General features: G+C 35.1%; 3 protein-coding genes across 3 annotated transcripts; 1 reads left to right on the plus strand and 2 right to left on the minus strand.

Moving 5' to 3' along the window:
- Positions 1-33,887: 33,887 nt before the first annotated feature.
- On the minus strand, positions 33,888-34,605 carry LOC124542443. Its single transcript, XM_047120391.1, has one exon. The coding sequence runs from the start codon at positions 34,545-34,547 to the stop codon at positions 33,888-33,890; it is 660 nt and encodes a 219-aa protein (XP_046976347.1). The 5' UTR covers positions 34,548-34,605.
- Positions 34,606-35,211: 606 nt separating this feature from the next.
- On the minus strand, positions 35,212-35,883 carry LOC124542444. Its single transcript, XM_047120392.1, has one exon. It carries the CDS (start codon positions 35,881-35,883, stop codon positions 35,212-35,214), a length of 672 nt encoding a protein of 223 aa, XP_046976348.1.
- Positions 35,884-66,583: 30,700 nt separating this feature from the next.
- Positions 66,584-67,546, plus strand: LOC124542445 (piggyBac transposable element-derived protein 4-like). Its single transcript, XM_047120393.1, has one exon. It carries the CDS (start codon positions 66,584-66,586, stop codon positions 67,544-67,546), a length of 963 nt encoding a protein of 320 aa, XP_046976349.1.
- The last annotated feature ends 4,543 nt before the right edge of the window (positions 67,547-72,089 follow it).

Genomic DNA, 72,089 nt, shown 5'->3' on the forward strand with positions numbered 1-72,089 from the left:
TGCCTGCGTGTATGCCTATACACGTCCGTGTTTTTAGTGTTGTTAGTTTGGATTGAAACATGCTTTTATGGGTACCGATTCACACATGCAAAGATATGTCTCATGTAAGTCCGCATAAACCTCTATCGAGCCATGAGGGGTCCATACCGCGTATTTAAAGTGTTACAAAGTGATCGATACGAACTAAAGTTATTAAATGGAGTTAAAGGCAAAACAACTCAGGCTGCAGCTCAGTATGTGGTACACTGGAAAGGCGAATGGTGTCCCGAGAGTTCTGCTACTTTTTTTTTAATAGTAACTTTTAACCGCAATAATATATTTTTTTTATGTTTTAGTAACACGTGTACTGAGAATATGTGCGTGTGAGTGTAAAGCAGGTGCTTGCTTTACTGGTGGAACGGGTGGTTGGTGCAGCCCGGATGCAGCGCGCTCACAAGGCTGATGTCCTAGAGTGCCTGGTTTTGGAAGTCGTGTACTGTGTATGCGCAATGGGTGTTATCCCGGAAGTCGTGTACTGTGTATGCACAATAGGTGTAATCCCGGAAGTCATGTACTGTGTATGCGCAATGGGTGTTGTCCCGGAAGTCGTATTCACTGAATACGCATCAGGCATTGGCCTGTCAGACATATTTTTAATGTGTATTGAGCTATATGCCTGGCAGACACATTTTTAATGTGTATTGGGCTATATGCCTGGCAGACACATTTTTAATGTGTATTGGGCTATATGCCTGGCAGACACATTTTTAATGTGTATTGGGCTATATGCCCGGCAGACACATTTTTAATGTGTATTAGGCTCTACACCTTGCAGACACAATGTTTATTTTGTAATGGACTTACGTCCTGCAGACACGTTTTAAGCGTGTAACATACTAACACATATTATGTGAATGCTTGAGACACGTGTCTGAAGATCTATGCTTCTTGATGAGAGTGTGTGTATGAGTGGTCTAAGGAATTAGCTGAGTATGAATCTATAACAGAAGGCCTTAAATGCGTGATGTATAAAAGAATAGGCAAAGGTGTATTACGACATGAATAATTAACTACTTCTTCCTTATACAGGTTAAAATGACGCAACTCTGACGTTATGGGTAGCCTTCTGGTGCTTCTGCTGACGGGACCAGATCTGAAGAAAGTGGCGACCAAACTTTCGCCGTGACTACCAGCACTTCCGATAGAGAGGTCTCAGGTGCAGTCGAGGACGACGCACGATCTGAATGGCCGTATAAGCCAAACTTATTGCGGGTAGTTGGCGTACCTTCCTACTCGTATAAAAACGACCGCTCGATAGACTGCAGGTCACTTTCTCATCAGTCGTCGGTCGGTAAGAGTGTCGGTACTTTCAGTACACAATTGTGGTTTTGTGTTTATTTATGTGTTTGTCATTTCTGAAATTAACGGTATAATATCTTATATATTTTTTATACATAAAATAATAAATGTGACATAAAAACAAATAGTACTATAACATATGTACATATAACTATGCCATGTATACTATAATACTTTATATACTTATATAATAAATACATATTATATATTATAATATATACATGTAATACACAATATAAATATTTACACTTTAAAATCATATAAATAATTAAAATATACATATGTATATAGGATCGAGGGCGGTATTAGACGGATCGTCCATTTTAAGAAACAACAATTAATTTAAATAACAATAGATTTATTTTTACAATAATCACAATAATGGTCTTAAAATAATTTATACATAATCAAAAAAAAAAGCAAACAGATAAGCCAGAGATATACAGCGAAAGCAATATTGCGAAGGGCAGCGTAACCGCATACAAGCGGACAAGTACAGCTAACTAAATAGCGTAGTAAAGGCAGTCAAGCCTGAGGGGTAAACCGACAGTTTTGTCGGGAGCTAGAGCTCTTGCTTGAGTCGATCCTCGAAATCGACTGAAGACTAGCCAGTGAACACGGTATTTATACCCTAGCCCCTACTCCCAACACCTCTGTTAATGGCGCGAAACGCCAGTTACGTTAACTACAGTCGAAAGGTCGAAAAAAAACCAAAAACTACTTAATACTTATTTAATTAAAAGAAATTACAATATAACTTATTTCCTAATTAACATGTCTAACCTACTCGATGTAAGTAATTAGAATGAATAATTAAATTATAAAATCACATTTGCAATGTTACACTTAGTTTGGTTCTCACGACGAGGAATCGCTGCATCATCAGTCCTCTTGATGTGTGTGTACGTAACTCCTCCACCCTCAGATCAGCGACTATTTTAGAACATTGAGATAAAATGTTGCTGGCATCTTCTTGATTGATTCTGACGTTCCAGCTTCATCTGATTGCTCACTAACGTTATCTTTCGAAGTGGAGATTTTTATTTCACTAAGGTTCTTCTTTTTTGCAAATTTGTAGCGATAGCAAATCATTGCTATGATAAATGCTCCTGTACTTGACATGAAGATGTATAAGGGAATTGTAGTATGATAGAGAGTATCCAGTTGTGGTTTATCGAGTTGTAATGTTCCCTCTTGAATGATTTTATCTTGAGCACTGCGAAACTCCTGTAGATTTATTAAGTTGAGGTTGAGATGAGTCTTAACATCTTGAGTGGTTGCACTGGATGTTATTTGCAATAGCTTCAGCGGCTGGCCTTTTATTTCATCGTTGTCGTTCATGATGGTGAATTCTTCTGTTTTCATGTGGCAATTCACAGGGATAGTAATTAGGTAGCTGCCCTGGAGCGAAGTGAATTCTTCTCTATTGCAGACTAACTGTACTTTTGTAAGATGAGGAAAAGAAAGTACATAATGTTGATCATCCAGCTTTTCCTTTGCTTCTCTTGCCAGAGTTACGGTTGTGTAACGACAGTATTCCTTTAGGACCTGATGAACAATGTGTTGTTGCAGGCAGTCTGGTTCTGTACGGATGCGTTGATTTACTTCCTTTTCACAAAGATAGTGTGATAGTGAAATATGTTTTTCAACCGACTTCCAAAAGGAGGAGGTTATCAATTCGTCTGTATTTTTTTTTTTTTTTTTTTTTTTTTTTTATGTTTGTTACCTCATAACTTTTCACTGGGTGGACCGATTTTGATAATTTTTTTTTTGTTTGAAAGGTAGTGCTTCCCGTGGGGTCCCATTTTTTTTATTTTTTTTTCCGATGATGGTATCCATGTGAAAACGACATAAGTCTTAAATTTGCGTTATGTATATGCGCGACAAATAGGTGAATAACTGAAAATCACGTTAACCGATTTTGATAATTCTTTTTTTATTATAAAATATATACTTCAAGGGTAATTTGGTGAAAGTTTGGTAAGGTTCTGAGCACAGGATCCATGACAAAGTGACGGAACGGAAGGGAACGGAACAATTCTGAGGAGCACGTTAGCGATACTCGGTCGAATCTTTTATTTATAGGTTATTTGGATATTTGAGTCACCTTCCGTAATGTGGTTATGTTTATGTAATTATCATAGTCGAATATTTTAATCAACTAGCTACCCACCCCGGCTTCGCACGGGTGCAATACTGATACTAAATATACTACAGAATTTGTTTATATACAACATCACATCGCAAACTTCTAAAATTATCAGTGTTTCTTTACTATATTGTTCATGTATTATATACACAAACCTTCCCCTTGAATCACACTATCTTTTAAAAAAAACCGCATCAAAATCCGTTGCGTAGATTTAAAGATATAGGGACAGAGAAAGCGACTTTGTTTTATACTATGTAGTGATGGAACTCCTATACGGCTCGCAGTTAGGGTGCGATATGGGGCAGAATTTCTTACTATCTTTAATCAAATTTTGTGTATGTGATGTGATGTCATATGATGTATGAAATATAGTTGGTCTTTTTCAAAGTTTTTTTGCTGAGTTCGATTACAGCTCTTTCGAGGGATCCTTGTAGTTCACGCCGCGTGACGTATTAAATCCGCATTTTCGAAAGTCTATTTTTGCTTTATTCGCAAGTTTCCTTTGAAATTGTCCTCGAAGTAGTTTCTGACTCATATAAACGGAACGCTTAATCTATCCATATTAAAAAAAATTAGTTAGTCAACATCAGCTTCACTTAAAATCAAAAAATAAATAAAATTTTAACAAAAAGAAAAACCGACTTCAAACAAAACACTATTTTAAAACAAATGAATATGCACGAAAAAGTAATAAAAATAATTGCGTATTCAACATATTTTTTAGAGTCTTCCTAAGTTAAATGAAATGAAAAATATTAGACTACTTAAAAGTCGATTAACGATTATATCATGTAGTTATAATTATTGTTATATTTGGAGTCGGTGTCAGCCAATAAAACCCTACAGTATATCTATCAAAAAACAATACGAGAATACTTTAACAAATATTTTATTTACAAATTACCTTTTACACAATAATATACTGGATCAATCAAGGGGCTCGTATCGCTTCTTTCTTTTGATTGTTGGGGCAAGGGCACCGTGGCTGACACCGGCTCCAAATATACCAATAACTATAACTACATGATATAATCGTTAATCGACTTTTAAGTAGTCTAATATTTTTCATTTCATTTAACTTAGGAAGACTCTAAAAAATATGTTGAATACGCAATTATTTTTATTACTTTTTCGTGCATATTCATTTGTTTTAAAATAGTGTTTTGTTTGAAGTCGGTTTTTCTTTTTGTTAAAATTTTATTACAAATTACCTTTTACACAATAATATACTGGATCAATCAAGGGGCTCGTATCGCTTCTTTCTTTTGATTGTTGGGGCAAGGGCACCGTGGCTGACACCGACTCCAAATATAGCAATAACTATAACTACATTATATAATCGTAAATCGACTTTTAAGTAGTCTAATATTTTTCATTTCAGTTTACTTAGGAGGACTCTAAAAAATATGTTGAATACGCAATTATTTTTATTACTTTTTCGTGCATATTCATTTGCTTTAAAATAGTGTTTTGTTTGAAGTCGGTTTTCATCCATCCATCCAAGTAACCCATAAATAAAAGATTCGACCGAGTATTGCTAACGTGCTCCTCAGAATTGTTCCGTTCTATCCCGTTCCCTTAATTTGTCATAGATCCTATGCTCAGAACCTTACTAAATTTACACCAAACTACGCTTAAAGTATATCCTTTATAATAAAAAAAGAATAATCGAAATTGTGCCAACCAATTTTGAGTTATTTACCTATTTATCGCGCACATACATAATGCAAATTTAAGACTTATGTTGTTTTCATACGGATACCATCATCGGAAAAAAAATTTAAAAAAATGGGACCCCACGGGAAGCACTACCTTTCAAACAAAAAAAAAAATATCAAAATCGGTCTACCCAGTGAAAAGTTATGAGGTAACAAACATAAAAAAAAAAAAAAAATACAGACGAATTGATAACCTCCTCCTTTTGGAAGTCGGTTGAAAAGGATTATAACTTTATGAATTAGAATATCGTGGTTCATATAGACAAAATGTCATGTAAAATAAATGTAGTGCAGGTCCACACGTAGGCGCCAACAAAGGGGTTCTATCAAGGGTAGATTAACATTATTTGAAATATCTGTGAGTAAAATGCAAAACGTCCCGTTATTGTCTGAAACGCAACAGGCAGAATTGCTCTTGCGAATTGAGTCCAATAAAAAATAAAATTAATTCAATAAAACCGTTATTGAATTCATTTTATAAGATTTAAGATGATTCAGAAAAAGCGTTCGACGATACCGCGTTGAAAAAACAATTTGAATACAGGGAGGCATTTGAAATCAATATTTTAGTATAATGTCCATTGCGGAACGTTTATTCGGTAAAAATAGTAAAAATTCCATTATTTGAAAAACTCTGTTAGTGGTTTGGCCCTCCGGGTCATACATAGCGAGTTAGAACTCATGGCTCCTAATTATAAGCACGCCTGGGAGCTATTAGAAGCTAGATATCAAAATAGCAGGCTTCTAATTCACAATCCTATTAAATCTTTATTTACCGCGGCACCTATTAGCAAGTATTCTCCTGTGCACGTTAGAAATTTAATTGATTTGGTATTACGTAACTTACGGGCACTTAAATCCTTGGAGCCAACGGATTCATGAGATTCCTTAATTATTGATATTATAGTGTCAAAATTAGACTCATCTAGCGAACGAGAGTGGGAAAATTACATCAAAACTTCTAAACTACATATGTCACATGTACAAGATTTAAAGACAAATACTAAGACGTACAAAATTAATTCACGCGTACCTAAATCTCACGCTTTTGTTTCGATGCGTAAAGTCGGTAAAGACAAATCAACAGGGCAGTGTGTCGTATGCGGTGAAAATCATTTGTTATATACACGTATGCGTTTTATTAATTTAAGCGTCTGTGAGAGAATTAAAATTGTAAATTCCAACAAGCTGTGCTCCAATTGTTTACGTGCAAGACACTCGCTTTCAGAATGTAGGTTCAGCCCTTGCAAACAATGTCAACAAAAACATAATAGTTTATTACATAGCAATAATTATTATAATAATGCATCGGTGGCAAGTGCGCATGACTTACTGTCAACGGCAAAATCCGTTTCAGTAGTTTTACATGCATTAAGCTACGATTATATGATTACGGTGCCGAACACGAACGCATCCCTGGCACCATCGCAGGTGTTACTATCAACCGCTCTCGTGGAAGTGTTGGACAGTAACAAAAAATATCAGACAGCCCGAGTGCTGTTAGACAGCGGCAGCCGAAATAGTTTTCAACCGACTTCAAAAAGGAGGAGGTTATCAATTCGTCTGTATTTTTTTTTATGTTTGTTACCTCATAACTTTTCACTGGGTGGACCGATTTTGATAATTTTTTTTTTGTTTGAAAGGTAGTGCTTCCCGTGGGGTCCCATTTTAATTTTTTTTTTCTGATGATGGTATCCGTATGAAAACGACATAAGTCTTAAATTTGCATTATGTCTATGCGCGACAAATAGGTGAATAACTGAAAATCACGTTAACCAATTTTGATGATTGATTTTTTATTATAAAATATATACTTCAAGGGTAGTTTGGTGAAAGTTTGATAAGGTTCTGAGCATAGGATCCATGACAAAGTAACGGAACGGAGGGGAACGGAACAATTCTGAGAAGCACGTAAGCGATATTCGGCCGTTTATAGGTTACTAGCTTTTGCCCGCGACTTCGTTCGCATGGACTTCAGGTTCGACCGTCTAGTCTAGTAATAAGCCATTATTTCTCGTACAAAGTAAAGGATAAAAAATGGTTATTGTGGGTTATTCTTAAGAGATAAACATATACCACCACGGACTTTTTTGTAGACCTTTTTAAGTTGTACAATACTGTAGTACATTGTTTTGATCTATCTTGTAGGATTCAGTCAGCGTTTGCAATGTAAGCGCAAAAAATGTGTTTTTTTACGACCTCACATCAGAAACCTCAAAAATTGTAGCCTATGTGTTATTCTGATGTATAAGCTATATTGTGGTAAAGTTTCATTCAAATCCATTCAGTAGTTTTTACGTGAAAGAGTAACAAACATCCATACATCCATACATACAAACTTTCGCCTTTATAATAGTAGTAGGCTATATTGTGGTAAAGTTTCATTCAAATCCATTCAGTAGTTTTTACGTGAAAGAGTAACAAACATCCATACATCCATACATACAAACTTTCGCCTTTATAATAGTAGTAGGATTTGGATATTTGAGTCACCTTCCGTAACGTGGTTTTGTTCATGTAATTGTCATAGTCGAATATTATAATCAACAAGCGACCCGCCCTGGCTTAGCACGGGTGCAATACTGATACTAAATATACTACAGAATTTGTTAATTTACGATCAGTGTTTCTTTATTTACTATATTGTGCATGTACAAACCTTCTTAACCTTAACCTACTAAACCTTCCCCTCGAATCACACTATCTATTAATTCTGTTAAATTCTATTAATCAGCATTAAAATCCGTTGCGTAGTTTTAAAGATATAGGGGCAGAGAAAGCGATTTGTTTTACATTATGTAATGATGGAACTCCTAAACGGCTTACAGTTAGGGTGCGATATGGTGCAGTATTTCTTACAGTCTTTAATCAAATTTTGTGTATATGATGTACGACATAAATTAGTTCTTTATACTAGGCCGAATCTTTAGTTGTTTCAAATCTGAGGTTGTTTTAGAAATTGTAACTTAAAGTAAAAATTCATCAGCATTAAGAAGCTTAGAAACATAACATAATATGTATTAAATGTATTCCGCTTGACTGGCAAGTGTTGTTTAGCCCGCGATTAACTCGATATACAGTGTCAAAATTGTGTATTGTGTATTTAGTATATAAATAAAATTTTAACAAAAAGAAAAACCGACTTCAAACAAAACACTATTTTATAAAAAAAAAAGGCCCCGACGAATTGAGAACCTCCTCCTTTTTTTGAAGTCGGTTAAAAACAAATAAAAATGCACTAAAAAGTAATAAAAATAATTGCATATTTTACATATTTTTTAGAGTCCTCCTAGGTAAAATGAAATGAAAAATATTAGACTACTTAAAAGTCGATTTACGATTATATAATGTAGTTATAGTTACTGCTATATTTGGAGCCGGTGTCAGCCAAGAAAACCCTAAACAGAAACAATCTCTATAAAAGAAAATTTCTTGCAAGTATTCACAGGATAATAACTCCTCCTCATAATATTGAAGTTCCACAAGGAACAAAACTGTTTCTTGTCTAAATGCGGGCTAAGTCAAAATGCTTCACTAATTTTTTTTACTCAATTAGCAAGAAATACATTTTATAAAATTGACGCTTCCCGAACACAACTGCAAAAAAAAAAACGATTTTTATTTAATTATTTATACCCCTAGTGTGCCCGGCTACCGACTGCGTCACATCCCACGACCGCCGGAAATAAGATCGCGAGGTGGTGGTGTGGGTTTTTATGTGAAACGAGGTATATCTGCGCGGACACTAGAACATCCCATTGCGCCTATGGTTGAGCAAATGTGGATCCATTTTAAATCAAATAGCAAGTGCATAATTGTTGGTACAGCGTACCGCCCCCCCTGGGCAAACGTGACCGGTTTTTTTGATGCTTTATCTGGTACCATTGGCTCGTTACCGTTTTATGATTATTTATTTTTATTGGGTGATTTTAATATTAATTACCTAAGCACACATAATTCGCAAAAGCATGCTTTGGACTCGTTTCTTTCTACTCACGACCTCAAACAACATATAAATAAACCTACTCACTTTACTGATAATACTGAAACTTTAATTGATCTCATGTGCTCTAACACTAGAGTTGGTCGGATTGAGGTAGATTATGTAGCCGAGTTCGGCGGCCATGCATTTGTATTCTGCGAAATAAATATTAAGAAAAATAAAACGCCCCCAAAAACTATAACGTATAGACCTATAAAAGATAAGATAAGATAAGATCTCACCGCTACACTGGGATTGATTAATTGGCAGGAATAGTGTAAAATTGAGGATGTAAATGCTATGGTCGCCGGGTTCACGGCAAACATGCTTTCAGTATTTGACGTGCTTGCACCTAATCGAACTAAGCGTATAAAGGAAACACATTATCCATGGATTACTTATAATGTAAAACTATTGATGAATCGTAGAAATGAAGCTCAAGTTAAAGCAAGGGGGTCTAACTCTGACTCGAGTAAAACTTATTATAAAAACTTGAAACTAGAGGTAGTACAAGCAATTCATCGAGAAAAATGTGCTTATTTTAATCTACATATAAACTCAAATTTTAAAAATTCTATCGCACTTTGGAAACATTTAAAAAAATATGTCAACATCAAACAAAAACATAGTCATAATATCCCAGATAATATTAATAATCCTGCAATGATTAATTCATATTTCCTTAACGTACCCGGTAGCGATTATGTTTCATTATCAACAATTCATTATTATGAATCACATAAATATAGTGCTATTGATACAGAGTTTACTTTGACGCCTACTAATGAAATTGAAACGTCAAAAATAATTCGATCCTTAAAATCCAACGCCATCGGTATTGATGGAATTTCGTTGGACATGCTTTGTTTGACGTTGCCAACTACATTATCAATTATTACTAAAATAATTAATAAATCGATCTTAAGTAATACATTTCCAACCTTGTGGCAGACCGCACTGGTGAGGCCAATCCCCAAAAAACAAAATGTAAGCGAACTCAAAGATTTACGCCCTATAAGCATTTTGCCCTGTATATCCAAAATCTTAGAAAAGCTAGTATGCACTAATTTGACAAATTTCTTAGAATCACAGAATATTTTGCCCAGCTTGCAATCAGGTTTTCGAAAACATCACAGTACGACCACTGCATTATTGGATGTGATTGACAATGTGCTATGTGCTCAAGACGTGGGCAAGGGCACAATCCTTGTATTATTAGATTTCTCTCGCGCATTTGACACGATAAACAGAGCTTTATTTTTATCAAAATTAAAATATTATGGATTTAGTGCAAACGCAATTAAATGGTTTTCAAGTTACTTAGGAAATAGAAAACAAATTGTGGAAACAGTTACTGAGGACGGTTCGAGGAATCTTTCCGACTGTTGCTCGGTCAATAGAGGCGTTCCTCAGGGCTCTATATTAGGACCCATCATCTTTGCACTTTATTGCGCCGATATAGTTGAAAATATTAAATATTGTAAATATCATATCTATGCTGATGACATTCAAATTTACATATCGTTTAAAACAACCGATGCTCGTACGGCTATTCAAAAGTTAAATGACGATCTTAGCCGTATTTCAGAGTGGTCAGATTCTCATAGCCTCATCTTGAATCCCAGCAAGACCAAATATATAATATTAGGCACAAAAAATCAAATTAATGAAATTGGCCATGCAAATCCAAACATACACATAAAAGGTGAGAGAATAGAGCGCGTCATAGAAGTGCGAAATTTAGGCTTGCTGGTCGATGAGGAATTACGGTTTGAAAAACATACAATTAATACAGCTCGTAATTGCTTCTACAGATTAAAAGTTTTGTATCAAATAAGGGATGTTCTTAGTAAAGAAATGCGTATAAAACTGTGCGACACCTTAGTGCTATCAAAGTTTAATTATGCTGATACTGTTATAGGGCCTCGACTGCTGGCGCGAACAAAAAATATTATTCAGCGGGTACAAAATGCATGTACCCGATACTGTTTTAACGTACCACCTCGCGCGCATGTCACGCCATACCTTAATGACGCACGAATGATTAAAATGGAACACCGCAGGCAATTACATCTTGCCACCTTACTCTTCGGTGTTATTCACAATAAAACCCCCATGTATCTGTATAAGAAATTGAGCTGGACAAAAGAAAGTACTAAAAGGTACCCTACGAGAGCATCGTCCTATATGCTAAATGTGCCATCGCATCGTTCAGCGGCGTTTCGTGGCAGCTTCCGTTATGCAGCGACGAAGTGCTGGAACAACCTGCCGCCTCCGCTTCGGATCCTGAAAACCATTAATTCGTTTCGTGTTAAATATAAGCAATATTTATTTAGTTTACAACTTCAAACACAATAGCACATTTAAAATATGTACATATATACCAGATTTTATTTATTTATTTATTATTTATTTTGTTCTTTTTTTCTTCCTTTTGTTTTTTTTTTCTTAGTAATAAATAATAAATTATTTATTAATATACGATTGAACATACAAATGTGTACATATGAAACATAATTCTTCTCCACTATTATATATTGTTAGATTGCATTATTTACCCAATTAGTATGGCTCCGTCGCGTGTACCGTTGTTCCAACATTCGTGCATGCTGCTGCTCCCGAGACGGCTCCCTCATTTATATGTATTTATCGCACAAAGTTTTGTGAAGGTGGTCTAAAAATGAATTTTAGGTTATGACAAGACGTATTTAAAAAATTTAATTTATTTTATAATAGTGTGCATTAACATACCTTATTAATATTTTCTTCATTTTGTAGTCTGTGTCAACAAAGCACGTTTCCTTTATCATGAATTCACGAGTGCATGTTACGTAATATAATAATCGTAAAACACTAAAAAAATCGAGCATACACCTCTTGCCGTTACCGGCGCGCGTGGCTGTCTGATGACCGGAGGGTGAACACCTGCACTGCTACACGTGCGCCGATTGTTTTATATATTGTTTATATTCCTTTTATATTATATTGTTCTTTTTTTTCGTATTTTTTTTATTTTATTTCTTTTTTTTTATGATTATTGTGACTTTATTAAGAAATATATATTTCTTATATGTATTATACAGATATCAGTTTCTTTTTTTAATTTTAATTCACGTAATTATTATTATGTTAATTCGATGTCTTTGTCGCTGCCCGTCACAGCGATGAATACGACAAAAAGGTGACCATTGAAAATCAGCATTGGGTTTTTTTTTTAGGACCCATATTTCGCTGAATGGTCCGCCTGTTTGGGACACGGCATATTTGCGGGCTTTCTATGTGTACATGTCTACGCACATAATTGTTTTTGGATTTATTGTCATAGTTTTAGTTAGTTCGTAGATTTTTTTTTTTTTTGTTTCTCTTGTTTCATTTTTATTGTAATACCTGTGCCTGTGTTTCAAATAAATACATTCTTCTTCTTCTTCTTCTTCTTCTTCTTCTTCTTCTTCTTCTTCTTCTTCTAGTAGATTTAATAATCGAGTACTCGTTCCAAGAGATGCACATTATGATGATTTGTAGGTATCAAAACGACACACTTGATACTGTCTATCAGGTGGTTTTTTTAAAAATATTTTACTTATGTTCATTAAGCGAAATTAAAAAGCAATACTTACACTACGTAAGTAAAAATTAGGAAACGCATTGATTTTAATACATTTACGAAAATTCGTCGAATTATTGACCAATTTCAATTATTTCCGGGCCTTCATTTAATCAATATTACTTTAAAAAAAACACTTTTCAAATTATTACACTATAAAACTATGCACTAAAAAGAAAAAGGAAATTATAATATGTAATAATCATTTATAGTGTTATTAGTATAACACGAAACAAGATAATTTTTTTTTTTTGTTTTACGAGTAGGAAATGCATTAACGCATTCCGCCCGGACGGAGGGCCCGGGACGGATATGTGGGACTCCCGCTAGCTCACCGCAGCGGCCATGCACTAAAAAAAATGAAATGCGTATTCTTCTACAAACTATGATCAATAAAATTCTAGTTATAATATGTAATAATCATTTATATAAGTATATCACGAAACAAGATATATTTTTTTTTGTTTTACGAGTAGGAAATGCATTTACGCATTCCGCCCGGACGAAGGGACCGGGGCGGATATGTGGGACTCCCGGGGCTGAGGGCCCCGTCCTACCCACTAAAACCTCCTCGGATGTGTGTCATACCACAAGGCGACAGAGCTCGTGGCTTAGTACCGTGGCCCTGCCAGCGGCCGTCGATGAAAAACCGACCCAAATCAAATACCCACTTCCGACACTCTGAGCTGTAAAGGCGCGTTTTTCTGCTGCCGCCGTCCCGTATCGTGACGAACTCCCCCTAAGTCCACCACTGGAGGCTGGAGGTCAGGGGCCGACGCCCTTTTACGACTCTGTACTAATACTACGGCAGCGCTCGACCTGAGAGCGCATGTTCCCGCAAAATAACCTAACCTACACAGTTTAAATGTAACTTAATACAGACACATGAATAACAAACAATGGTAAAAATTTTTTTTATTGTTTTCCTAAGCAGACCCTCATTGTAGACCCTCGTTGTCGGAAGACAGATTTCGTAGCCTCATTATTTCCGTCAACGATCTATCGTCATGTGGTTTAATCAATAATTTGTTGGCGTCTAAATCTGATAATGCTATGCCTTCCAGACTTTTGACGCGACTTAATGCAACATATATTTGCCCTTTTGCAAAGTTTTGCCAAGGTCAATTACGGCTCTTTCGAGGGTGGTGCCCTGTAGTTTATGGACTGTAACCGCCCAGCTTAATATCAGGGGCAGCATACGGCGCTCCACATCACCATAACCTCTTAATGCCTGAAACGTAGTAGTAGATGGAGGTATGGGTATGCAACCATTTCTATCTTTTAGCCTAGGCCCAATAGACTCGTCATCAAATTGAACATAGACGGCTTCTGGTAGCTCTCCATCCTCAATTTGATCTCTCCTCAAAGCCGGCCATTCGATTTTTTTTTATTACGCCCATAGCACCATTCACAAGGCCTTCTGATACATGATGTTGCGTCTCAACATCACTCGGGATTCGATGCCAATTTTTATCGATGGCAGAAAACCACCACAGCTATTGACGTCTTTGGGAATTACATTCTCTGGTGGTGTTTTACCATATGTCGCTACTTCACGAGACTCATCCACTGCGTTGATTTGATAAGTTCGGTACTGCTTTGCATTTTCTTTGCTAATTTTTTCATTATAATCGTCGACTTGCCTTACCGTAGGGAAAATACGTACCGCGGCTCCATCCGCAAATTCATCCGTTAAAGGCACATGGCGCCGCTCGCATAATAATTCTAGCTGACCTGTTGTCAGTTCACCTACCCGTAAACTGTTTAATAAATCGATGAATTCCCTATCATCTCGCTGTCGCATGTTAATGGTCAGTTCACAAAAAGAAAACTGATGCCACAAATTAACCTCCGCTGATAACCACGATGGCTGCAAAAAACACCAATTTCCTTTTACCGGAGGAAGTTGAAATATATCGCCGAATACCAAAATGTTCACCCCACCGAATAATTTGTCATTGTTCTTATATTCTTGAAGTCTAAGGTGAATTATTCTTAGGTTCTCATAAGATATATATATAACGTTGGTCATCGTCGTAAGTCGTGTTAGTGTGTACTCGTCATTAATAGTTATATTTTATTAGTTTAACCTGAGTATTTTCAGTTTTTATCGTGAATATTTACTCTTAAGTGATTAATAAAACTTTATATGGCGTTATTCGACATAAACATTGACAATTCAAGAGCAAATTAAAGTGAATAGTTAAAGTTAATCGATCGTAAAAAGTGTATCGGTGCTAAGTGCAAGTATAGTTATTAAACATTACCCACTAGTACACTAATATAAATAAACAAAGCAACAAGCAGATCTTCAACATAGATACTGATTTTTCACACCGTACTGTGACAGCTTTGTTGGTCTCGTGGTGGAACCAAAGAATTTAACCGTCGAGCGCAGGATCGATACTCAGCAGAACGTGTCTCAGTTTTTTCTGTGATTCATATTTTTCATTTCTTGTATTTGCTACTTCAAATATTCTCCAAAGATGGCGCTTTGTGGAATATGCAACAACAATATATCTGTGTCACAAAAACGTATTAAATGTTCTAATACAGGATGCAATATTCACTATCATGCAGATTGTGTAAAGTACAACGAAAACGTCATTCATCGCTCTAAATGGGCGTGTCCAGTTTGTTTACCAAAGCGTTCTAAAACAACTAGTAATACACCGAGTCAAAGCAAAGTCCAATACGATCAAGAATTTGAAACCCCACCAAGCGCTTCCAGTCTTTCATTAGAGTCTATTGTCAATGAAATACGTAGTTTTCGTAAGGAAATTAATCTTAAAGTAGATGAACAACAGTCGAGTCTTAATAAATTTAATATATGCCTAGAAAAAATGATAGAAGAAGTTAAGAGCATAATCAATAAATTTTCAAGACTACAAAAACAGGATAATTGAATTAGAAAAAGAGAATATCAATCTACGCACTAACATCACAGGACTCGAATTCAAAATGTCCTTAATGGAACAACAGTCGCGAGATTGTAATTTGGAAATTCAGTGCGTTCCTGAACATAAAGCAGAAAACCTCTCGTCGATTGTACACCAGTTAGCCAGTGTAGTAACATTTGATCTACACGATAATGATATAGTTAACTTTCACCGAGTAGCGAAGAGGAACACAGAATCTAAACGACCCCGTAGCATTATTGTTAAACTATCAACTCCACGTAAGCGCGATAACTTCTTAGCCGCTGTTAAAGTGTTTAATAAAAAGAATCCTCAGTCTAAGCTTAACTCATCACATTTGGGCATTGCGGGCGGCAAAGAACAAATTTATATCATGGAACATTTATCGCCGGATAATAAGCGCCTACATGCTGCTGCCCGTCTTGCAATTAAGGAAAAGAAGTATGAATACGTATGGGTTAGAAGTGGTCGAATATTTGTACGAAAAAATGACACTTCTCCAGCTGTTTTGATAAAGAATGTTGATAGTTTAAAGCAGTTGTAGTATCTGTTTTCTGACTTTTTTCCAAGTTCTTGAGTTTATGTTCTATTTATTGTTTTCTGTGTTTATTATTGGTGCATGCATAACAATTTTTAACGTTTTGTTTTCGAGTTAAATGTGTTATATCAAAATGTAAGAGGCATAAGAACAAAAACAGATGAAATGTATCAAGCAATTTTGCGCTCAAACTATGACATATTAGTTATTATCGAAACCTGGCTTAATGATACTGTGTTTAATTATGAATTTATCGACAAAAGATATCATGTTTACCGTCGCGATCGCTGTTCTACCTCATCGAATAGTACAAAAAAAGATGGAGGTGGAGTACTCATTGCAGTTAAAAACAAATTTCAAGTTACTAGAAAATCAGAATGGGAATCAAGTTGTGAAGATATGTGGTTAACAATTCGTACTGATGATAATAACTTTATTTATAGTTGTGCTGTATATATTCCACCTCCAACGGACTCAACATACATGAAAACGCTTTTAACAAATTTGACTCATATCAGACAAAGTTATATTAAAGAAGAGTCGCCTATAATAGTATTAGGCGATTTTAATTTGCCGAATATTAGATGGGAACTGGATAGTGATACGTGTACATTAGCTCCAAAGTCATCTTTTAATCTTCTTGAGAGTGATTTTGTGGATACTTTGACTTACTGTGATTTGTCGCAATATAACTCGGTTTTAAATTGTAACGGTCGTATTTTAGACTTAGTACTATCGAATATCCAGTCACTTACAGTTAAAGAATCTGATTTTAGCCTGGTTCCAATAGATCAGTATCATCCATGTTTAATTTTACATCTTAACTATATAAGTGGTAGGCCTCAACCAAGAAAACGAATCCCTACCCTTAATTTTAAACGATGTGACTATGAATCAGTTAATAGTGAACTAATAAAAATTGACTGGGAAAAGGAATTCAGTAATGTTGCATCAGTTGATCAAGTTGTAGACATTTTTTATAACAAGATGCTTCCAATTATATATTCTCATACTCCTTTATCAAAAACTTATCCAAAACATTACCCTATCTGGTTTAATAGTAGTTTAATAAAAGCCTTAAAAGAAAAGGCTAAATATCATATGAAATATAAAAAATATCAAAATGAAATGGATAAATTAACGTTTGATCTGTTAAGATTACGATGTAGTACTTTAATTACGGATTGTTACAACAATTTTAAAAAAACAGCCGGCGATAATATTCGAAGGAATCCTTTTTATTTTTGGCATTACTGTAATACTAAAAGACAAAATTCTACCCAAATACCTAATCAAATGTATCTAGATGACGAAGTTGCTAATGGCAAACAAGAGATATGTAACTTATTCTTGAAATTCTTTCAATCTGTTTATACGAGTAAATATACAACACCTCCGGCTACAAATCTTTCAAATATCAATACTAATTGCCTCAACGATACTATATCTGCATCATCCGTGAAAATCACCAAAGAAGAGGTGCAAAAAGTCTTACTCTCACTTGATGTAGCTAAAAGTTGTGGCCCGGATATGATACCTCCTCTCTTTCTTAAAAACTGTGCCACAAATTTATCTCTTCCACTAGCATTCATTTTTAATTTATCTTTAAACACTGGTGTTTTTCCGGACAAGTGGAAGTTAGCTCATCTTACTCCTATACATAAAAAAGGTGTGGTAAACAATGTTAGCAATTATAGGCCTATTTCAATTTTATCAACGTCTGCTAAAGTTTTTGAATCACTTATTTACAATAAATTATTATTTCTCCTAAAAAAACATATTCATCATAACCAACATGGATTTCTACCAAAAAAATCGACTACGACCAATTTAATTTCTTACACTGTAGATATAGCAGAAGCCCTTGATAATAATAAAGAGATACACGCTATTTACACTGATTTTAAAAAAGCGTTTGACTTAGTTAACCATGACTTACTTATTTCAAAACTGAACATCATGGGAATTCACGGCTCTTTATTAAGATGGTGTGAGTCGTACTTAAAAAATCGATCGCAGTTAGTGTCGCTATTTGGAGTTAAGTCCGATATTCTTCACATCCCATGTGGGGTTCCACAAGGTTCCCACTTGGGGCCTTTATTTTTCTTAATATTTATAAACGATCTCAGTTATGTTATTAATTCTAAATTCAAATTTTACGCTGATGACCTAAAAGTTTATCGTGTAATTAATGATGACAATGATCCGTTGGCATTACAAAAAGATCTCGAAAATATTGAACTATGGTGTAAAAACAATTTAATGGCGTTAAATACTGATAAATGTGTTTTTATCAGATTTTCAAGGAAAAAAAATGTGGTTGATAAAACTTATTACATCAATAAATTTCCACTTAAACAAGTATATGTTATCAAAGATTTAGGTGTATTATTTGATCATACCCTATCTTTTCGTGATCATATTGACAGCATAATCAAAAGAGCCTCTAAACTATCAGGTTTCATAAATCGCCAAATGAAACTTTTTAATGATCCTCATCTAATTATTACGGTTTATAACTCTTTGGTTCGAAGCATCATAGAATATTGCAGCACTGTCTGGAATCCTAGCTATAATGTTCATTCAATGAGATTAGAGTCTGTGCAAAAGCGTTTTCTGTATCATCTAGCATATACGGGTCATAGGTGTCAGACTTTGGATTCATATGAGTCTAGATTACAATTTTATCACATGAAGTCTCTGAGTGACCGTCGAAAATTTATTGACATATTAATTTTATATAAAATTATTCATAATTATATTGAGTCACCAGATCTGCTTGAGCGCCTTAAATTTAGTGTACACCGCCCCAGTAGTAGGCTACATAACAGAACAACTTTTAGTTTACCCACATGTCGAACGAATATATTCCAACACGCGCCCTTGTATCGCATTTGTTCAACAATAAATGCCCACTTAAATGAGTGTGATATATTCTGTGGTTCTTTAGCCTCTTTTAAAAAGCAACTTCTTAAATTGTAAATATTTAGCTAAGTAGTTTTCTCTGTCTTTTTTTTATTATTGCAGTTGTATTATTATATGTATTATTATTTTTAAGTTATATATTTTTATATAAATGCCTAGTTTAACTTTAGTTATTTAAAATTTTGATTGTACACCACACGATACTTATATATATACGCATGCTGTGTTCATATCAAGAAAGTTTCAATCTATGTTCATGTTTATATTAAGGCCATGTTTATATTAAGTTTAACATCTAAAGATTGTAACCAGAAAAAAAAAAAAAAAAAAAGATACCATAGAAATTTCGTCTATGATTAACCAATTTATGTAGCGCCATTTACGTCTTTCGGTCTCGAGTCTTTGACCAGTAATTTTTTTGTATGTCATAGTATTTTTTTTTTTGTATCGGAAGCAAGAAAATACTATGCAGGGTTTTGCCAAAAATTTGACGAGCCGCAACTCCGGTTAAGGATCCAACTTCCACAAAGCTAGGCTTCAATAGTATATCTACTGTTGGAGCGTAACAACGCTTAATATGTTGCACAATTAAGTTCAATAAAAATGATTTACCACTACCTGCACCGCCCGTGATAAAAAGTAACAACTGACTTTCTTGTCTTTACAAATCGTTTTCGATTGCTAATGAAATTTTCTGAAACAAATTCCTCTGTTGTACATTTAATCCGCGAATGCTCCCAACGAATAATTCATCTGTCATGATGGCTTGATCTTCCATGTCTCCACAAAAATTATCATGGTCATTAACAATTTCTTCACCGACACATAACATGAGTGCATTACCAACATTGCTTTCACGCGCAGCATTAAGTGCGGTAGCTTGAGCAACAGCCTGTTGAATAATTTGTTCAGCGTAACCGAATTGTTCTGCGCTGACATTGCCCTGCAACGGGCGAAGATCACTTTGACGTCTTATAAAACACTCTTCAGGAGATTCATTTTCAAATAGTAACTCGCTTTCATTAAGAAATGGTATATGGCATACCATTAAACTGTAATAGTATGCTTCTTTGTCACCATTAATTGTATAATAACGGGTACGTAATACTGCCGCTCTATTTCTTGTATTTACGCATTCTGGAGTTGTCCTGCAATCTGATATACTTCACAAGCGAAGTATCTTCGTCTCTCAGTTCTGCATCTCCGTTGTCCTCTGACCATGTCGTATCAGAGACAGTTTCAAAACGGACGGAAAATTCCACAAGGCTTAAATTCTCCAGTTCGATTGGGCGTAATACATAACGATCAAAAATATGATTATAAATACTTGTTTCGTCACTGTCAAATCTCAAAAGTCTGAATCGTTCCTCTGGCCTGCAACTATTTACGAAAACAGTCTTTCGCGACGACATTTTTAAAGGCAAATGGCATAATCTGTATGCGCATTCGGATGCACTCACCAGGCGTTGATTTAATATAGACATTGATACTGAAAACAATTGTTTCCAAATATCACCACATTGTCTCTTAGCATTCGAAATAGCTTCTCGAATTACGTTACCCGTATCGTGAGGTTCATATTTACTCGCATATTTTGCAACGTAGTAGGCTACAGCGGAAACACTACCACACGGTTGGACGTCAATATTTCCCTTCCATAGTCCTAAAAGAACTGGATTGTAATTGTTCACCATGGTTTCATTTGATGTTCTTTTCAATAAGCAGAATCGTCTGTTGTTAGCAAGTGCTTCGTCTGGCCCTAGACACACTGTATTATCACTTGGTCGCTTCGGAAAATCAAATCGACAACCATCAGTTTGGCAGTTTTTTCTACATGTCGCGGTGTGCTTATGAATTTGTAAATCCTTGACTAATTTACGCAACGTAGAGTCATTGGGACATAATAAACATGAAACCACCTTTTCAATTACGGTGATACATTCTGGAGTAGAGAATTCTGGAATATTTCTACACCAGACCAACATATGCAGATGTGGGCTTCCGCAGCTTTGAAATTCCACTCAATACCAAAAGTCTTCAATAGGACCACCCAAGCAAACATTATCTCTCTTTAAAAATCGCATGAGAGCGTTAACACGCAAAGTGAACTGTCGTGCTACCACTACCGGGTGTTTTTGCACTAGATTCAAACGCTCTGGGAAAGACAGACGTTCGGCGTCATCGATGTTGCCTCCGTCAGCAATAAGCAACGCTTTTATCATATCTGACCAATTTAAACCATTACAGGAAAATTTCAAAAACTACGTGGTAGGCCTTAAAGTTCTAACCATTGCAATTAATTCAGAGCAACATTTCTGCCAATATGATGCCGATCCTCGAATATTTCCCATAGTAAGATGCATGTTATCCACAAGTCCTTTTGGTGTTTCCTCTCCATGACCTTGTCGCATTCTACATGACACAGATACACTTGATTTGGCACGAAAATATTCAACAATGGATAAAGCATAAAATAAATAATCATTTCTGTTGAACCTCTTGTCAACACTCATTATCCGATTTTGGAAGTATGAGATGTTACTGGAATAGTTTTCGGGAGTAACTTTTTTTTTATGTTATAGGTTGGCGGACGAGCATATGGGCCACCTGATGGAAAGTGGTCACCATCACCCATAGACAATGACACTGTAAGATATATTACCTTACATCGTCAATGGGCCACCAACCTTGGGAACTAAGATGTTATGTCCCTTTTGCTGTAGTTACACTGGCTCACTCACCCTTCAAACCGGAACACAACAATACTGAGTACTGTAATTTGGCGGTAGAATAACTGATGAGTGGGTGGTACCTACCCAGACGGGCTTGCACAAAGCCCTACCACCAAGTAAACGAACAAAGTAACTGAATTACTTGTGCTGTTTTTTTATAGGGGATTACTAGTATGGAATATGTTCCAAACCCTCTCCTTAATGGAAGAGGAGGCCTTATCTCAGCAGTGGGAAATGTACAGGCTGTTACTTTTTTACTTTTACTAGTATGTATTATCGGATGAGAGGAATCAATAGATTGCTGCAATTGCGACGCACACGATCGATTTTGTATTTCTCGAGCTATAATTAATGATGTTAATGAGAATACATTGAGATTTACCCGAAAGTTTCCTTCTGGCACTTTATTTGGTGACACAAATTGCGACGTAAAATGGCATGTAAGTCGTCTAGATCACTAAATCGCATGCAACAAGCGGTGCCATTAATAGGAGCAATAGCTCCCTTGGGACCACGCGCGTGGGAATCAAACAAAAAGTAAGTTTGATTATCACTCAAAGTTTTACAATGAACTGCTATCGAAATAGCGTTTGCCGTAAGTATACCATTCGTGTGTTCTCTGAAAAAACTTAATAAAGCATTTTATAAGTTAGGGAAACCATCAGAACTGTTGTCATTGTCTATATGACCATAATAATTTGTTTGCTCGAGTACTGTAATCAATAAATTTTCTCTATTGAATGTGAGTCTTGCACTAAGATCCGTCACAGCGAGGTACTCAGGGTTTACTTCTCCGGCCGCAGGATTATTTCTTGTAATCATGCAATCATTGTAGTTTATTTATCTCCAATTATGACAATATAATCGATATCTATATATAATGCTGCACAAGCAACAGCCGCTATCCCAGTGCATTGCCTACCCCGTGATAAATTAAATCGTAAATCGCCTTGATGAAATGATCCACGTAAAATTGCTCTGTTGTCATTTAAAGTAACATAACTTCTCAAGAATGATTCTGAAGTAACAGATTCCTGTTCAGGAATGGAATTTTCAGCTATTTGAACTAAATGAGGTATATTTAAGGTAGTTTCAAAATGCACCTTAACATCTCTGTATAGATGGTTATTGGAAATTAACCAAGTTAATGCTCGTTTCAGTCTTTGCATATCTACGAAGAATTCTTTCGACCATGAAAGGTGTCAAGACTTTCTACTACCAAAACTAAACCAGCTTGATGTGGTGTCAGTGGTAACTGTTCAGCTATTTCCACAACAATCTTTTGCAAATAAGATGACCTGGCCTTTACACCAATTTTGACTAAATCGATTATTAACTTTAACAATTTTCAAAAATGGTGTAATTCTACTTAAAAACCGTTCTTCAACGCTGGTCAAATTGGCCAATTCAGGTGGTACTTCTGCAGGCGTCATTTTATTCCAATATGCAGTTGCTGAAATTTTCCTTTTTCTAATATTAGTGTAACAGCGTGTGCAGGTAGTTATTGTATCTAAAGTAATCAGTTCTTCAGGCAGTATCGTACTATATAAACCTGCTTGCAAATTGGAACGTTGTTGTGGATACAAAGTTCTTTGTTTGTTGAAAAAGAGTAACTTGTTGAAAAAGAGTAACTACTGAGTTTCTTGCCGGTTCTTCTCGGTAGAATCTACTTTCCGAACCGGTGGTAGCTTCACTTAATTGTTAAATGACGATTCAAAAGTGCTAGTAATAGCCCACTTGAATAAAGTATACTTTGATTTTGATTTTTGCAAACAGCACATGGTACATCCGCGAAAATATTAATAGCTGTTTCAAAAGACTTTTCATTTGCGATATCCCTACAAACATGACTAGCTTGTCGCATTCTACTAAGTCTAAGTGACCTAGATTCAGGTGTTTCGTTCGATAATCGATCATGAATCAATCCAAGTCTGTGTACACGTTGCTCCTCTGTCTCATTAGATAAACGATCGTAGATTAAGCTAAGACGGAGTGCACGTTGCTCCTCCGACTCATTAGATAGTCGATCATAAATTAAGCTAAGACGGTGTGCACGTTGCTCCTCCGACTCATTAGATAGTCGATCATAAAAAAGGCTAAGACGGTGTGCACGTTGCTCTTCTATTTCATTCGATATACGATCGTGGATTAAGCTAAGACGGTGTGCACGTTGCTCCTCCGACTCATTAGATAGTCGATCATAAAAAAGGCTAAGACGGTGTGCACGTTGCTCTTCTATTTCATTCGATATACGATCGTGGATTAAGCTAAGACGGTGTGCACGTTGCTCCTCCGACTCATGGGATAGTCGATCATGCATTATGCTAAGGCGGTGGGCACGTTTCTCTTCCGTCTCTTGGGTTAAGCGATCGTGGATCAAGCTGAGACGATTTCTACGTTGCTCCTCTGTCTGTCTGGAAAGACGATCATGTATCACGCTGAGTCGGTGGCCGCGCTGTTCCTCCGTCTCTATTGATAGACGATCGGCTATCAAGCTGAGGCGTTGACTACGTTTTTCGATAGTTTCTCTGCTCAAAACTTTTTTCATGTAAAGTCACATTTTTGAAAGCCTATTTCTGCGCCCTTCGCAAGTCTCTTTTGAAATTATTCTCGAAGTAGATTTTTTCTGTTGAAATAGGCGTTTCTCCCTGTTTTCGTTCGTTTCATTTAACCGGCGCTGTCTCATACGAGCAGCACGTTTGGTAGGTCTACCCATATTAGATATCAGACAAAATAGTAATTAAACTTCAAATTCACTAAAAATCTAACAATAAACAAAAATTTTGACAAAAAAAACCGACTTCAAAAGAGAAAAAAAATGGTCTAAAAAGTAAAAAATAATTGCTTACTATTCTACAACTTAATAATCAAGAAACTTATTCTACTTACTAATATGTAGATTCTGTGTTTCCACGCAAGGAGATAAGTATGTACCTACCCACTTTAAATCTAACTTAACACAAACCTATGAATAACAAGTAAACAACAACACAATAGTAGTCGCGAACACCGCCGTGGCCGCAGCCGACACCGAAGCCGTAGTCAGAGTCAGATTCAATAATGCAGACACAACCAAGGTCAAGTCTCTGATCAGCATGACTGTAGGCGTAGCGGCAATCAACGCGTATCCAAGGAATAAGTTCAACGATCAAGGTACAGATTTTACTAATAATATATCGTACGAAGGTGCAAAAAGCACTCAATCTGATTTTGACAAATTTATTAAATCATTATCATCAGCTATGGCTAAAAATAATACAGAAAGATTTCAAAATACCGTCAATACAATACCTGAATTTGATCCATCATTGAAAAACCAAATAATATATATGTGGTTAAATAAAGTAAATGAAAGTGCTACTATTTTTGATTGGTCTGAAAGACAATACATTTCAATTTGTCTAGGCTTACGGGACTAGGTGTACGGTGCTAGTGGTACGAGAGTCTACCCTCACTACTTTATTCTTGGTCCGATTGGCAGAATAAGCTATCAGATGCATTTCCATGTCAAGAAAACTATGGTTAACTATTAAATGACATGCTTTTGAAACGTGCAAGGTTCGGTGATTCGCTTGACGTTACGTCAAGCGGGCGTCGACGACAGTTGTTCTCTCGCGATAATTGTGAAATTAAATAAATAAAACTATTTGTGCCGTTATAAAAACTATAAAAAGTGTTAATATAAGACATTTTTCAGTGAAACAACTAAAAATTAGTCTCAAAAACTGTTTAAATAGTGCAAAATAACTCATTATTTAAATAGTGAATTGGCAAACAGGACGTACCTACCCGCATTTTTTTAATGTAATAATTATTGTTTGTATTACCAATTGCCGTGGTCTGTTTACTGTGCGTAGAAACAATATTTTATATATTAAACATGGCTTATAAGTGTTCGTTGTGCGGGAAATTCCTATCGGGAACTGAGGGCATCAAATGCTCGAAATGTCGGAGTCTCAAGCAAATCCCCTTGTGTAGCAAAATGTTACGAGTCATACATCTCCCTCTAACTCGCCGAGTACTGTTCAGGAGGGTGAAAACGGAACACCGACATTAGCACAGGAGTTACACTTCATGAGACACGAAATCGGCAACATTGCCTCGGCTATGACGTCATTCAAGGACGAACTTGCACGCCTACATACTGTCATATCTACAGTCAACGATCGGTGGAATAGTGCTGAACTTCGTTTGAGCAACTTGGAGGCGGCGAGCCTCGAGCCACCAACAATGACAGACGATAAGGATGCTTTAGAGTTAATCACTCAGTTGCGATTGCATTTGAACGAGCGCGACCAAGAATTGCTCCTCAACCATGTTGAGATAGAACGATGCAGAGCAGAGATGGCCCAGTGGTTAGAACGCGTGCATCTTAACCGATGATTGCGGGTTCCAACCCAGACAAGCACCGCTGATTTATGTGCTTAATTTGTCTTTATAATTCATCTCGTGCTCAGCGGTGAAGGAAAACATCGTGAGGAAACCTGCATGTGACGAATTTCATAGAAATTCTGCCACATGTGTATTCCACCAACCCGCATTGGAACTGCGTGGTGGAATATGTTCCAAACCTTCTCCTTAAAGGGAGAGGAGGCCTTTAGCCCAGCAGTGGGAATTTACAGGCTGTTGTTGTTGTTGATGTTGAGATAACCGGGTTGGAGGAGAAGAGTGGAGAAAACTCGACACATCTTATTATGTCGCTAGCTAAAAAGCTAGGAGCGGACTTGGACGAGAGGGACATCGTCAGCGTCGCCCGGTCGGGGCCGCGGCGTATAGCAGCTGATAGCGGCGAGCGTCCCCCCCGCCCGCGCCCCCTCGTTGTGCGGCTGGCGCGGCGCTCCGTGCGCGACACCCTGCTGCGGGCGGCGCGCGTGCGCCGCGGCACCGACTCCTCCGGCATCACTGACATCGAACCCAGGCGCGTCAACGAGCGGCTCACAGGGACGAATAGACAGTTGTTCTACAAGACTCGCGAGGAGTGTCGCCGTCACGGGTGGAGGTTCTCTTGGACTAAGAATGGGCGTATTTATGTACGCAAAAACGGTTCCAGCTAAATACGGTGCATTCGTTCCTCAAGCGATATTGAAAAGTTTTTTGGTGTTTGTGTAGTTTGATTTTAAACTACGCGTATATTATAATTCATTTTCCTACACATATACAAACAAATACAAATAACCAGATGCAGGTACTTTCACTGGCTACTAGTTTACCGTTATTGTTTACTATATTAAAGTTCCATATCATACATTTTTAATTTATTTTAGATTAAAGATTTTATATAAATTTTCTGGTTCCAGTATAGTTTTTATAATAAATATGGGTAATAAAAATGAAATTACACTGATTCATGTCTATTTATTAATGATTTGCTTATTGTTAACATATTTTTACTTTTTTTTATTAACTTTTTATGATGATTGGTGGATTCTACATTCTTTTGGTACAGATTTCATAATAAATACCAACAATAGTTCTACGGTCATCACTTTATCTAATTTTAATACTATTAAGTTCTTCAAATTATTGTTGCACAGCCGTGTCTTGTTAGCAATGTACGTGGTTATTAATTTATTTACTACTTTATTATATTATTGTACTATATTATTTATTGATATTAAATATATTATATCATCGTTACTCTTGTGTCAAATATAATATATAAGTTATCCACGAAATACATTATTTATGGTGAAATTAAGTACCTTATTTATTTTATCTTTTAAGATTTTACTTTGTTTACAATTAGTATTAAAGTTACATATAAAATATGTTAAAAATAAAAATGAAATCTAAACTTTAGAATTGGTCTTATAAATAAGGGCTCACTGGCTACTAAACATGACGAATTCATCGTAGCTATGGACCGACACAATGTTGATGTGATGGCCGTCAATGAATCATGATTGAAAGACGGTGAGGAAAGGCGCACGCCCTCAGTACCCGGGTACATTCTCTGCCATATACCGCGCCCCGCCACAGTGCCGCGGAACAGAGGTGGAGAAGTTGGGTTTTACATCAGACGTGGTATTTGCGCGTACACGATCCCTCATCCAGAATCTCCCATGTCGAACAAATGTGGCTGAGTTTAAAATTAAAAAATAAAACCATTGTAATTGGAACCGCATATAAACCGCCATGGTTAAGTACTCGCATATTCTTTGATGGACTTATGGATACATTTAGTTCTTTGCCATATTATGATCATATATTTTTTATTAGGTGACTTTAATATTAACCTTCTGGAAGCTCATAGTTATAATTCAACAATTCTAAACGATTTTCTACATGTAACACAAATGTGACAATATGTGAGAATTCTCCTACACATTTCTCTAATCACAGCGAGACTCTAATTGACTTGATATGTTCCAGTGTAGATGTTGAAAATATTTTGCAGGATTATATCTGTACGCTCAGTCATCACGCCATACTATCATGTGAAGTAAACATCCGTAAAGATAAAATTCACCCTAACCAATTTTATTCCAGAAATATAAAGGAAATTTATAAACATGACCTTGAATTGTTAATGAACGGAATTGATTGGCATGAAATATCGAAAATAGAAGATATTAATATAATGCTTAGTATTTTTAATGATAATATTTTGTGGGTATTCGATACATTGGCTCCTTTAAAATTACATTATGTCAAAAATAAAGGTTACCCCTGGATAACATATAATGTAAAATTGATGATAAAAACACGGGATGAAGCTCATGCAAGGTCGCGAAAATCTAAATCTGATACCCATATTGCTTTTTATAAGCATTTAAAAAGGCAATTTAAAAAGCATTTAAAAAGTTGAACGAGCTATTTATAGTAAAAAGTGTGTTTATTACGAGATCCATATTAATAATAACTGCAACAACCCCGTATTATTATGGAAAAACCTAAAGCAATACAGTTCCTTCAAGAATAGTAAAGATCAGAACTTACCTACAAATCTTAGAGATCCACAAAAATTAAATAATCACTTCCTTGATATTCCTGGTAGACATCAAGCAGCTTTTGATGACATTACATTTTTTAACACCAATTGCAATGTATCAGCCACATTCACACTTAAAACTGTTGACAACACCACGGTTTCAAAAGCAATAACGAGTTTAAAATCTAATGCAGTAGGCTCAGACTATATTTCTATTGAAATGCTGTTGACAACACTTCCATATACTTTGGAATACATAACGGATCTAATGAACAAGTTTGTTCCAAGACCTGTCCATCAATCTGGAAAGAGGCAATTATTCGATCGATCTCCAGATTACGGTATATACATGGCTACCACGGCTCCACAAGGTCTCCCTACGGTATCTAATAATAATAATAATAATAATAATATTTATTGAGCAAAGTCGCACTACAACACAATAACAATCTTATTCACGATTAAAAACAGTATAAAAAAGACACAATAAATAAATTTACACAAAAAAAAAATATTATAATAAGAAAAAGGAAAATATATATATATATATATATATATATATACATATGTATAAAAAATATGTGCTGCAGTGCAACAATCCCAAATGGAGAACGCTCAGTAAATAAAAAAAGAAGCATCAATGATGCTTCTCAACTGATTTTCAGCAAATTTCCAGAAGGTATGCGCTGACAGCTGTGACAAAAAAAATAATAATAAAGAGAATACAAAGTAAATCTAAACACTAAAAAAACAAGCAAAAAAAAAAGTTGTTACAATAAAACACGAAAGTAAAAAAAATAAATAATAATAATAACAATAAACAGTCTTAGCGGAATGCTGAGTGAGTGAGATATCTACATGAGAACAATGCACACATAATGTTCCATCTCAGTCACAGAGTCACCTCTAGCGCTGAGCTGTCGCGCGTACTGCTCGTCCGCTCTAAATAATTCTTATTATCATTTAATATTTAATATAGGCACAACTTTTAATAAAAAAAAAACAGACATCGCGATGGTAAGTTAATATTATTTTAATTACATATTATAAGATCATACTTAAACTTTTCAGTTATATTAGATACTCTTGCCCAAGTCCCTCATTTTTCCATTTACTTATATTCTAGGTTCTCAAGAATAAATGATCAAGAACAATATGATACGAATTACGAAGTATATTAACGTTAGACAGAAAGTTAATGCCAAGAAAGTTGAAACCTGTGGAAATATCATATTTAGTATCCACACAAAAAAAAAAAAATACAATGATAAATTTGAGTCGGAGATTGTGTTTAAAACTACAATAACAACCGATCACCGAGTGCTGGCGTGACTCATTCCAAGTGCTATCGGGCCGCAAACAAATAGGTACCTACGCTGACTATTAATCATATTCTTAAAGTAATACAAACATACTTAGTGTATTATATATTATATTCTGTTAAAAAATTCCTTTTTATAATTTATATTACATTTTTCAATATTGCATGCCTACATACAAGTACATACTATCTATATATATAAAACTCTAAGGTGACTGACTGACTGACATAGTGATCTATCAACGCACAGCCCAAACTACTGGACGGATCGGGCTGAAATTTGGCATGCAGGTAGATGTTGTGATGTAGGCATCTGCTAAGAAAGGATTTTAATTAATTCTACCCCCAAGGGGATAAAATAGGGGATGAAAGTTTATATGAAACTTTGTCAATTTTGAGACTTTGCATGCATAAAGCTACTTTAATGTAAGCTTCTCTTAAGAAAATGTTTTGATAATTTCCACCCCTAAAAGATTAAAATAGGAGAAAAAATTTTTTTTTTTCATAAATCTCCATAGAGTTTTGACTGATTGAACTGAAATTAAAGATTGGAGCTACTATGATGAAAACTTTCGCTCAAATAGGAATTTGACAAATTCATCCCTCATAGGGATAAAATAAGGGATGATAGAGAATGTAAATGTATTAGTTTGAACCTATCACTACCTAATGAAACGAATAAATTAAGACAAACGAAATAATTTTTAGTTCTAAATGTTGACAATAGATGGCGTTGGTAGTATTTTAAAACGCGCTATCGTTGTGTTTTCTCTGGGTTACTTATACCGGATGAAGAGTGGTCGCCGTATTACCCCACCGATTTCGTTCTGAGCCGAGGTGCGATCTCATAGGAGACACCCTCAGGACGAACTTTAGTTTTAATTTAGTTTTAATTTAGAGCCCCGCGCTCAACCTCAGGGCAGGGGACATTAGTTCTCGCCCGAAAGTCAGGTGACGCTGTGAAGGCCAGTAGGGCCAACAGCAATACACAACACACAAAAAAAAAAAAAAAGGTCGCCGTATCTAATAGTATATACCTAAATAATTCTAGCGGATTATATTTGACGATTTTGGTTGTTCTTTTCTTGGCATAATTTGAATTGTTTGTTTCGATTTAGTAATTTTAGCGATAGGCTCTGCTTTGCATTTGGCATTTGTTTTGTTTTCGTTTGGTTTAAGTATAGCTTTTGTCGGTTAGACTTTTTTAAAATGGCTAAAGAAAATCTGAACGTTAATGGAGAAGTTGAAGAATGTACTGTCGTCCCTATAGTTGGTGACGGTGCATGTTTGTTTCGTTCTCTCTCTTATTTAATGTACGGAACACAAGACAGAGCGATGGAGGTGCGTTCAGAAATTGTCAGATATGTGGTTAATGACTGGAACAAGTTTTCAATTATCACTCACGACAGGAATGGTGATAACTACGTAACAACTGACGAATATTTTGCTGATATGATAAATAATGCTACTTATGGCGGATTTTGTGAGTTAATAGCAGCAGGATTAATATACCCATTTAAGTTTGAAGTTTATAGAAACGGCCTCATCTATACGGAATCTGGATCTAACGACTATCCGGTAAGGCGATTAAGATTCAGCCATGATTTGTCCAGTGGGCATTTTGATGCTTATCTCCCCATAGCAGCAAAGAAAATTACTCGGCGTCGTATGGAGATAGCTGTAGAAAAAAATGATTTTGGAATTGATACACCTTCGCAACTTAAAGTTGATAAGGGTTGTCAGGAGGTACCTGTTGTATCTACAATAAATTATGATGACAATTTAATAACACGTTCTTTGTCCCAATCTGAGTCTGTGACATTAAAAGAAAAAAAGAAAAACAAACGTAGGGCAAGGTTTACTTATTTAACACGAAAAAATCAAATAAAAAAGGCACAAAAAAAATATTGCCAGACTCGACCTGAATCCCACCGTAAAGCAGTGTCTGAATATAAGAAAAAACACCCTGATGTACAGAAGCAAGCTGTCGCCACCTACCAGGCTGCACACCCTGAAAAACACAGGCAAGCTGTCGCCACCTACCAGGCTGCACACCCTGAAAAACACAGGCAATCTGTCGCAACCTACCAGGCTGCAAATCCTGAAAACCATAGGCAATCTGCTGCACTATATCAGGTCAGGAATATCGATGTGCATAGAGTTATTCAGTCACGGTATAGAGAAAATAGAATTCAGCGTGTATGGAGAAGCAAGTTGCTTTCGGGTTTGGCGTATGACCCAGATATTGCTTATGGAACTGACAGTAGTGTAGTCTAAGGTAAGACGTACAAGTGTCAATGGTGTAACGCCTTGAAGTGGAAAGATGAGACACTTGGCATGTTTAAATAAAACTAATTATAACGGATGAATCGCGTATATTAATTATTTTTAAACATCCCGACGTTTCGAGCACTTTGCAGTGTTCGTGGTCACGGGTAGACTGTCACGGGTAGACTGACAGTCTACCCGTGACCACGAACACTGCAAAGTGCTCGAAACGTCGGGATGTTTAAAAATAATTAATATACGCGATTCATCCGTTATAATTAGTTTTATTTAAATGTGTAATAATCGCGAAAATTTAAGACAACATCACTTGGCATGTGTTGTAGCACCGGTAAAGTACAACTTGAGTCGTTTAAAAAACTGCCTGAACCACTTTTCAGTCTGGTTAATGATTTACACCCAAATCATGAACACTTCATGGATAATATCCGAAAATATAATGCCTGTTTTCAAATGACTTTCTTTGGTGGAAAACAAATAAAAGAAGGCGGTTTTTCACCAACTTTTAAAGTTCAAGGACAAGTCTATCATTTAATTGGAAGTATATTACCGCAACCTGGGCAGGATGCACAGTTTCTGCAAATTTATTTCGTCGGTGAAGATGATAGAGAAGCTAATATTCGATGTTCTAAATTTCCTGATTTGAGACCAAATTTAATTAAACAATTGCAGCTGAGGTGAACCCATACATAAAAGATCTAAAAACAGTCATTGATAAAATATCGCCTTCAGACTCATTCAAGGTCGTAATACATGCAGATAAAAAACCGCAAAGAGAACACAGAGGCAGATTTAATGGACCAACGGCAAATGAAGTGGCTGTTGTATTGGTAGATCAGCATTTTGACCAAAGAGACATTATCCTCGAAAGCCGAAGTAACTCACTTCAGCGTATCAGTGAGATACATCGAGCTTATGACGCTCTGCAGTACCCGTTGATGTTTTGCTGGGGAGATGATGGCTATTCAATCAACATACCACAATGCGATCCTACAACTAAGTTGCCCTTGAAAAAACAGTCTCTGCTGTAAGTTTTTATTCATACAGAATAATGATCAGAGAAGGAGAAGATAACTTTTTGGTTAAATATGGCGCTCTATTTAGTCAATATTTGGTAGATGTATACGTGTTAAGAAATAATCGCAAGACCTCCCGAACATCGAGCGCTACCAAGAATTACCATACCGTGAGAAATAATCACACCATGCATTCCTTGAAGCTACCACCTGTTGCCAGCGTCGCTGCTTTGTTTCGCAAGACCTCCCGAACATCGAGCGCTACCAAGAATCACCATACCGTGGGGACCATTCAGTGATTTACCGATTTCGTTATAAATATGTTATTCAGACTACAGAACTTCACTTTTTGTTCTGACATCGAACAGACTGTCACGTATTATAAATTAGAAATAATTAATTGTTAAATTCTCTCTCTCTTCCTAGCTATATATCCCACATGGTGGTGGGGTCAGCTTTCCTCGTTTTAGCTCTCCACTTCGCTCTATCCTTAACATCGTCGTCGGACAGCTGGCACATCTTCATGTCCTTCAACACCACATCTTTCCACCTTGTTTTGGGTCTGCCTCTGGATCTACGACCAGGGATGGAAAGTTGTAATGCTAAATTACCTGCGTAGTCGGGGGGCTTCCTTTTCACGTGCCCATACCATCGCAGCCTACTCTCCTGCATCTTGTCGGCAATGTCGCGTACGCCCATGCTTCCTCGCACGTACTCGTTGCGGATCTTGTCAAGCCTAGTAACGCCGCACATCCACCTCAACATTTTCATTTCAGCAACTTGAATGGTATTGACGTTTTTTTGAGTTACGGCCCATGTTTCACTGCCATACATAAGGGCTGGTCTGATCATGGTCTTATATACCAAACCCTTGAGTTTGACAGGCATTCTTTTGTCACATGTGACAACAGTCACTTCTCGCCATTTGAGCCACGCTGCGGCTACCCGGTGCTGAATGTTGCATTCCAAGTTCCCAGTATTTTGCACCATACTCCCCAGATACTTATATTCATTGCACATGGTGACTGGTTGTCCATCGATGTAAATCGGACTGTTGTCAGTAATGTCTGTTTGATTGAAAGACATGAACTGGGTTTTTGCAACAGTCAGCGTTAGGCCACCGGTCTGTAACTGGTGTTTCCAGAGTTTGAGTGCCTGTTGTAACTCTTCTCGGCTCTCCGTGCAAATGGCTACATCGTCTGCGTAAATAAAGGTCCGTGCCGTTGAATTCTGCGCTATCTCGGTAAGCGAGTCCAAAACCAAGCAAAACAAAAAGGGGCTGAGCACAGAGCCTTAGTGTACACCTTCTGTGACCGCTATCGGTTTCGTGGCCCCCGCTGGCGTCCGTACCATTGATTTTGCACCCTTATACATGTCGGCAATGATGTTAACATACTGTTCGGGGACGTTCTTCTTACGAAGGCTCCACCAAATCGTATCTCTTGGGACGCGATCAAATGCCTTCTCCAGGTCCAGGAATGCAACATACAATGGTCGGTTTTTTGCACGATATTCTTCAGCAATTGTGTTCAGAGCGAACATCGGATCAGTTGTTGATAAGCCAGGAACGAAGCCGTAGTGATTTCTTGATAAGACGCACTCAGATCTTAGGCGACTATCTATCACTCTCTCGTAAAGCTTCATCGTATGACTTAAAAGCTTGATTCCACGGTAGTTGTTACATTCATACTTGCTACCTTTTCCTTTATAAATTGGAACTATGGTGCTCAATCTCCATGCGTCTGGCATTTTATAAGAGAACATCACACAGTTGAAGAAATTGGTGAGCAAGTTGACTCCTTTTTCTCGCAAGCATTTCCAAGCTTCTACTGGGATACCATCCGGTCCTATGGCTTTTTTTGTTGGACATTTTTTGCAAGGCCATCTTCACCTCGTTTGGGTGTATAGGAGGTATAAGTCCCAAGTTCTTATTCATATCTGGAAGTTTTGTGGCAGTTGGATTCGGATTCAGTAGCTGTTTGTAATATTGAAACCAAGCCGTTATAATGTCTCTGTCTTTGTACAACAAATCACCATTCGAACTTTTGATGGATTTACACGTAGCTGGATCCTTTGTGCTCCGACACCTCTGCCTTGCGAGCTTGTGTATATGTTTTTGACCTTCTTTACTGCACAATGTTTTGTAAAGGTTCTTTTGGGAGTTTGCCTGTTCTACTGCAATTACTTTTTTGGTGTTTTTCTTTTCTGTTTTATAAGTCTCTCTGTCTTCAGGTGTTTGCGTGGTCTGCCAGTTTTTAAATGCGGTTTTCTTTAACTGTATTGCGGTTTGTACCGTCTCAGTCCACCACCACGTTTCTCTATCTATTTTCTTCGTTCCTTTAGTACGACCCAAAGTTTTATTAGCAGCAGTTATGACAGACTTCTGCAAGTCTTCCCATATTTTGTCAACGTCTGAGTCCATATCAAGTTTCAGATTTTTTTAGATTAATTGTTAAATTGAATTACTTAAATAAACGTATCAGTTAAATTCGTTCGGTTTCATTCTGCATCCTCAACGGCAGCCCTACGTAAGCGCGGAACGTTTCGCGTAGAAGATTTTCGTAATCGCGTGAAGCCCCGCCGTAGCTTGTCTAGCTGCTGCATCCAGAGCATCCGAATCTACGAGTAGTGCTGCACGAGAGGTATCCAGACATCGATAACGCAGAGAGACCGAAACATGTTCATGTAAGTACACTAGATTCTTTTTAGTGGTTGCTCAATCCTAGCCTAACTAACCTGTGTTAATAAAATTTTCCAAGATTTTTCATTTAAGAAAATCGAAGGAACCTAGGATAGTTATTAGTAGTAGGCAAACTTTCGTAGATAATAGAAGAGATATTAGTTTAAGTAGTATAGAAGAACAAACGGAAATGTCTGAGTTAGACGCCATTTATAAAGCCTTAAGGTTGGTACCCGAGTTCGACGGGAACCCAAATGTACTTACTAGATTTTTAAAATTATGTGATCAATTGGTAGGACAGTTTTGTAGTGATAGTAGTAGTGAATTAAGTAGGTGTGCTCTTCTCAACGGAATTCTTAACAAAGTAACAGGCTCTGCTGCTCGCTTAATTAATTCTAATGGGATTCCATCCGACTGGCAAGGCATTCGAACTGCTTTAGTGAATAACATCGCGGACCAACGAGATGAGACCGCTCTATATAACGATTTAGCTATTTTATCGCAAGGTTCTAGCACCGCGCAGGAGTATTATGAGCGTTGCCAGAATCTATACAGTACTATAATGACCTATGTAAGCCTGCATGATACCCTTGAGACCACCATTAATGCTAAACGAGATCTTTATCGTAAATTAACGCTTCAAGCGTATTTGCGAGGTTTGAACGATCCCTTAGGATCGCGCATACGTTGCATGCGCCCTGAGACCATCGAAAAGGCATTAGAATTCGTACACGAGGAGATGAATACTATGTACCTACAAAATCGGAACCAAAGATTACCTGACAAAAAATCTATAAATTCTATGTCCGTACCAAATCATTTTGTAAGTGCCTATAAAATGCCTAACCAACAGTTTTCAATGCCCGCGCCTAAACCTTTTAACTTTAATATACCTGGCCCTTCACGCCCTCATTTCGTTCCACCATCTACACCGCAATGGAGACAGAATCTGTATCAACCCCGCCAATTCGGTCCAACACATACGCAACAAATTTTTAGATCGTCACCGCCAAATTATAACCCTCAACAAAATAACTTTCAAATAGGTTCACGTCTTAACCACCAAGCTGTTAACCAACCACGTCCTATGAGTGGAGTAAGCCATTATGTTACAAGACCATTGCCGCCTACACAACCAGCAATTACAGGACATAACTGGGCAAAATCCGGGAACCCACCCCCTACGAACTACTTTAAATCTAAAGAAGTAAATTACAATAGTTTCATTGACAATTCTATATACGATGAATATGCCGATTATTACGATCCTTATTACGATATTAGCGAGTACGTAGAATACCAGCAACCCTATGAATATTTCGTACAGGAACCTTTAGAAAATTATACAGAAACACCCCAAGTGGAAGCCGATAGCGTTAAAACAAACGAGCAGGATTTTTCGAAGGACCGGAAGTCCGACACCTTAAAATAGAAATTAATCTTCAAACCCAACGTCAGCTTCCGTACATTCAAATCGCATCACCTCCTATGAAACTATTAATAGATACAGGACCAAATCAATCATTTCTGTGTCCCGAGGTAGTGGAAAGATACTATAGTAACTTACCAGTAAATTACGATCCTTTTGAAGTTAAGAATATTCACGCCACCTCTAGAAATTACTATTCAATTACGTTACCTAGCTTTAAAGAATTTAATGATTCGGATAATACGACATTTTACATTTATAAGTTCCATGATTATTTCGATGGGCTTATTGGTACAGACCTATTAGATAAGTGGGAGGCTGTAATAGATTATAAGAACAAATTGCTAAAAACTAAAACCGCTTCAAATCCTATTAAGGTATATGATTCCCGCAACGCGAATTTGTATGAGGACATTATACCAGCGAATACTTCGAAATTACTTAGGATTCCGATAAATATTCATGACGGACATGCATTTATAGAAGAACAAACCGTTTCAAATTGTACTATTGGCGAATGCTTACGATCCTTATTTAACAGAGCACCTATTGCAGGAATATATACTAGATCACCGTAAGCGAATGTTAAAGGTATACGAAATCATTAATGAAACCGCCCTTCAGCGTCGTACTGAAATAACCGAGAACATTAATAGAAATCGCGAGCCTGAGCAAACATATGCACCTGATTGATCAGGTGCATATGTTTGCATCTGTTGTGCGAATCTATGTCAGAAATCCCCTAGCTAATAGACAGAAATTAGCTGCCCGCTATACGAACGATACGGTTGTACCAGATTTACCTATACATATTTATACAAAGAGAAAGAGAGGACCCGTACCCAAGTCGCACCTGAAACGGGTACCTAATCTCCGGAAATTTAGATTATACGGACGCACTAAAGTACGAAAATGCCATTGCTATTCTACAAAAGAACGAAAAAAACTTAGCCATTGAAATAAATCATCAAATAAGTTTAAGCAAGCAGTGGGCATCTCAGAGTTCAAATGTTACAGATAGGATAGTAGAAAACCAGAGGAAAATAGAGAACATTATTAAAACCATCTTAGATAATGATGTTAGGAAAGAAGAAGATGCAATTAAGTATTTTCATTTAGCCCAGCTACTTACAATACTAGGTGATGACATAGAAATTTGTCACAAGAGTTGTCAAAACTACAGAATCTATTGGCATTCATAAGAGCTAAGAGCATCCATTATTCCGTTCTCGATTACGACACTTATATAGTTATGTTAAATAAACTAAAAGGTTTATACAATTCAAATGTAGTGCTAGATATTAATTTTAGGGAATATTTAGATCTATTAAGATTAGGATATTATTATAAAGATAATGATATAATCTTGGTAATTAAGTTTCCAATCATGAATCCCAATAACTACATCCTTTACAAATTGTCCTTAGCCCCTAATAGTAATGATAAAATTATAATCCCTACCTATCCATACGTAGCAATTCACGAGAAAGATCTACTGTATATAGAGACAGAATGTCCGAAGTACAGTCACGGTCATCTTTGCGAGGACAACTTTAACCGACACTATGGAGAGCAAACGAGCTGCATTCAACATCTTATACTCCAGCAACATATCCATGAAACCTGTCGGGTTACTCCAGTAATCTTATCTTCTCAAGCCATGGAACAATTGGATGATCGTCACTATGTTCTGAGCTTTCCCAACTTAACGAAAGTTCATTTAACCTGTTCTCAAGATCAATACAAAAACCTTCTCGGAAGCTATCTAGCTGAAATACCTAAAGGGTGTGCTCTACAAACGTCCATCTTCACCATCACTAACCACCATGATCAAGTAAAAGGACAAGTTTTGAAAATGTTGAATATAGAATATAGTAATGAAGATCCATACAAAGCGACAGCGAAGAACATCTTGAAATTGAACAGTATAGATTTGACTCACTTACATTCAACCAATACCAGGATTGCCTCTCAAGAACCAGTGACTTTGGAATTGTCGAACTTAGACACGCTCTATCACACGACTATACCTGTCTACCTACTCATCGGTGCATCAGTACTCACTATTAGCATCGTCCTCATTCGTCGCAAATGTATGCATTCAAAAAATACCAACCAGAAGGAAAATGAGGCAACCAGAACACAATAAGTCCAGGACAGCCCCAGAGATCCTATGTCTCTATCAGCACTATTTTCGACAAAAGTCTCCAAATAGCTGCTGATCCTGCGGAGGGAGTTGTTAAGAAATAATCGCAAGACCTCCCGAACATCGAGCGCTACCAAGAATTACCATACCGTGAGAAATAATCACACCATGCATTCCTTGAAGCTACCACCTGTTGCCAGCGTCGCTGCTTTGTTTCGCAAGACCTCCCGAACATCGAGCGCTACCAAGAATCACCATACCGTGGGGACCATTCAGTGATTTACCGATTTCGTTATAAATATGTAATTCAGACTACAGAACTTCACTTTTTGTTCTGACATCGAACAGACTGTCACGTATTATAAATTAGAAATAATTAATTGTTAAATTGAATTACTTAAATAAACGTATAAGTTAAATTCGTTCGGTTTCATTCTGCATCCTCAACGGCAGCCCTACGTAATTTACGAAAAAATAGAAACTGAAAGGCTAAACTACATCAAAAACAATCAAGCCAAATTGCGCGCAGATAATTTTATTCATTTAAAAGATGCAATCGGACGGCAAGATACTGAAGCAAATCAGCTGGGACAAATGGTAGTACTTTCATCTTCTTTTACTGGTGAACCAAGATACATGCACGAAAAAACGCAAGATGCCATGTTAGACATTACGGTCGTCCTGATCTTTTTATTACTTTGACATGTAACCCACGCTGGAGTGACATAAATGAGCACTTACTTTCAGGACAAAAATCTTATGACCGATACGATATAGCGAGGTCTTCCGCATATTCATATACTTTTATGGCTTCAACATCGTATCACTCCGGATCAAATTGACAATATTATTTGTGGTGAAATACCTAACCCCGATCGTGATCCTGAGCTTTACGAAATTGTTAAAAGTAATATGATACATGGCCCCTGTGGAAGTTTAAACCAAATTCTCCATGCATGAAAGATAAATCGTGCAGCAAACGTTATCCTAAAGCTCTTATATATATATCGCAGTACAGGAGACGTTCTGTGGATGACGGTGGATTCTCTGTCAATATCAAGGGTGTTACAATAGATAATCGTTGGGTGGTTCCTTATAATCCAGTCCTATTAAGAACATGTAACGCTCACGTGAACGTTGAGTATTGCCATTCAGTGAAGTCAATCAAGTACGTTTGTAAATATTTTATTTTATTTTATTTATTTATTTAAGGACCACTAGTAGCTACTACATGTTTTAATGACAAATGTAAAACAATTATGTGAAAATAGCTAACATGTGAAGCTTTTTAAAGTAGCCACAACAATTACAATATCTGTTTCAAAAATACATTAACACACAATTACATTACAATTATATACATTAACAACATGAGTAGAAAGATTAAGAAAAAAAATAATGTCAAAATTGATAAAAATTAAAGAGCATAAAAAATAAACAAACACTTAATAAAATTAAAAAAAACACAAATAATTTATATATATATATATTATATATATAAATTATTTGTGTTATATATATATATATAGGTACAAATTAAAATTAAATAATTCATTAAATTCATGCAAAGTTTACGTTACAAAAATCACTAAAAATATAATAATTAATACAAAATAAAATTAAGATAACATTATTTATTTATTTATTATTTGCATCTCTCAACAATTCTAGCGCCCGTTTACGATAAATCATGGCAGAGTCATTAAAAATATCTAGATCTTGACTAAAACCATTGTACAACCGAGATGATCTAGGTATTGGTGCATTACATCCTAATTTCGTTTTTGATATTCTGACATCAAAAGTACCCAGAAAACTACGAGCATTGCGCCTTGAAATACGATAGTGTATATTTTCAAGTAAGTAAGTACAGTCGATCTCGTTACGAATTATCTTAAATAGGAAAGAGAGATCTAATAGTTGTCTGCGTACAGAGAGACTATCCATATGAAAATCTTTCAAGAGATTGCTGTAATTTTTATTAAATTTATTGTATGAGATTTTTTTGTTTCTGGATAGATGATATACAAATCGCTTCTGTATTCTCTCTATACGCCGACGATGTACATCGTAACAGGTATTCCACACTACACTACCGTGCTCCAGTACACTACGCACGTAATCGTTATAGATTATTTTTTTCGTGTTATTCGTGAAGTGTTTACCGTTTCTAATTAAAAATCCTAACGTGTTGGAACTTTTCGCAATTATTTTGTTGAAGTGCGGGACAAAAGTAAGCTTGTCATCAAAAATGACACCCAAATCACTTATTTCAAAAACTTCCTCCAACTTGATGTTATCAATGCTATATATTGTTTCAATTTTATTGAGCTTTCGCGTAAATTTTATATGCTTGCATTTACTGACGTTTAATTTCATTTTATTATTTTTACACCAATTATATATAGCATTAATATCCACCTGCAAGAGCTCTGATTCAGCTAAGTTGTTTATTACTTTTGTTAATTTTAAATCGTCCGCAAATAGAAATACTCTACTATATTGTACCGTATCGCAAATATCATTAATGAAGATATTAAAGAGCCAAGGTCCTAAGTGTGACCCTTGCGGAACCCCGGAGCAGGCTTTATATAGACTCGAGCTTAAACCTTTTAAGACCACAAATTGTTGTCTATTGTATAAATATGATTTGAACCACTGAAGCATATTACCATTGAATTCGTACGTACTTACTTTTAAGAGTAAAATATCGTGCGAAACTTTGTCGAAAGCCTTGGTTAAATCAGTATAAATTGCGTCAACTTGCTTGTGGTTATCAATAGCTGCCACAATGAATTCACTTTACGAAACAAGATTTGATGTTGAAGATCGACCCTTTATAAAGCCGTGCTGGTTATTATTAATCATTTGCTTAACATGACATTCTAGATATGGGTAAACTATTGCTTCAAATACTTTGGCAAAAGTGGAAAGTATGGAAATCGGTCTATAATTCTCAATGCACTCTCTACCCTTGGACTTATATACCGGTACTATCCTAGCTATTTTCCACTTATCGGGAAAAACACCTGAGCTAAGTGATTCGTTGTACAATAAATATAATGGGAAACTTAATACCCATGCACATTTAGAAATAAATATAGGAGGGATATTATTATTACCTGTCCCTTTAGTTGTATCAAGTCTTTTTAAGTATTGATAAATCTGCCTTCGCGATATTACAAAATTAGTGAACGCTCCACAGTCATGTTTACATTGATTATTATAAGATGGTAATGTATATGAAATTTGAGATTGTGTGTAAACAGAAGCGAAATATGAGGCAAATTCGTTACAAATTTCAGATCCAGATTTTATTACTTTTTGTTTGTAAGTCATTATGCCTGGCAGAACGGTACTATTATCTTGTGTGCCCTTAAGGTATGACCAAAAATATTTAGGATTTCTACTAATTTTTTCTTCAATAATCTTAATGTAATTATTGTAGTGTGTTCATCTCCCAGTACGGCCGGTCACCGCGGGAGAGTTAGACCATGACCCTCCAAAGAATAACAGACACAATAAGAAACCTATATATATATATATGCTCTTACAATGTTAGAACTCTATCTTCTACAGAAAAACTCCTAGAATTAAAAGCAGCTCTACAACAAATCAAATGTGATGTGCTCGGACTATGCGAAGTTCGACGGTTGGGGGAAAAAATTATACAAGATGAAGACTACATTATGTACTACATAGGAGAAACAAAATGTTTACATGGTGTAGGATTCCTAGTGAAAAAAGAACACAAAAGTAAAATTATAAACTTTAAAGGCATATCAGAAAGAGTTTGCATATTGGAAATCAAATTTGAAAAGAAATCCTTTACAATTATTCAAGCATATTCTCCAACAGAAAATTCTACGCAGGAAGAACTAGACAATTTCTACAAAGATCTAATGATAGCTCATCAAACGACCCCCAATAAATATGTAATTTCAATGGGCGACTTCAATGCGTAGATTGGAATACCAAAAATCTATGAAAACAAAGCGACTGGAAAATATGGCTACGGAAATAGAAACAAGCGAGGAGAGATATTGATCCAATATGCACACCAAAACAACTTGAAAATAATAAATACTATGTTTCATATAAAAAATAAAAACAGGTGGACTTGGGTTTCTCCAGATAAAAATACGAGAAACGAATTGGACTATATGCTGACAACTACACCACACTTAGTCTCCAAATTTGAAGTGTTAACATCTTTTAACTTTGGATCTGATCACAGGCCAATTAGAGCAACTCTTAACCTTCAAACAAGAAAAAGAAGTAGAAGACACTTCAGTAAGCAACAAACTACTTTAAAAACAATAGAGGAACAAACAACTTATCTTGCACACCTAAACGACCATCTACAAAATTTATCAACAATACACGAAAAAATCACAATCAACCAATACAGTCAAATGATTGAGTGCTCGATAAAAGATAGTTTAAAAAATATAAAAGGAAAACCAAGACAAAATATTTTGAGCGAGAAGGCTAAGGTACTTATAAAAGAAAGGAGTTTGTTACAAAACAAACCTAAATTATCAAAAAAAGACAAAGATGATTTGAAAAATCTGTACAAACAGACAAATAAAGAAATAAAGAAATGCTACAATACTTATAGATCAAATACAATACGCAGACATCTAGAAAGTTCAAGAAGCACTAACAAAGCGTTTAGAGAACTAGATAATTCAAAGAGCTGGATTCCATCACTGAAATCAGGATTAAGTAAAAGCAAATCCCGCGTGGAAGTTATCAATATAGCAACTGACTTTTATGCAAACCTATACAGTCATGGAAACTCAAAACAAGAACTAACTACATGCAGTCAAATAACCACAACACAGTCTAACGTTAAATTGTTTGATGGTCTTGAAATCTTTAATAACATAAGAAAGTTAAAACTAGATAAAGCACCTGGCCCGGATGGCATCAGAAACGAGTATATAAAACATGCTAAAGAACTACTGCTCAATCCACTGAAACATCTATTTAATAAAATCCTCACTGAAGAACAAGTACCAGAAAGTTGGACAAAGTCTGAAATTATTCTGCTTTACAAAAAGGGAGACCCAACGGACATTGGAAACTACAGACCAATAAGCCTCATGTCATGTATATACAAACTGTTTGCTTCGTGTCTATTAAACAGAATATCCCCAGCCATTGATAGTCACCAACCTTACGAACAAGCTGGCTTCAGATCAGGATTTAGTACAGTTGATCACATCCATGTAATAGAACAGATAATAGAAAAATATCTAGAGTTTCGCAGACCGCTATATTTAGCCTTCATAGATTACAAGAAGGCTTTTGATTCTATTTCTCATAACAGTATCTGGGAGGCTCTAACCTGTCAAAATGTAGATGTCAAATACATAAATATCCTGAAAAACATTTACAGTAAAAGTACAAGTAAAGTGAGACTTGAAAAAACAGATAAATGCATTAACATCAACAGAGGGGTTAGACAAGGTGACCCCTTATCACCTAAACTGTTTATAGCGGTACTACAAAATATAATGAAAGATCTACCTTGGTCAACACAAGGAATTAATGTTGATGGTCGGTTCTTGAGTCATTTAAGATTTGCGGATGATATCGTCTTGTTATCAGAAAATCCTGAAAAATTAAGTGTTATGATAAATGATCTACAGATGGCAAGCAATCGTATCGGTCTAGAAATGAACCTCAGCAAAACAAAAATCATGACCAATGACAAAATGATACCTATCTTAACAAACAATGAGCCACTTGAATATGTACAGGAATATATTTATCTAGGGAAGCAATTATCATTTAATGTGAAAAGAAATGTGGAAGAAATAAATAGAAGAATAGCCTCAACCTGGAAGAAGTTTTGGGCTCACAAAGAGATTTTGAAATCTCAGCTCCCAATGAAATTAAAGAAAATTGTTTTAGATTCAGCGATACTACCATGTCTAATCTACGGTTGCCAAACATGGTCATTCGACACAAAATGTAAGACAAAAATTCAAGCCACACAAAGAGCAATGGAGAGAAGCTGTCTAGGAATCACCTTAAGAGACAGAGTGAAAGCCGTAGACATTCGCAACAAAACTGAAGTAACTGATGCCTTACTCTTTGCTAAAACACTAAAATGGAAGTGGGCTGGCCATCTAGCAAGATACACCGATAAAAGATGGACATTTACAATAACAAAATGGAAAGGACCAAAAGGAAGAAGAAGCAGAGGACGACCATACATAAGGTGGCAAGACGAATTAGTGTCGGTTGCAGGCAGAAACTGGATTGAGACAGCAAAAGACAGAAACGTGTGGCATTCTTTGGAGGAGGCTTATACCCGAAAGGGGTCCATACATTGAAAAAAAAAAATATATATATAATTATACAACTAACTAATTAATTTCTAACGACTGATTTTAATATTTAAATAATTGACATTAATAATACTCACAAAAGCATGGGAAATGGACATTTATTTTATTTCTTTTTTAATATTTAATGATTTATTTTTAGCTATCAATAGTTGAATTTAATGTTTAATAATTAAATTTCAATATTTTATAATGATTTTTTAATGTTCATTAATTAATTTTTTATAATGTTTATCAATCAATTATTATTTTTTTTTGTTTTTTTTTTTTTTTTGAATAGATGGTAGTTTTTTATTAAATTGAATGGGAGATCATGAAAATCAAATGTCTAATTTATACGCTTTAATTATTATTGTAATGTATTTAAAGTTGATTTTTATCACTAAAGATCTATTTGTTAATTTCCGTTATTATTATTATTATTTGTAATGTATGGAATAAATAAAGCTATATTATTATTATTATTATTAATTATTGTAGAAAATTTTCGATAAATCTGCACAACGTTTGCTCAGAAGACGTAATGAAATTTCATCAAGTGGGTTTTTATATATGAATGAATGAATGAATGAAATATACTTTATTGTACACCAAGCAAAGTACATAAAATTTTAAAACAGAAAAAAAAAAAACAATGTTATACAGTATACAATCGGCGGCCTTATCGCTAGAAGAGCGATCTCTTCCAGGCAACCGGTTGGCATAGGACATTATAATAAATAAATAAATTTAGGGTGGAGGTGTACTATAATACAAACATAATAAAGTAGTAAAAATAATACATACATATATAATGAGAAAATACACACATAACTAGTAAGAAAAACATACACACAATTTTAAAATAAATGAGGATTGGAGGAGGAGAAAGGTAAGGGATGAAAAATACGATTTCAAGTATCAATATAATATTCGAAAATGCGACGTTTAAATATTTCAAGGGATTTAGCTCGACGTACCGCTAAGGGCAAGGAGTTCCATAAGCGTGCTGCGTTAATTGTAAAAGATTTTGAGTAACAAGTTGAAGAGTGAGAAGGGATACTCAAAATTAAATTATCCTCGGAGCGCAGAGAGCGACAATGAGAAGCGCCAAGGAACTTAAATCTCTCTTTTAAATAAAGAGGAACTTTTGGATTGAATAGGATACAGTAAAGAAATGATAGAATACGAGTATTCCTGCGAAGGCGGACTGGAAGCCACTTGAGCTTTTTGCGAAATTCAGAAACATGGTCATATTTGCGAAGCCCAAATATGAACCGTATACAGAGATTTTGAATGCGCTCAAGTTTATTTAGTTGCTCCTCGTTTAAATCGAGATAACATACGTCGGCATAATCTAAGATTGGTAATAGGAGAGTTTGTGCTAACGTAATTTTGGTAGGTATGGGCAAAAAGTTTTGTAACCTACGCAGAGAACCAATCGCCGAAAACATCTTTCTACTCACTTCGGTAACCTGCGGAATCCATGATAACGTTTTATCAAAGATTATGCCCAAGTTTTTGACCTTGTCTTCAAAAGGAATAAGAACTCCATCAAATTTCACAGGTGGTAGATTAGTCCAATCAATTTTCGGTAATAACTTTTGACTACCAATTATAATGGCCTGCGACTTAGTTGGATTAACTGTTAGACCATGGGTTTTACTCCAATGAGAAATGTGTGCTAAGTCATTGTTGATTATGCTTATTGAGTTTGGTAAGTCATTTACATGCGACGTTAGGTATAGCTGAAGATCATCAGCATACAGGTGGTAGAGAGAAGATAGATGTTTAGTAATGGAGTTAATAAATATTGAAAATAAAAGAGGGGACAACACGCCACCTTGGGGGACGCCAGCATTTAGTACACACCAGTTGGAATAATTATTGTTAACACGTATACGTTGCCGACGCCCGTCCAAGTAACAATGAAACCAGTCAATTACTTTAGGAGATATGTTAAGAGACCTTAAGAAAGCTAGCAAAATATCATAGTCAACACTGTTAAACGCATTGCTGAAGTCCAACAATGTCAACACAGTCACCCGCTGCTTATCCATACCAAAACGAATGTCATCGGTAATTTTGACTAATGCAGTAGTCGTGCTGTGACCATGACGAAAGCCGGATTGGAAAGGATTTAAAAGATTATTTTTGGAAAGGTATAAGCTTAACTGTTGATGTACCAGTCACTCTAGGACTTTAGAGAGGAAAGGGAGAATAGATATTGGACGATAATCAGTAACACAGGAAGGGTTGGGTTTTTTAGGTATAGGAATCACTTGAGCATCTTTCCATGCAGAGGGAAATTTACCCGTGGTTATAGAGTGATTAAGAATCGACGTGATTATAGGTGTCAAAAGGTCAAGGATAGGAATGATCATCTTGCGACTAATGCAGTCAGAACCAACAGCATTAGAGTTGATACTTAAGATGTTTCTCTTAACATCACTTTCAGTAATTAGACTAAAAACAAAAGGTTTATTTTGTACTTATTTAAAAAAAACTTGTTTCTCTTTATATAAATTTATCATTTCCTTAGTGAACCATGGAGGATATTGTTTACCTTTTAGTTTCTTTTTTGGTACATATTTTTCAATCAGTTTGTTCAAAATTTTATAAAATTTATCGATCATTAAGTTTATTGACTAACAATTACAAAATTCGCTTAACCAATTGATATTATCTAATTCTGAAATTATACTTACGTAGTCAGCTTTAAAATTTAAGCGACTGTCTTAACTTGAGAATAAAACAGCGTCCGCGCCTGAGAGTCACTTGCTAGAAGATATTGCCAGCTTGAAAGCGGAACTCAATGAGCGCGAGCAGTCATGTCTATTGAATGACATTGAGATCTCGGGCATTGCAGAACGAAATGGGGAGAATTTGCAACACGTAGTCAGGGCCTGATTAACCCTTAGGCTAATTAGGCTGCAGCCTAGGGCACGAGGATCGGGGGGGGGGGGGGCGCGCCGCGAGACCCTGCCGTACTTTTAAATACAGTAAAATGACTGTTTTATGATGTCACAGAATTTTTAAATCACTCTCAAGGACGAACCGTTCAAGTAAAAAATCTCATAATAATTTACTTTTTTTAATGATTTTTTTACATTCGGATGGTCCTTGTTACCATGAGAAAAAAGCCAAGTGGAGCAGAATACAGGAAAAAAGCAAAAGAAAAGGAAAAGAAGATAAAAGACATTTTAAAACATACTCGTAAACTAGAAACATTTTTTACGAGCTCTGCAGAAAGGAACGAAACGATGACGAATCATCATCGTCATCACTATCGCCAAAATTTTCTTGCCCTGGTCCCTCTACCGCGGTTTGTTCATTCTCCGTTTATCCGTCTTACACTAGCCCTATAGTAGCCACGCCAACACTCTACAATGAAGACGAAATTATAATTGAAGAAAAGCTGTTTATTCCATCAAGTGACCCTGCACTGTGGCAAGTAAACGATGAATTACGAGACTATATTGTAAATAAAGGATTGCAACAAAACGAAGAATTAGATTTTTCTAAGTCGGAAAGGCAGTATAAAAATCAAAAAAGATTTATATCTAAAAATATGTTTGAGATAACTCTAATAATATGTCTGGTCAATACAAAGGTTTCAGTCAAGAATTAAAGCTGTAAATCCTCTGGCTACTTTTGTTCCTTGTGCAACGCATTCTCCCCATCTCGTGGGATCGGCTGCCGCGGAAAGTAGTGTTGACTCAGCTGCTTTTTTACATTGGAACAACAAGCATACAATTTTTTTTTCTGGATCTACAAGCAGATGGCAAATTTTGGTATCCAAATTTGATGAAGAATCGACGGTACTAAAAAATCTACCAAAAACTCGGTGGAGTGCGCGAGCAGATGCAAGTAAAGCCTTATACAGTTCATACAAACAAGTTCTGGAAGCATTTAACTCTATTTGTGAAGTTGTAAATCAAAGTAAAGAGACCAAAATAGAAGCGAAAGCAATATTAGAAAAATTAAAACTCTAAAAAAACTAGATTTACAATAATGTTGTGCTTTTGGAACTCTATGCTCATAAAATTTCAAATCGTTAGTGTACAGCTACAAGCAAGTTTTGTCGATTTATCTAATATTGTTAGTCTTTATGAGACATTACATGCTTTACTTGATACGTTACGTGACGAAAAAGATTTCGAAAATTTTGAATCAGAGGCAATCAAGAGATGCGAAGTGACCACATACAAAATAAAATTTTAACAAAAAGAAAAACCGACTTCAAGCAAAACACTTTTTTAAAACTGATAGATATAGTATAGGGTTGGCTGACACCGGCTCCAAATATAGCAATAACTATAACTACATTATATAATTGTACATCGACTTTTAAGTAGTCTAATATTTTTCATTTCATTTTACCTAGGAGGACTCTCAAAAATATGTTAAATATGCAATTATTTTTATTACTTTTTAGTGCATTAAAATGCATTTGTTTTAAAATAGTGTTTTGTTTAAAGTCGGTTTTTCTTTTTGTTAAAATTTTATTTTTTTTTTGATTTTAAGTGAAGCTGATGTAGACTAACATTTTTTTCTTAATATGGATAGATTAAGCGTGCCGTTTATATGAATCAAAAACTACTTCGGGGACAATTTCAAAAGAAAAATTTCGAATAAAGCAAAAATAGACTTTCGAAAATGCGGCTTTAATACGTCATGCGGCATGAACTACAAGGTACCACCCTCCAAAGAGCTGTAATCGACCTCAGTAAAAAAACTTTGTAAAAGAGCTATTCGTATGCTATGTCGTACATCATATGACATCACATCATATACACAAAATTTGATTAAAGACAGTAAGAAATTCTGCTCCAAATCGCACCCTAACTGTAAGCCGTTTAGGAGTTCCGTCAATACATAGTATAAAACAAAGTCGCTTTCTCTGTCCCTGTATCTTTAAAATTACGCAACGGATTTTGATGTGGTTTTTTTAAATAGATAGTGTAATTCAAGGGGAAGGTTTGTGTATATAATAAATGAACAATATAGTAAAGAAATACTGACAATATTAGAAGTTTGCAATGTGATGTCGTAAATAAACAAATTCTTTAGTATATTTAGTATCAGTATTGCACCCGTGAGAAGTCGGGGCGGTTCGCTAGTTGATAATAATATTCGATTATGACAATTACATGAATATAACCACGTTCCGGAAGGTGATTCAAATATCCAAGTAACCCATAAATAAAAGATTCGACCGAGTATTGCTAACGTGCACCTCAGAATTGTTCCGTTTCCTCCCGTTCCCTTAATTTGTCATGGATCCTATGCTCAGAACCTTACCAAACTTTCACCAAACTACCCTTAAAGTATATCCTTTATAATAAAAAAAGAATCATCAAAATTGTGCCAACCAATTTTGAGTTATTCACCTATTTATTGCGCACATACATAATGCAAATTTAAGACTTATGTCGTTTTCATAAGGATACTATCATCGGAAAAAAATAAAATTAAAATGGGACCCCACGGGAAGCACTACCTTTCAAACAAAAAAAAATTATCAAAATCGGTCCACCCAGTAAAAAGTTATGAGGTAACAAACATAAAAAAAAAATACAGACGAATTGATAACCTCCTCCTTTTTGAAGTCGGTTGAAAAGATGTAAATAGAAGAAAGTTTTCAATTTCACACATTATTATATAATAATATATAATTTGGCACATTGAGTTAGAAGGGAGACGATCTTTCATCTTGATAATTATTATGCAGCGATTGATTGTCTTAAAGTGCACTTACAAAGCCGGCAAATTATTTATAATACAGTAAACACAAGGTTTGGTTTCTTATGGAAATTGCATGAACTAGGTGACAATGAATTTATTAGAAGTAAAGCAAATGAGTTAAAACGACTATATGCCACTGATTTAGAAGAAACTTTTCTAGAAGAATGCGTGCATTTGGCGCAGTTTTTAAAATTTGACATTGAGGCCGAGCATTCTACTTCTGCGAAAACACGTAAGGGCTCGTTGCAGTTAATAAAAAGTTTTAATATTTCATGCATGTTCCCGAATGTGGAGATAATGTTAATTTTTTTTTACAATGAGTGTTAGCAACTGAATCGGCGAAAGGTCATTTTCAGCTCTTAAAAGAGTAAAAAATTACTTGCGCTCCACGCTCCGACATTAAACACTTACAGCGCTCTCGATAATGTACATAGAAAGTGATTTTTTTCAAAATATTAAATCTGAAAAATTTTTAGAAAAGTTTGAAGACGCTGACGAAGTACGAAAAAAAGACTTTTGTTTATAATAATTTTAAATAAATTACTAATCAGTTACAAAAATTTTTTACTTGCATGATGCCTGCCTCTCGTCTTTTTTTAACATACAACAACAAAAGTATAAATATTTGAAAAATACTTAAAGTCGAAGCAATTTCACATACTAGATGACAACGCTCAAGCATCGCCGCAAAAGTAAGTAATATACTACTGTTGCCGACTGTAACATACATGGTGGGGACGGGTCCTGATAATTAGCCTAAGGCGGACAGAACTCTCGATCAGCCGCTGCACGTAGTAGGCCGCTGCACGTAGTAGGCCTCATTGCGTGTAAGATTGGCGTTACTTTGGAGGAGCGCGACAGTGTTTTGGTTGAACGTGCAGGCCCGCGACCAGCTTACAAAGACAGCAGCAAACGATTACGACCACGCACTATAGTAGTGCGACTAGCGCGACGCACGATTCGCGATCAAATACTGTGAGCGGCGCGCGTGCGCCCGCGGTGCCGATACATCGGGCTTAGATGTAGATATAGATAATGAACGTAAACGATTTTACATTAACGAGTGCCTCACTAGAACAAATTGTGCCCTTTTTTATAATGCACGAGAGGAGGGCCGCCGCAATGGATGGCGTTATATATGGACCCGAGAGGGCCGAATCTATGCACGTCGAAATAAAAAAACTGTGGCTCGGAGGATGCTCGGAGGTTTGAGCTCAGAATCTCAGTTTACGAGTAAGGACATTATTTTTGAATTACTTATTGTTTATTTTATAATAATAGCACCTGAAAAGGTGTATTTCTTAATTTTTCTGATGCTTTTGTTTTATATTAATGCTAATTGTTTTCATATTAATTATAAGGATTCTAGTATAAATATTTGCAGCAGTGTAATACATAGCGACGAGACGATATATATAAGAGGTTCATATAAATATAATGTACAATTAACTGTTTTGTACACTAGGGGTAAATCGCCATCAAGCTGTCATATTATGGTTTCGATGACAAAGCAGTACCAATGGTTTCAAAGTTACATGACTGACCGCAGCCAATCTGTTGAGATAACGCTAGAGGATGGCAAAGTTGCTAAATCGGATGTACGTCAGGTTACAAGAGGAGTTCCGCAAAGCTCAATCTTGGGACCGATTTTGTACACGATCTATATAGCAGATATTATTAAGCAAATAAAATACTGCAACTACCATTTGTATGCTGATGATCTGCAGTTATATATCTCTTTTAGACCATGCAACACACAAACGGCCCTACAACAACTTAATCATGACTTGGACCAAATAGCACGCTGGGCACACTCAAACACGCTATCAATTAATTCTAATAAAACTAAGTACATGATTTTTGGTACAGAGCGTCAAACTCAAATAATAAGCAGCTATGATCTTGTTATTGAAATAAACGGTGAACGCATCCTCAGAGTGTCCGAAGCGCGAAACCTAGGTGTTCTATTTGATGAGGACCTTCGTTTTGAAAAACATGTAAACAATGTTGCAAAAAATTGCTTTCATAGATTAAAAATACTTTGTAACATCAGGGATTCTATTAGTACTAAAGTTCGTATAAGATTATGTGAGGCACTAGTTTTGTCAAAATTTAATTATGCTGATGCTGTTATTGGGCCACGTTTATTCTCCCGTACAAAAAAATAATCCAACGAGTGCAGAACGCCTGCGCTTATTATCTTTTTGACGTTAATTTAATTCATTTAATTCAATCGCAGTTATTTATTTATTTATTTTATCTACATATATCTATATCTATATATTATTTTTTTATTTAAATATTTATTATATATATAATGTATATACAAAATTAATTTATATATCGTTGACAAAATTTAAATATAAAATTATGTTAATATTCAAGTATACGTATATTGCAAAATTAAATTAATTATAATTTTACGACCAGAACCCGTTTTGTTTGCGGTCCGATTGCAATAGGCAAGAATAGCGTTATCGCCTGGTGATCCCATGACCTTGGCTTCCATGCTCAGCTGCATTGTTTTTTATGAGATGTCATCTTAACCGCCCCTTTTTCATAACTCCTTAGTTCTTCAATCCATATCTTTAAGATAAAGCGAAATAAGTTATGATATTGGGTTTTTATGTTAGCGTGTAATATATTGCGTATAAATATATATGTGAATAAAACTGAATTTACTATAATCACATATTACTCATATATCTTTGTTGTTATAAAAATACTTCTTACCTTATATTGTCTTTTCCAAATACTTAAAAACGTAGTACTATAAATTTTTGTCAAATCGCTGTGTGTATTTTTCTGTGTGCGTTTGGGTATTTTTAATTAAGCGAACAACGTACTTACGGTTAAGCGTCAGACGCTGCGGGCTGCGCGGGGCGACTGGGTGCGTGAACATAAAAAACACTTATAATAATAATATAATCTTAGGCATAGTCTACCCGCGACCACGAACGCTGTAAAGTGCTCGAAACGTCGGGATTATAACTAGTTTTACTTCAATCTTAGGTATAATTAAGAAAGATGTTGCGCCCTGCTCCCGCGCGTTCCGGTGCACTCTGCGTAGCAAGTGCGACAGATATACTCGTACCTCTGTAATAATTATGTTTAATGCTGCCTTTATTATTATGTTAATTTTTTTTTCCTCTTTTATTATTTATTGCATCGATTTAATATCGCTCTATTATTGTTACCGTTGTCAGTTCCGCAATAGCATTCGGAGACCACTGAAAATCAGTGTAGAAGCAATTACGTTTCTATTTTCACTGATTGAATCTCCTTTTGGCTAAATTACACTGCTCAAAATCAAAATCAAAATATACTTTATTCAAGTGGGCTTTTACAAGCACTTTTGAATCGTCATTTAACAATTAAGTGAAGCTACCACCGGTTCGGAAAGTAGATTCTACCGAGAAGAATCGGCAAGAAACTCAGTAGTTACTCTTTTTCAACATTTAAAAAAAATACAGTCATGTTTATTTATTTATTTATTTATTTAAGGTTCGTCAAGTTACAAATCAAATGGGTCGATACGTTACAATTATAATAAAGCTACGTAAATATTAACAATTTGTAACTTTGTGTAGACAAACACCACATGCATATACATTTAAGTGAGAAAGAAGCTAATGAGTAATAAAGTTATACAATAAAATATGATTCTTATCTAATAGAAAAAAAAGAGAAAACCGTAGTAAGGATAAATTACACATAAAACAGTATAAAAATAAAAATAAAACACAGACAAATAAAATTTAAATACACAGACATTAAGGATAACTTAGTCGTTTCTTTTTGAGACTGTCAGGTGTACACGAAAAGATATCTATTTGTTCGGCATATTTATTTGATAAGCGACTCAAACGCGGAATAGGTGAGTTAGCACCGAGTACAGTTCGACGGATTGGTGGCACAAAAGGTGCAATAGGGTTACGCGAATATTTATAAGGCACTCTTAATCGTAGACGTGATAGGATCTTTGGACAATTATAATGAGAGTTAAGTAATTTGTTGAGAAAGACTAAATCTAGAATGTCCTCACGTTCTTTTAGTGAGCTCATTTCAAAGTACCTTAACCTATCAGCATATGACTTAACATCCTCTGCTATACCTTCAGATCGTGCTAAGTGCCAAAGAAATCGTTTCTGCACACGCTCGAGTCTCAGTGAGTGGGTAGAATAGTGAGGTCTCCAAACTACGCAACAGTATTCGAGCAAGCTTCGTACGAGACTATTGTATAGCATGATCTTAGTTTTCCTCTGAATGAAAACTTTACAGTTTCTAATCTTTCTATAACAAAACCTAGCATACGTGACGCTTTGTTTATGATGTTAGTTAAATGGTTATTAAATGTTAATTTTGTATCAAATATCACACCCAGGTCACTTATTGTTTCACATTTTTGCAAACATTCAGACTTTATATAACAGTTGGACCGTATACAAGATTTTTTTCTGGTGAAAGTTATTTGAAAGCATTTTTTTGTATTTATCACCATTCCATTGTTGTCTGACCATTTTATTAGCCTATTTATGTCATCTTGTAGTTTTGTATAATCACAACTTGTTTCTATAGTTTTAAGGAATTTAAGGTCATCTACATACATGTACGGCGTACAATGTTTAAAACACGATGGAAGATCGTTTACAAAGATGTTGAATAGTATCAGACCCAAGTGAGTTCCTTGTGGGACTCCTGAGTAAACTTTTTTAAGAGTAGATTCAAAGCCGTTAACAACTACATAAAATCTCCGATCAGTTAGATATGCCTCAATCCATTTAAGTAAGTTACCTGAAAAACCGTAAAAGTGCAATTTTTTTATAAGTATATTGTGGGAAACTAGATCAAAGGCCTTACTAAAATCGGTATAAATAACTTCAATTTGCTTTCCTACATCAATTTGTTCAGCTAAGGTTTCGGTGAAGTCAACCAAATTTGTTGTAGTTGATCTTGACCTCATAAAACCATGTTGGTGATCACTAATCAAAGGTCTAAAATAGTGCTGCACATGCGGGAGAATTAGAGATTCAAAAATCTTTGCAAAGGTTGTCAGTATTGATATTGGTCTATAATTTTGGACGCTTGTTTTGTTATCGCTCTTATATATAGGTACCACTTTAGCTATTTTCCATTTAGATGGAAACTTTCCTACTTTCAATGACTTGTTGTAAATAAAACACAATGGTTTTGAGAGGTTAGATGCGCAATTTGCAATGAGAATTGGTGGAATATCATCGGTTCCTGCACCTTTGGCTTTGTTAACATGCTTTAGTTTATGTAATACATCTTCATGGTCAATTGATATATCTGATAAATTATTACTTGATTGATTTAATAAAACGGAGTTTATATATTATATATACAATAAAATTATTTAGGATATTTTTATTGACAGGCGGAGGCAGATAAACAGCACATAAAGCAAACTTTGCGATACAAGGGTTACCTACGTCTACCGTAATCCATAAATCCTCACATACACTCTCCCATTCTTGCATACGCTGACATTCAATATTTTTAGACACGGCAATTATAACTCCTCCTCCTTCTCTTTTACCTTGAACTCTGGACAATGCTCTGTCTCTTCTAAAAACCACATATCTATTGTCAAAAAGCTCCGTATCGAAAACACTTTCATTAAGCCATGTTTCTGTTAAAACGATTATATCATAGTTACTACGACACACATTTATAAAAAAACTCGTAGTTTTGCTTTTTAGTCCACGTACATTTTGATAATAGATATTTAGATTTGCGAATGCTATGATTATAAATTTAAATACTCTTATAGCTAAAATAATATTAAAGATAATACATATAACAAAGGGAAGTAACAAATCTATGTAAGTTTTTTCAGGAAATCTAAATCTTTAACTAATTTACAATCTGAATAATCAGTTTTACGTATAAATATACGGCCATTCTTAACCCACACATGCCTGTATCCTTTCTCCTTGGCTGCTATTCTCGTTGCTGCGTGAAGAGACTTATTCGCAGTTGATAGATGCTCAGTTACATATATTGGCCTTTTATCTCCACTCAGACCGTATTAAGTTTATTATCTGGGTTACTTTTATTAAATTTTATCACCGAGAATAGTAAATAATCCCGAGCTTTGGGAGAACATAACTGCACAACTATCGATCGGGGACGAGAACTAGCAGTGTCTATTTTAGATATTCTCGTACAATGCAAAATATTCTCCTCTTTTAGAGTACAGTTGACAGTTTTAAACAAATTAGTTATCAACGTGTTAAGATTTTCATTCTTGTTTTCGGGCATACATTGGATTTCTACATTATTGGACCTAGCTTGCTGCTCAAGAGTATTTATTTTATTCGTGAGAATTTTGACTGTTGACGAGAGATTATCGTTCTGCTTCTGTAGTTCCTTAACAGTTTCTGTGCAAGCAGAAAATCTTTTAATAATATCCTCATACTGAGAACTCATAAAATTCATGGACTCTTTTACCTCTTTTAGTTCATCCTGTACAACCTTCAGCTCTTTATTTAGAACACAGGATAATTTATTGTTGAAATCGTTTGATAATTGACGCATTTCAATATTTATTGTATCAGAGAATAATTCACGTAGACTTTCAATAGTAATGGTATTGAGTGATGCTGGATCTGGGGGTGATGAAACGGCCTGCCTTTTAGTTGAACGTTTTGCTAAACCTTGTTTCAATGTATTCGCGCCGGGACGTCCTGATAAACTTAAAGGAGTATCATCATCTTTGTTGCGTTTGGGTTTAATGCGAATACACGCAGGACACTTCCAGTTATTATCTAATTCTTTGTTTATGTCTATGTTCAAACAATTATAGTGAAAAGCTAATTTGCATGTCACACAACGTATGTAATCTTCGCCATCTAGCGTCGCAATGCAGCAACCCCACAATAGTTTGTCGGAAGTATTTAAGGTGTTGTTTTCTGTTGACATTTTGTATCTTTGAGTTTAGATTAAATTATAATCTTGGAAATAAATATAAATTTTAAATTTTTATGTTCTGATCCGAGCGGGGTTTGAACCCTGGTCACTTTAAGTATGCGGCTCAATTCAAGCGCAAAATTTCTGCACCAAATCTATCTAATAAATCGAATTTGCGGTATGTATTATAACGTTCTGTGTATTATATCATACGTAGAGTAGTTACATACAGTTGTCTTTTGTCTTTCCACTAAGCACAACACGTTCACTAATTATATTTGAAGGTAGAAGTAATGAACACAGAAACTATAATTGAGAAATTTGTTTTAATTTCACTATAAATTATGGTTTTTCAGCACTATTTAAGTCTTTACTATAACTTTCAATCTCGTCCGCACAGTTTTAATTATAAAAAGCCGAAATTAATGAACTATAGTACTTATAATCAGCAAAAAAGGGAGGACAAAATTTATTACGTCTTTCTCACACGAGCCCTGTTAGTTAATACAATTATTTAAATTAATAAATATATCCTGCCTGGAAGTCAACAGGTATTAATTCCACGCTTTTTTATCATCTACAAAATCTTGTATCGAATAATACGCCTTTTTTACCAATGTATTTTTTATAAACGATTTGAATTTACGAGACGGCGTTATAAGCTTATCCTTACTTCTAGTGCATATACAATGATTATCACTGATTTTATCAAAGTGATAATGTTACTGTGAATATACATGATATTGTAGTAAATATATTGCGACGCAACAGTGAGTATTCCTACTCTGTTAAAAACATCCCGAAGAGAGTCTCTAGCTCCAAGATTATAAATAAACCGGATTGCTCTCTTTTGTAAAATAAAGACAGATTCAATATCTGTAGCGTTACCCCAAAGTAATATGCCATATGACATAAGACTGTGGAAATAACCAAATTAAACTAAACGAGCGGTATCAATATCAGTTAGTTGTCTAACTTTTTTAATCGCGTATGCTGCGGAGCTGAGTCTTCCTGTTAGGACGACAAATGGGGACTCCACTGAAGTCTGGAATCCAATTCTATTCCTAAGAACACCGTAGTATCGCCTACATCAAGCCGGCTACCGCTTAAAGATATATTATAATTTTGCTTTCTAACATTGGGTAGGGTAAAAACTACACATTTTGTTTTTTGAGTATTCAAAACCAAATTATTTACTTTAAACCAATATTATATCTGTGATAATGCACCGTTCACATCGTCATAGTCAGTTTTTTTTGTCAACCTTAAAAATCAGTGAAGTATCGTCAGCAAACAATACTATATCACAAATACCCTTAACAAAGAAAAGAAGGTCATTTATACAGGGTTATTTGCAAAACATTAACAACCTCGCAGGGCTAGATTGAGAACATCATAAACTAAATATTTTTTCCAAAAAAACACTTTTTGTTGCACTCTCTAACATTTCAATATACTGTGTGGCGTCATTCATATTTAATAATAATAGTAAAAACCCTCAATGTAATCACGTGACTGGCACGCTATTAGCCAGTGGTTTTCGGAAAGCGCGTAGAAGGGTTTCGCGCCGCCCACACGCTTCGCTATACGTCTTCGTATTATCAGTTTAGCTGACACAGCGACGAGCAAATGTTTGCAGGATGTAACAGATTTTATTCCTCTCGTGGCTACGATGACGAATGTTTATCATAGTGTGAATGTTTGTATTTTATGTTTACGTCCGGAATTAGGATTCCCGGAAATTTTTACTCTGAAGTGCCGAGCAAAAAGTGATGTTCAGTCTCATGTTCCAATTTAAACTTGACTAATTAATTTGCAAAAGATTATTTGGTATTCGTATAACGTAGTAACGTTAATTATTATTTTATACCTTTTCTTAAACTATGTACCTAATCTCCCGGATCCTATTTGATAATAGGATCCTCAACTCCTGATAATGAGACCGACTGTTAAGTATACTTTGAAACAAAAAAGAATTTTCATAATCGGTCAAACCGTCTTTGACCGATCTCAATTTTAACAATCTAAGTTAAAATAAGGTACCTATTTAATTATTTATGAACAAAAGACAATATGATTATTATCAATACCTAATCTTTTTTTTAGTAAAACGGCTTGTACTACTACTACTTTGCTTTAATTTATCTTATTCAAGGTAAACTAATGAGTTATTTAATAGAACAATAACTAAAATCCGATAATCACAATAAATTAAAAACTTGTCAACATTTGATCTGGCCGGCCTATCCATCAAAAGCCGTAATAATATTAATCGTGACTCATTATGTAGGTACATAGGTAAAACCACAACGCCTTCATACTCCTACTTATCTAAGCACAAAACTGACCGTATTAAAAATGATAAAAGGTTAAATCGTTTTGTTTAGGCACACGGCATGTTTAGATACCTAGGTACGTAATTTACGTGTATGACTAATGTATTCAACATTTAACTATTTCTATAAAGTAATATGACACACGAATCCATTAAACATTAAAAACAGGCCATCAACTTAAAAATTCCGGCTACCAGAACCAAGAAATAGTGCATTTTAAAATTTTTTTTTGGGAAGAAAGAAGTCAGTGATATTAATTTACATTCAACAATAGAATGAAAGCAAACAAGTTTCATCAAAACAAATTATTTTTCAGTTTCAAAATAATAGGTATCTTTTCTATCTATCTATCAGAATCTTACTGTAAAGACAAGGCTGTATGGTCTAGTATCATTGCCTATATCAAATCAAGATGAATTAAAATTAAACCCTGCAATGTGACATTTATGTATTTGTTTACATTTTTTTGCAACTTTTCGGCCTTGTTTTACAAGTTTGTTTTATGAATCATTAGTTTTAGATTTAACAGTTTTTGCAACTTACTTTTAGTTGGACTACTATTTTGCGACATTGCTATTGACCATTGCAAATGGAAAGTTTAGTTCTTTCCACCATAAGACATTTAAAAGGAAATTAAATAGTAAGTATGTTTATTTCTCTGCTATATTTTACATTTTTTAATGTAATCTTTTGTTGGGATTTTTTTTAGTTTTCCGATCTATTTAAAATTTTATAAATGTCATACAATTTCTAATATTAATAATGTTATTTTTGAATTGATAAGACAAAAAATTAACTAATTTATTAAGCATGTAATTTAACTATTTTTATTTTCTTTTAGTTTGGAATTCAATAGCAGCAGATGTATTTGCTTAGATTTAAAATGTGAAAGTAAAGTCCTCATTTAAATAAAAATATTTTTATTTTGCATATGTTACTTTTTGATATTGCTAATATTGCAATTTTTTTTTTTTTTTTATTTATTTATTTATTTATTTTATGGGAAACAAACAATTATAATTACACTTAATAGTAAAAACAAATATAAGAAAAACATAAATCAATCAAGTTTCCACTTAAAATTAATACAAATAAATGACATATTATATTAAAAATAAAAACAAAAACAGAAAGCACAGAATGCAAGTGAAACTACTATAATTTAACTATATGACGTAAACTAAATTTAATTCGCTAAGTTTTGAGTTAAATATATCTAATTCTGTACAATGTTTGTTATAACTTTTACATGCAAGTAACAAGAACATATTCTTTGAATTAGATTCTTGCAATTCATTCTTGCAATTAGAATTCAATCCAACACCTCTGATGGAATGTTTGTTTTATGAATTCCACAATACATATTTCAGTATGGATTGTATTTTCTATCCACTTACAACACAGTAAACTTCTGTTCTTTAATATGTCTCATAATCTCTACAGGTAGATAACTTGTCAAAAGTTGTATATCAACCATGCTGGCAAAGAGCTGATCAGACCAGCTGGGATTGGGTACCTCAAGCGAGCTGGACCAGGAAACTATCAAACCTTCCTGCAAATTTTCAGAGGAAAATCTCAATTGAACATCAATCATAAGAATAATTAAATTATTTTATTATAAACAAAAGGCCTTGTTTTTTATTAATCTTGGTATTGTATGTCCCTATGGTATTTAGTAACTGTATTAATATGACTCAATATCTTTTATTCCTTTCTTCATCTAATTTGTTATAATAATATTTTTGTATAATAAATTAAGAACTGAAATTATTCTTTTTTAAGCAAAAAATAGACCTTAATTTAATAAGCTTTATATTGTATTTTTATGCTTAATATTGTTACATTCTTGTTAAATTTTACATTCAATTGTTTTTTTTTACAATTTATTATGAACAAACTTTATACAAAAAAAACCTAAGGGCAATATTTTTATTATTCTGACTGCTTCATTTACAAAAAAATTGCAAATATGAATTATACAATTTACTTAAAAAATATGATCTTAACTCTGTTAAACTGATTTCATGATGAAATTAGGATCTGGGTATAAAGATTCTTCTCAAGTTAAAAGACAAACTTAAGTTTTAGCTCATTGATTTTGTTTTAACAAATTAAAAATAAAACAAAAACATAATAAAAAGATTGTATAGGTTTGGAACCACACACCATTTAGAATTGATAGTTTTATGGAGACCAGCTAGTTTGTGAGTATCGCGTTTAGGTAATGAGAACGACTTGTCTGTTTGAACGCTTAATTGATACTGACTTGCTTGCTTTTACATTTGCTTAGGAATATGAAACATACAATGAAATTATGTTAATGTATGGGTGAACCCATACAATGATGTTTATTTTAATTTAAATTTTATTCTATGGTACCTCTAAGGGTTAAATCCCTGGGATGTCTGTGTGTATCCCGCACACATTGTTCTATGTAATCACCTTCACAACCTACACATAATCCACACCTAAAAATTAATTGTTCATTCACTCTCGATAGCACTTGTGAGTTTGACTTAATCTGGTCGAAAGCCCAAGTGATTTTCTCCACTAACATTTCACGGCTTGTGATTTCACGTCCATTATACACCAATGTTTTGACGTGTCCCCAGAAATAAAAATCTAATGGCGTGATATCCGGCGACCTAGCGGGCCAGGCACGAGGTCCGCCGCGCCCAATCCATCGACCAGGAAAATTGTTATTTAAAGAATTCCGGACTTCGCGAGCATTATGCGCTGGCGCTCCGTCATGTTGATAATACATAACACGTAAATCAGCGAGGGGTATATCTTCCTCTAAATCTGGTAGTGTTTCAGTGAGAAAACGCAGGTATGTTTCTCCATTGAGTCGCTCCAAAAACACAGGGCCTAATAATGTGGAATTTACAATTCCTGCCCACACATTGACGCTAAATCGGTGTTGAAAATGATGAGGTCTAGTTTCGTGTGGATTTACATGGCACCACAAATGCTCATTGCGAGAATTGAACAAACCGACTCTGCCAAATGTTGCTTCGTCAGTCCATAAAATAGTTGGCCTCTCGTTTAGCACCCAGTTACAAAAAGCAACTCGCGCGGGTTTATCGGGTTCGTTTAATTCTTGGACGCGAAGAAGGTGAAAAGGATATTTCCCTTCATTGTGTACAACACTCCATGCGAAGTATTGCGATACATTAAACCGCCGGGCTGCATCGTTGGTGCTCGCTGCTGGATTGGCTTCGAAGAACTCCAGGATGTCTTCTTCCTCTCGAACTGTGCGCCTTGGCGGACGACCACTATCTCTTAAAGGAGAACGGAATTGGCCGTAATCGCGTAATCGCTGTGTGGCAGCTAGCATTGTCACGCGGCTTGGAGTAGGCACATTTGGAAATTTAATCGCATATTGACGACATACTTCTGAAACGTTGTCATAGCATTTCGCTAAAATGCGAACCATTTCAGTATATTCGATATTGGAATATGGCATAGTGAACTTATTAACTGAAATCAACGGACTGAAAACTGAAATTAGCAATAAGAACACGTTGCGCGGGCACATCAAAGCGTAAGACTGCGACGGCGCATCAAAGCGTTAATTACGTCAAGTCAAGCGTGTTAACTCCGCCCATTTAGTGGGTGGAGCTATTCATTGCCGTATAGAGTTTTTAACATAAGAGAAATCAATTTTAATATTTTTAATTTTGTATGAAAGTAAAAATTAATGAGTTATGAAAAGTCATAAAACAAAAGTTGTTGTTTATGATGTTCTCAATCTAGCCCTGCGAAGTTGTTAATGTTTTACAAATAACCCTGTATTTACTAGAAATAGAAAGGGACCCAAAATTGTGGAACACCCATTTTTAACGTAGATCCAGTAGACTTTACTCCATTAATGAAAACTTGGATTCTTTGACTTAAGTATGAAGCAATGAGATCAAGAGCCCTACCTTTAACGCCGTTTATATTTGAGCTTATAAAGAAGCGTCTCGTGCTCCACACAATCAAATGCTTTAGATAAATCACAGAATACTCCAATAGCATTCTGTGATTTCTCCCAAGCATCGTAAATATGCTTAAGAAGCGCAATTCCCGCATCAGTTGTTGATCGACCTCTTGTAAAACCAAATTGCTCACTATGAAAAATGGCATTTGTACTAAAATGGATAAGAAGTTGATTTAAAATATTTTTCTCGAAAATTTTACTTAAAGTAGTATTAGGAGTATTGAAATAAGCCTGTAATTACTGGGATCGCTCCTATTTCCATTCTTAACCCTCAAACCCTACTCGGGGTGCTGGAGCACCCCACAAGGTTTATTTTTCTTATTTATTTCGGTGATTGATAATGCACGTGTTTGACTTTCCGCTTATTTTACTTTGAGGTTATGCGCCACGGATTGGCCAGTGTCGCGGCGACAGCCGGCTGTTGTAGACGTGTGCATGTGTGTCTTTGGGTGCTGTAGCACCCCAGTGTAGGAACAACGTAAGTTTTTTAAAATTTTATAAAACTAATTTTTTAAGCTTACTTGTATAGTTAAACTATTTTATTATAAACTTATAGATTGCGGTTCAAACATTTGATTATAGAGGTTATGTTGTAAAATAAAATATAACATACACAATTCAATTTTTCTTTTAAAATTCAAAAATATATATTGCACAACAGTATATTTTTTATTGTTTTTAGTGTTTTTACGTTATGGTTTGCAGATGGCTGTGGAAGGTGGACTGAATTATGAAGAAATACGTCTCATAGTAAATCAGGAATCAAGTGACGCGGAAGACCTAGTTTTTCGTGGTTCAGTTACAGAAGATTCTGATGATGAACCTGATGGTGTTTTAGAAGATTTTCGTCATATGAATGTAATTGATCAAACTAATAATGAAGAGGATGCCTTTAGTAGCGATGATGATATGACTTTGTAAGAGCTATCTCAGGATTTAAGAAGACAAGGAAAACTAAAGGTATTGAATGTTCCAAGAGTTCTTTACGGGAAAGGAAAAAATAATAGACACAAGTGGAGTGGAGAAAAGCCAGTGAGGCGTAGAACTCAGCAGCGCAACATTATTATGCATTTATCTGGAAACAAAGGTGAAGCGAAAAGTATTACAAAGCCAATAGAAAGTTGGGCTCTCTTTCTAAATGACGAAATACTAAATAAAATTGCATATCATACAAATAAAGAAATTGAAAAACAACGTAAGAAATATAAAGGCTTTCAGGAGGAAGAAGATGGTGAGGAGAATATCGCCTCGTCCGGTTTACCATAATTTGTAAAACCAGCATCATTGGTAGAGTTAAAGGCTTTAATTGGGCTTTACTATCTCGCAGGAGTATTTAAAATGAATGACATAAATACCAAAGAGTTGTTTGACAAATTTAATGGCGTGATGCTTTTTAGAGCCACAATGTCCCGTTGTCGATTCGAATTCTTGACAAATTGCCTAAGATTTTATGACAGAGACACACGCGAAGAACGTCGAGCTACCGATCGCTTAGCTCCGATTCGTGAAGTGTTTGATCATATTGTAAAAATGTGTGACAACAAATACTACACACCAACTGATTGTTGTACTATCGACGAACAATTATTGGCTTTTAGAGGGCGCTGTGTCTTTAAAATGTATATACCCTCAAAGCCCGATAAGTACGGGATAAAAATTTTGATGATTTGCGATTCCAAGGCAGCTTATATGTTGAATGCTATTGTTTACGTGGGTCAAACACCCTCCCTTCAAAATATGTCAGTGCCTGAGCACTACGTCATGAAACTCTCCAAGCTATTGTATGGATCCCGTCGCAACATAACCATGGACAACTGGTTCACCAGCATACCCTTAGCAAAAAATCGGGTTGGAAAGGAATTGACCATGGTCGGAACGACGCGAAAAAATAAAGGAGAAATACCAGAGTCCTTTTTGGAGTTAACAAACAGAGATAGAAATACCGCTATGTTTGCGTATGATGTACCTCTAACTCTGTTGTCCTACTGCCCACCGAAATCGACAAAGAAAAAAGTCATCATCATGTTGTCAACTCTCCACGATTCTCCAGATGACAACAATGAAGTTGAGCTTCCAGAAATTATTCATTTTTATAATAAAACAAAGGGAGGAGTGGATGTGTTTGATGCAATGGCTAAAAAATACTCTGTCCAAAGAAGAACCAAACGTTGGCCAATGTGCATTTTCTTTGGGTTATTGAATGGAGTTAGTATTAACTTTTGGGTTCTCTACAAATGCTCAAAAGCAAATAATAAGCCTGACATAAAGCTTCGTCGGAGTTTTCTAAAAGAATTGGGAATGAATCTTATAGATGAACATTTGAAAATGCGCCTACAAACACCAACTTTGAAGAGGGATATAAAGGAGAGTCTCGCGGCGATTCTCGAGCAACCTATGTCTGTCGATTCTTCTGGGTCTGAACGCCACACACAGGGGCGTTGTGGTTTCTGTCCGAGAAACAGGGATCGGAAGAGCAAGACCAGGTGCACCTAGTGCAAAATTCCAATTTGCTTGGAACACCAAGTTAAAGTATGCCAAAAGTGCTCAAATTGATGTGTAATGTAAAATTGTAAGGCTGATTCGTGATCTCATAATGCCAATTAATATAAATAAAAGTATAATTTTCTATAACTGTTTTTATTTCTATACTTTACTAACTATTTTATTTTGGGGTGCCTTGTCACCCCTGTGTAGGAATACTGTATACGCCAGGTAGTGTAGGGTTTGAGGGTTAAAAAGTGGTAAGACTTTACTAACAAGTTAGGAAATGAACCCGTGTCCAAACTCATGTTAAAAATTACTGCTATATACGGAGCAGTATCGTGTATGATGTTATTTATGAATTTTACCGCAATGCCCCATACGTCGTTAGTTTTTTTAATATTGAGTGTTTTAAATACTTTTATAACATCTATTGCAGAAAGTGTATCAAAAGAAAAATCAATAACGCATTTAGAAACATTTTAATTAATAATCTAGCTGCAACTAATGTAGATATGATTTTAAATGAGATGTTATTTTATTGGATATGCTATCAAAAATATTTCAAATAAATTTGCAACTTCCAATTCAGAATTTGTGTATTTACTGCCTGTGTTTAATTTGATTGGTATACTTTCCTTTTTAGGTTTTCCACTAACACTTCCAATAATGTTCCAAGTGGCCTTTATTCTATTATCGGAAGTCAAAATTTTGTTCTTTATGTATAAAAACTTAGCATAAATACATACTGTTTTAAATATTTTGGAATATTTATTGACATATCCTAGAAAGGCTTTGTTTTGATTTCACTGCTTCATACCATATAGGTCGTATAATTTATTTCTGCTTTTATATATACCAATAGCTCAGTCACTAAACTTCAATTTTGTATTATTATAAAATGATTTCATTTTGAATATTTTATTAAATTCTATTAATATTAATTCAAAAAATGAATTATAAAGTTCATTTGGATCTTGTGTCGTTAGATCTAAATAAGCTAATTTACACGCCATTACACGGCTCATAAAGTAAACTGTTTTAAAGATATTCTTTAAAACAGTTTACTTTATGAGCCGTTATTGGCCTGTACATTATTTTTTTTAAATGAATAATTTCTTTGTGTTCTTAAGAAAACTTCTGACCCCAGTGATCAGAAGTTAAATTATTTATAATTGAAAATTCATATATTTCACAGCCACAAAACACATTGTCAATACACGTAGAAGTATCGTTGGTTATTCGTGTTGGTTCATTAACTCGGTGCGTTAAATTAAATGACCTAAGCAATGTGACTAATCGAACACTCAGCAAAGTTACTTTTAATAAGTCGACGTTAAAGTCGCCACATACAATTAAATATTTATTACTTTCGCTTATCTTTTTAAGAACATCCTCCATAGTGGTCTCAAATAAGCAAAAATCTCCCGATGGGGGCCGGAACACGCAGACTATAATATATTGCCGAAATTCCACGCAGGATAGTTCGATAGTACGTTCGACAGAGAGAGCCACAATATCTTTTCGAGATTTACAAACGATATGACGACCTCCGTGTTCGAGTGGTGTGTACACCGGTCTTCAAGGGTACGCCACTCCGAAGTCCCGGGTTCGATTCCCGGCCGAGTCGATATAGATTATCATTAGTTTTCTATGTTGTCTTGGGTCTGGGTGTTTGTGGTACCTTCGTTACTTCTGATTTTCCATAACACAAGTGCTTTAGCTACTTACATTGGGATCAGAGTAATGTATGTGATGTTGTCTCATAATTTATTAATTTATTATATCATTCCGTACTAATATTAATGAGCTACCGCGAATAGCATTCCCTTTTACGAATGTACTTGACAATTTAAAGTTTGGGATATTAAATATGTCAAAACTTTTAATCCAATGCCCTGTGAAACAAAATACATGAGTTTTATAATATTCTGAGAATAATTCTATTTCATGATCTTTGCCACCTATGCCCTGTATATTTTGATGTATAATATTTAAGTAAGGGGGCATAGGTTTTGTCATTTTATTTAGTTTAAACTATGTATTTTAATATCCTTACTTTTGTCAGTGTTAATGTAAATTAGGTTATTATTATTATTATTATATATGATCCGATCCGTTAGCATAGCTGACGTCATGTTCCATCCTCTCTGATTTATTCTAATATGAGGCGATCCGATCGCTCCGACGGCTCGACCAAGCCTGTCGATACCGGCGGGCGCTTGATCTTTTATAACAAAAATAGGTGGGTAGACTTATTCACTCAACATAACAGCTGTTTACAAACACTAAAATATTTTAGACTAATTTAACATTTCAAAATTCACTTAAAATTATTAATTTAACAATCAAACAGTTTTAAATTATTATTATTATTAAAATAATCATTTTTGGACAAGTGTTTTTCTTAAATTCGTGGTTTCGCGCCGACGTATATTTAATATATATTTTAGTAAAATGGATATATATTAGTGTCGCAGATGTAAAAATATGTATATACATTTATTAATCCTTATTATATTTTCTCTACTTATTTATTTTGAAATTAGTGTTTATATATTTACGTCATCCCAATCGGCTGATTCAGCAGCTAACGTGCGGTCTCAGTCGATCTTCTAAGAAAGCAATAATGTAATCTCACAGGTGGCATTTACGCGGAATGCAACTCGCGGGTGGCATCTGCTTCAATTTAGATTTTATAATTAATATTAAGTTAGTCTTAAGAATGTAGCCATAAGTGAAAGTTGTAATAAAATAAAATTAAAATCATTAATAAAATTAAGTTTTAGTATTTTTTAAAAAAGCTTTCCGCCGCAACGAAAACTTGACTGGCGCAGCCGGTAGGATTCCGCGTCCGGGAAAAATAGATTCTGATGAACGTTTTTAAGCGTTTTCAGAATCCGAACCAACAAATAAATAAGTCGTGTAGTAATCGCGTGATAAGCAGAGACTGTCACGAGTGTTGCCTTCAAGACCACGAGGCAGATGATCTGGTGAGTAGACCCATAAAGCTATTCCTATCGATTTTCATCTCCTATTCACCCTTAAATAGATATAAGTGTCAATTTAATTGTAATCCTTTTTTAAATTCAAAAGGTTCTTAGAGATTTCTTTGCGTTAGTTTTAATTATAATATATTAATATTAAACGAATTGAATTTAAATATACCTATTACATTTTAATACAAAATATATAATATAAAATAGTAACGAAATAAAATAAATTTTATACTTAATTTAAAATGGATAAAATAATTAAAATTACGATTGAAATTAGTAATATCATCCCTAAACTTGATGGCGATGAAAAGTTATTAGCATTATTTATTAAGAAATGTGAATATGTGATACAAACTTGTGTAGTGGAAGGCAATCCAGCGCAGGGTTTGTATTTATATCACGTTATTACTTCTAAATTAATTGGAAAAGCGGCAAATTTAATTAGTGAAAGGCAAGATTTAACTACATGGACTAGCATTAAAGCTGCATTAGAGCAATATTTCGGTGATTCTCGTTCAGAAGAATGCATAGCAATAGAATTGGAAACCCTAAAAATTAATAGCAATGAATCATATCTAGATTTCTGTAATAGAGTTCAGCATACTAAAAGCACGCTTATTGCTAAAGTTAATTTAATATCTGATGTTAGTTTAAGAAAAAGTAAAATTACAATATATGATAATTTAGCAATGAATGTGTTTTTATACAAGTTACCCGATAATTTATTAAGAATAGTTCATTTAAAATCATGCAATACGTTAGAACAAGCTAGTAATCCATATCTAGACAAAAATTTTATGAGACCCTTCTTTAATACAGCAAGATACATGAATAATCCTCAACCCCAAACCTTTAATAAACCTCAGTTACTACAGAATGCGAATTTACAACAGCCTCCGAAATTTAAATTTGGTATTTTCCCAAGTAAACAAATTAAACAACCTGTGCAGAATCTAAATCAATTTAGTTACCGACCACACTTAAATCAAAACCAATTTGGTTATAGACCTCAGTTTAACCAAAATCAAATAGGATATAGACCTCAATTAAATCAGAACCAATTCGGTTACAAACCTCAATTTCAACAAAATCAAGATCAACAACATAGGGTACCGTCCCCATTTCACGCCAAACCAAAGCACAGATGTTAGTATGAGAACTGCTCAACCAGCCAAACCGCAAGGTTTTCGTTTAAATGAAGACGTTGTTGAAGAATTAGACCCTGACATAGAAAATGATAAATTTGATAATATTGAATATCAAAATTATTACGATACCACTGATGTACTATATCAAGATAGGTATGACACAACAGACTGTTATAATGATACTTCTACTGAACAGCTACGAAATTTTGACATAGACCTCCATCCATATACCCAAAGATAATACACCTAAATTGTAACACTCTTACATTACCCTACATTAATATTCCAGAAATAGATGTCAAATTCATGATTGACACAGGAAGCTCACGATCATTTATTAGTCAACAAAAAGCTAATGAGTATTTCAAAAATTTAAACATCAAGAATCATTTGAAGTGATCAGTACGC

This window comes from Vanessa cardui, chromosome W (assembly GCF_905220365.1).
Source record: "Vanessa cardui chromosome W, ilVanCard2.1, whole genome shotgun sequence".
NCBI classification, from domain to species: Eukaryota; Metazoa; Arthropoda; class Insecta; order Lepidoptera; family Nymphalidae; genus Vanessa; species Vanessa cardui.

Excerpts from the sequence above, each read along its gene's own strand:
- LOC124542445 (XM_047120393.1), top strand. The coding sequence starts at position 66,584 with ATGTGTGACAACAAATACTACACACCAACTGATTGTTGTACTATCGAC.
- LOC124542444 (XM_047120392.1), bottom strand. The coding sequence starts at position 35,883 with ATGGACTCAGACGTTGACAAAATATGGGAAGACTTGCAGAAGTCTGTC.
- LOC124542443 (XM_047120391.1), bottom strand. The coding sequence starts at position 34,547 with ATGTCTTTCAATCAAACAGACATTACTGACAACAGTCCGATTTACATC.